General features: G+C 46.6%; 3 protein-coding genes across 4 annotated transcripts; 2 read left to right on the top strand and 1 right to left on the bottom strand.

Annotated features, from left to right (window-relative positions):
- Positions 1 to 11,769: 11,769 nt before the first annotated feature.
- C5AR1 (complement C5a receptor 1) lies at positions 11,770 to 26,431 on the top strand. The gene is made up of 2 exons (XM_078873743.1): positions 11,770 to 11,883; positions 18,517 to 26,431. The coding sequence occupies exon 2, from the start codon at positions 18,526 to 18,528 to the stop codon at positions 19,651 to 19,653; it is 1,128 nt and encodes a 375-aa protein (XP_078729869.1). The 5' UTR covers positions 11,770 to 11,883; positions 18,517 to 18,525; the 3' UTR covers positions 19,654 to 26,431.
- Positions 26,432 to 31,129: 4,698 nt separating this feature from the next.
- VMP1 (vacuole membrane protein 1) lies at positions 31,130 to 47,692 on the top strand. Of its 2 annotated transcripts, XM_078873742.1 has the most exons (13): positions 31,130 to 31,296; positions 33,057 to 33,114; positions 35,063 to 35,201; positions 36,226 to 36,367; positions 36,973 to 37,063; positions 37,952 to 38,062; positions 38,488 to 38,655; positions 39,246 to 39,380; positions 42,061 to 42,141; positions 42,311 to 42,427; positions 42,827 to 42,888; positions 43,298 to 43,400; positions 44,410 to 47,692. In XM_078873742.1, exons 3-13 carry the CDS (start codon positions 35,117 to 35,119, stop codon positions 44,551 to 44,553), a joined length of 1,239 nt encoding a protein of 412 aa, XP_078729868.1. In that variant the 5' UTR covers positions 31,130 to 31,296; positions 33,057 to 33,114; positions 35,063 to 35,116; the 3' UTR covers positions 44,554 to 47,692. The 2 variants fall into 2 exon arrangements, with proteins under 2 accessions (XP_078729868.1, XP_078729867.1); XM_078873741.1 differs by lacking the exon at positions 33,057 to 33,114.
- Positions 47,693 to 55,460: 7,768 nt separating this feature from the next.
- On the bottom strand, positions 55,461 to 70,683 carry LOC144945312 (14-3-3 protein epsilon-like). The gene is made up of 6 exons (XM_078873740.1): positions 70,469 to 70,683; positions 61,977 to 62,176; positions 61,388 to 61,494; positions 60,673 to 60,879; positions 58,804 to 58,940; positions 55,461 to 57,644 (listed from the first exon to the last, which is right to left on the bottom strand). Exons 1-6 carry the CDS (start codon positions 70,530 to 70,532, stop codon positions 57,583 to 57,585), a joined length of 777 nt encoding a protein of 258 aa, XP_078729866.1. The 5' UTR covers positions 70,533 to 70,683; the 3' UTR covers positions 55,461 to 57,582.
- Positions 70,684 to 71,361: the final 678 nt, after the last annotated feature.

The raw sequence follows: 71,361 nt of genomic DNA, 5'->3' as shown, positions 1-71,361 counted from the left end.
TTACATCATTCTTCCAGTCGTTCGCGAGGAAAGCCTTCGCCGCTCATTGCTTTGTCTGATTCATTCATTTAGCACTCGCCCGGGCTCGCCAAATTGGCCGTAGAGTACTCGCTCTGTCCGAATTAATTAATTCATAATAATAATAAAAAAAATTAGAAAAAATATTAATAATTATTATTCATTATATATTTATTATTCATTCAGAATAATAATAATAATTATTATTATTATGAACGAATAGTATTATAAACAAATATTAATAATTACTCATTATATAATTATTATTCATTCAGAATAACCATTAAAAATTATTATTAATAATTATTATGAATGAATAATATTATAATAATTATTTTAATAATAATTATTATTATTAATTAATTATTATTCATTCGTAACCACAAGCTAATGGAGCAGCAATCCGTGCGGCCTTTGTGTGCCTCGCTAACGCACTGCGCTGTGCAGCTGCTCCAGCCTCATTATTGTTGTGATGGAGGGATGGGGAGAGTTGGGGGGTGGCTATTTTATTGTAAAATTATTCATTCAGCACCAGCATGCGGTAGTGCGGGGAAGGGGGGGTGCAAGGAGGTGTTGGTGCATCTTGTGGTAGTGCAGACATGGAAGTGCATTTTTGTGATAGTGTTGAAATAGTAGTGCATGTTGTGGTAGTGCAGGAATTGTAGTGCATAGTGGGGTAGTGTAGAACTGGTAGTGCATAGTGGGGTAGTGTAGAACTGGTAGTGCATAGAGGGGTAGTGTAGAACTGGTAGTGCATGTTGTGGTAGTATAGGAATGATAGTGGTGCATGTTGTGGTAGTACAGGAATGGCAGTGCATCATGGGGTAATGCAGGAATGGTAGTGCGTGTTGTGTTAGTGCAGGAATGGTAGTGCATCTGTGGTAGTGCATCTTGTGGTAGTTCAAAGGTAAGTGCGGGAAGGACATTGCAGCGTGCGTAATAAATAGTGAATTTTGGGTAGTGCAGTGTTGGTAGTAATACACAGAGGCTGGTGCATGGTAGTTCAGGGCGGGTAGCGCACCGAGGGTAGGGCAGTGTTGGTACTGCAGAGAGGGTAGGGCAGTGTTGATAGTGCAAGGAGGATAGTCCCACGTGGGTAATGGATGGTCAGGTAGTGTACAGTCGTGGGTAGTGCCCAGTGGGGAGTGAGAGTGCAGGGATGGTAGTGCAAGCACGTACCGCAACTGTTCAAGGCACACCAAGCTACACAGTAGTAGTACATCCCAGATTTCAAACACGCACACACATAGGAGCTAGCAGCAGCCACCCCTCCCAACAGCCCTAACCCAACTTTTGTACCAACATGTTGAAGCAATATCCTGCTCTGGGCTTTTCCGTTGCGACTAATGGGCGTGCACGGATAGACGTGGCGCTTTTCAATGTGGCGTTCATGCCTCTGAAGAATTTTAATTGGTGATAGCCAACGGTACCTTGGGTTCGATGTCATTGGTAGGACCAGTGCCGGATTATCCGAGTAGCAAAAGTAGCTGCACATGCTACTGGCCCCACGCTAAATGCTTTCAAGCTATAAATTCCGGTTCAGTGATTCTGCACTTGCTCTATTACCATAGTACTATACTGCCTTGAACTTTTATGAACGACTGGGTGTTTAAGGTTATCGATTTGTCGTATTATCTGGCTGTATACAAATGAAAAAATACGATTACGGTACTTTACTATGCAAGTAAAACAAATGTGTGTTTTAATATTTACGTGTTGTGTTTTTTTTAATATAGAGAGCCCCTTTATAATATATGCTACAGGCTCCGCACTATCTTAGTCTGGCCCTGGGTAGGACTCGTGATGTGTGGGCGTAACAAGAGGGTTTCTGTGTACAGATGGATTTAGGCAGGCCTGAATGATTGCGGGAAATTATCAATGTGGTCGCTTTTCTCGAGACAAAGTCCTTACGAGTAAAGCAACTTGACTGTGAAAACACTATGTAACACAATTTTGGTTCCTGGATAGTAAGTGTTCTTTCGTAATTGCTTATGCCTAGAAAGTAAATCTCGAAAAACTACTCACTTCTAAATCTTTTGTAGTCATTCTGTATTACTTTAGTATATAAATACATGTGAACGAAAAAGACACAAATTCGATCGTTTTCTCATTGAAAATAGGTAAATTTCAAAATATCACGATCCTGGTCACAAAAGCAAAGTTTGTGGGGAATAATATCAATTTTCTGTACTTTTGAGGCATAAGCAATTAGGAAATAACACTACCCAGTAACAAAAAAATAAATAAAAAAAATTGTTACACAGTCAAATAAATGTATCGACCGAGCGGCCTTTCTCTGTGGCTGTACTGGTGGCCATCTGTAATTCTCTCCCACTGCAGCTACGCACCAGCAGCAGCATCCAAGCACCATCATATCTCCATTAAAGCAGCAGCTCAACGGTCACGTGTCCAAGCTCTCACCTGTCTAGGCTCTCACTTGTTCAGAATGTCACCTGTCCAAGCTCTCACCTGTTCAGACTCACACACTGCGTCTTAAAGTATTTTCTCAGGCGGATTGATGCTATAACAGGTGGAGGAACAATTGGGTGAACGCCATAATCACGAATAAGCAGCTCACCGAGGATCTCAAAGACAAAGACACCCCCCGTATCGCCTTTAATAGACTGTTGAGGCAAGTACTACCAATGATCCCACCTGCACCACTACCACCACTACCCAGCCAGCACGACGTTCACTGCCCGCCCCCAATCAGTGGGCTATCTGACATTTAATCCGACCTGGCCACGCCAGGTGCAGTCGCCACGAGTGGGAGGAGGAAAGAAAATCACCAAAATGCAACCGCAACGTTCCATAACTGCCAGTGGAACACATCGTGAGGTCATGACCACTACGAGTCTATGGAGCTTTGCGAGTATGTGGGCCTATGTGAGCCTATGAGTCTACGTGTGATTGTGTGGGTCTTCGTGCGAGTCTATAGGTCTCTGTGTGAGCCTATGGGTCGCTGTGTGACCCAATGGGTCTCTATGTGAGTTTATGGGTCTCTCTGTTAGTCTATAGGTCTGTGTGAGAGCCTAAGAGTTTCTGTGTGAGTCTAAGGGTCTGTGTGAGCCTATGGATGTCTGCGTGAGTTTTGGGATTCTGTGTGTGAGCCTAGGTGTCTCTGTGTGTGAGTCTACGGGTCTCTGTGTGAACCTATGGGTCTCTGCGTGAGTCTACGGGTCTCTGTGTGAAGCTATGGGTCTCTGTGTGATCCTATGGGTCTCTCTGTGAGTCTATATAACTGTATGAGGTCTTAGGAGTCTCTGTGTGAGTCTAAGGGTCTCTCTGTGAGTCTATGGGTCTGTGTGAGAGCCTAATAGTCTCTGTGTGAGTCTAAAGTTTTGTGTGAGCCTATGGGTATCTGCGTAAGTTTTGGGATTCTGTGTGTGAACCTATGGGTCTCTGCGTGAGTATAGGAGTCTGTGAGTCTACGGGTCTCTGTTTGAACCAATGAGTCTCTGTTATAGCTGGTACTCAATTAATATCGGTACGAAAGAAGACAAAGAAAAAAACGCGTTGTACTCGAGCGACTGCCATGGATGAAGAAAGGAAAGGAGTGTCAGAAATGAGTCTCATCAACAACGGCGATGCGACGACCAACGGAGTAGCAGGAGGAGACGCGGAATTGTTTGTGCGGTGCCACGATCGGCCCAAACAAGGCGCGCGGGTAAACGCAGCCCGGGCGTAAATACAGCCCCCGACGCTGCGAGACCTTTAGACTGCGGATGACATGTGTTTGACAACAATCACACAATTTACAATCGTTACCGTCGGAATAACGACGACGCGTGACGCGATGACGCGCGCCGGCGAGCAAGCGCGTTGGAGGTAGGGGTTGGCGGATCACGCGGAGACAGCAGTGTAGCTCATATGGAGTGTGCAGGCGGTGCAACTGCACGGGCAAAAAAAGTGTGTCTGTTTGTTTGTGTTTCTCCCTTGTGATGGGACGTTGTAGGATGAACGTTGAGATTCATAAGGGGCACGGGGTGACCAATAAGGTCTGAATTGGTCTGCAATAAGGTAGGGCACTGATAAGGGGTTTACAGGTATGGAACTCGTATGTGCGGACCTTTTGAACATGATCTCGTATCTGCGGTGAGTTTTCTTCAGCCATTCCAGTTTCCTCCCACAAGAAAATCACTTCTTGGTAAAAAATAAATACTTACCAACGCGGGGACCCCTCCCGACAATCATCATGAGGCTGCAAAGTTATGCTTGCTATCCGACGATTCAAGTAGTTGATCTGCTTCACCAATGATCGGTTCGATTACTTCGACTCATTGGATGATTACACGCAATCATGGGTGGGGCAGGAGTAAAGTCTCACGTCTGTTCCCCACGTGTGCCGCTGAACGGGAGGTAATGGGCGGGCTTTGATGACTCAATTGGTATATAGGGCGTGGTTCTGTAGGAGGGAGCGGGGGGGGGGGTCGCGGGGGGGGGTCGCGGGGGGGGGGTCGCGGGGGGGGGGTCGCGGGGGGGGGGTCGCGGGGGGGGGCATGCAAAGTACAGGGACTCTTCTACTTGCGAACGAGTTCGCTCCCAGAGGTCTGCTCATAAGTCGATTTGTTCGTAAGTCCAACTTTACTCCTGCCGATTCCAAACACGTTATATATGTTATAATTATCGCCTTGGTGGAACTACAGGGCAACGAATAAAGGGGCGTCTTGAGGCACAGGGCAAGTGTATAATAGTAGGTTTTTACCCTTTTAACTGGTACAAAACTGACACCTTTATTCAAGGCATCATGTTTGCAATGACCACAACACAAGTAGTCAAAAAAGCAAACAAAAAGAAGCAACTCTGATAAGGATGATAATATGCACTGTCCTTGAAGTTGATTGGCCCACACCCGAGACGGCTTTCTTTAGAGCCTAGTCCCCATTGGTGTAGGGCCAGATGACACCAGAAGGCGTACAACTCAAACACAGTGCAATATCAGAGTATTGAGAGCTCGGGGTAAGCATTTACACTATGAGATCTCTTTTACCAGTGGCAAAATATAATAGTAGGTTTTTACCCTTTTAACTGGTACAAAACTGACACCTTTATTCAAGGCATCATGTTTGCAATGACCACAACACAAGTAGTCAAAAAAGCAAACAAAAAGAAGCAACTCTGATAAGGATGATAATATGCACTGTCCTTGAAGTTGATTGGCCCACACCCGAGACGGCTTTCTTTAGAGCCTAGTCCCCATTGGTGTAGGGCCAGATGACACCAGAAGGCGTACAACTCAAACACAGTGCAATATCAGAGTATTGAGAGCTCGGGGTAAGCATTTACACTATGAGATCTCTTTTACCAGTGGCAAAATATAATAGTAGGTTTTTACCCTTTTAACTGGTACAAAACTGACACCTTTATTCAAGGCATCATGTTTGCAATGACCACAACACAAGTAGTCAAAAAAGCAAACAAAAAGAAGCAACTCTGATAAGGATGATAATATGCACTGTCCTTGAAGTTGATTGGCCCACACCCGAGACGGCTTTCTTTAGAGCCTAGTCCCCATTGGTGTAGGGCCAGATGACACCAGAAGGCGTACAACTCAAACATAGTGCAATATCAGAGTATTGAGAGCTCGGGGTAAGCATTTACACTATGAGATCTCTTTTACCAGTGGCAAAATATAATAGTAGGTTTTTACCCTTTTAACTGGTACAAAACTGACACCTTTATTCAAGGCATCATGTTTGCAATGACCACAACACAAGTAGTCAAAAAAGCAAACAAAAAGAAGCAACTCTGATAAGGATGATAATATGCACTGTCCTTGAAGTTGATTGGCCCACACCCGAGACGGCTTTCTTTAGAGCCTAGTCCCCATTGGTGTAGGGCCAGATGACACCAGAAGGCGTACAACTCAAACACAGTGCAATATCAGAGTATTGAGAGCTCGGGGTAAGCATTTACACTATGAGATCTCTTTTACCAGTGGCCCTACTATTATATTTTGCCACTGGTAAAAGAGATCTCATAGTGTAAATGCTTACCCCGAGCTCTCAATACTCTGATATTGCACTGTGTTTGAGTTGTACGCCTTCTGGTGTCATCTGGCCCTACACCAATGGGGACTAGGCTCTAAAGAAAGCCGTCTCGGGTGTGGGCCAATCAACTTCAAGGACAGTGCATATTATCATCCTTATCAGAGTTGCTTCTTTTTGTTTGCTTTTTTGACTACTTGTGTTGTGGTCATTGCAAACATGATGCCTTGAATAAAGGTGTCAGTTTTGTACCAGTTAAAAGGGTAAAAACCTACTATTATATTTTGCCACTGGTAAAAGAGATCTCATAGTGTAAATGCTTACCCCGAGCTCTCAATACTCTGATATTGCACTGTGTTTGAGTTGTACGCCTTCTGGTGTCATCTGGCCCTACACCAATGGGGACTAGGCTCTAAAGAAAGCCGTCTCGGGTGTGGGCCAATCAACTTCAAGGACAGTGCATATTATCATCCTTATCAGAGTTGCTTCTTTTTGTTTGCTTCTTTGACTACTTGTGTTGTGGTCATTGCAAACATGATGCCTTGAATAAAGGTGTCAGTTTTGTACCAGTTAAAAGGGTAAAAACCTACTATTATATTTTGCCACTGGTAAAAGAGATCTCATAGTGTAAATGCTTACCCCGAGCTCTCAATACTCTGATATTGCACTGTGTTTGAGTTGTACGCCTTCTGGTGTCATCTGGCCCTACACCAATGGGGACTAGGCTCTAAAGAAAGCCGTCTCGGGTGTGGGCCAATCAACTTCAAGGACAGTGCATATTATCATCCTTATCAGAGTTGCTTCTTTTTGTTTGCTTCTTTGACTACTTGTGTTGTGGTCATTGCAAACATGATGCCTTGAATAAATGTGTCAGTTTTGTACCAGTTAAAAGGGTAAAAACCTACTATTATATTTTGCCACTGGTAAAAGAGATCTCATAGGGCAAGTGTATTTAATCTCCTGCGCCTCTTTGTCAACACAGCAGTCCGGGCAGTAGATTGACAAGCACGCGCGTGTGTTGGGGTAGATCGTGGGGCACCCTTCAATCCTTGCAAGACCGTCTGCCCAGCGTGGAAGTGTACTGGAGGCCGAAGTGCCACCTGGCAGTGAGAGATGAGCTCTCGTTTAAGATCTCCTCCCAGGTGAAGCCCTTCCGCCAGCAGGTGCGTAAGCGAACAGTTGCGGGTCTACGCTTTTACCTTTAAAAACATTTCAGGAAGGCGAAGGGAGGCAGGGAGAGAGGAGAAGTCGATACAAACGGATCAAGGCCGCTCGAGCAGTGTTCTTCACTACATTTTAAGAGGGGTGGGGGGGGTAAAACATCACCACTGTTACATTGCTTATGGCTTCATTTTTGGTGATTTCGAAAAGTTTTTGGGTTTGTTTGTTGTAGTACGGAGTTAGAATGATGGCTTTAATCTAAGTTGTCTTGTGGTTGTTGTTGTTGTTTGACTTGCATCCCACTGGGATGTTCGCACGCAGCGTTGGTGGACGGTGCTTTTTCAGGAAGACTTTGCAGTTTTTTCCTGGATTTTTCTGTTTGCGCAACGTCCCTTTAAAATGTTTTCTTGTTCATGTTTTTGTTTTTTGTGTGTTGCGGTTGCACCCGATTCAAGAGCCGAATGGCTCACAGGGCTATACCAAATCAATGAAACTGAAAACTGAAATCAATGTCAGAGCCGCCACGCCACCTGCACGACAAAGCAATGCAATCCTCGATGCAAGGGTGTTGTGGTTGGACCGGCTTTGCAAGCTGTGCAAGCATTCATTTTTTTTGGAAAGTGCAAACCTACTCATTTGAAACCATTGGGGGGTTTGACAGTAGCACGATGATGATGGGGGAGGGGGGGGGTCACGTGTTGTGTATCGTCGGGGGCCGCACTAAAGGCCACCATCGGCTCTCGAGGCACGTGCTGGAATAAAAGGGACACATCTTCTTGGTTCTTTCGGTAAAGTCACGTAGAAGGGAAGTAATAAAATAATAAAAATAAAACATAATACAATAGTGAGAATTATTTTATTATGTTTTATTTTTATGTAAAGTCACGTAGAAGGGAAGTAATAAAATAATAAAAATAAAACATAATAAAATAATTCTCACTATTTTATTATGTTTTATTTTTATTATTTTATTACTTCCCTTCTACGTGACTTTACCGAAAGAACCAAGAAGATGAATCCCTGCAGTCACGAAAGCTTTAAATCGAGGGACACATGTCAAGATACCCGTGCAAAGGAAATGCTTCAGTAATTCGTTTTTTTTTTAAACGCGACGTATATTTATTCGATGTATTTGATTATTTTGGAGCAAGAGGTGTGCGTGGGAGAATACAGTGCACGGAGTTCCTATCACCGCCCCCCCCCCCCCCCCCGTGTACGCGTGGTGTGTGCACCCTGTATCAGCTTGTCACTCCACTGCTGGATGAGGGCCTCCCTCCGCCTCGTCGCGCGGCTCGTGATGCCGTGCTCAGCATACTTCACCACGCTGGTCAGCGTGGTGTCTTGGGTTGGTGAAGGCTCGAAAAGGGGGGGGGGGGGGTGTTGAGCAGATTCTGCGAGAAGCGTACAAGTGCGGCACAACAAACGCACGTGTCCAGCCAGGCTCCAGTCTGCTGAGGATCATGTCAGAGATCTAACGGGACCGGCGCCGACACGAGGGGAATAGTGCATTGGCATCACGTCTTATGAGAATGGGAGAAGAGATTTAAAATGAATTCTAGATTTGAAGCTTTCGTGACTGCAAGGATTCATATTCTTAGGTTTTTTCGGTAAAGTCACGTAGGTAAAAAATTAAAATTAATAAAAGTAAAATAAAAATCACGACGTTTCGGAGGCAACACAAGGTTCCACCTGAAGACGGAAGCTTGTGTTGCCTCCGAAACGTCGTGATTTTTATTTTATTTTACTTTTATTAATTTTAATTTTTTACCTACGTGACTTTACCGAAAAAACCTAAGAATATTTAAAACGAATTACCCAGTGAATTCTAGATTTGAAGCTTTGACTACGCATATTTGTCCCATCTTATTTGACAGGTACTAGTCTATTTTACCGAGTGTTGACATCCCCAGCGTTTAACAGCGCTGCTATTTTGGATTTGGCAGCCAACTTCGGCCGTAACCCCGGTTGAGGTTCTCCAATTGTACTCTCCCTTCTAGCCCCGCCCACCTTCCCTTCTAGCCCCGCCCACCTTCCCTTCTAGCCCCGCCCACCCTCCCTTCTAGCCCCGCCCCCCACCGTTCCAGTCCCTGACTACCACATTTAGATAAGCCCCTCCACCCCTCTCCTTAACTTGTAATTAAGATCTTGTCTCTTGGATTTCTACTCACTTGATACAGTAAATTTAGCTGTGACGGTCCCACCTAAAGACGGAGACTTGTGTTGCCTCCGAAACGTCGTGATTTAATTGATTTATTTTCATTTATCATTATTTGATTTTATTATTTTTCACCTACGTGACTTTACTAAAAAAAACTAAGAGTATTACCCAGTGAATATGGAGCGTTGGACCAACGTTGCAATATTTATTGGATATCAGCCGTGGTCAATCCCCTGCTGGATAGAGGTATTGACCAAGCCACTGCCTCCTCTCACGATCCTGCGGTTTGGCAAACAATCGATCTAGTGGCACCAGCATGTGAACTGAATTAATCGTTCCATCTCCTCGGCTCGCGTGCTCCCCAGACGCATCCGATTGCTTGGCTGCCACTCCGTTTTCTTGGTTCTTTCGGTAAAGTCACGTAGAATGGAAATAATAAAATAATAAAAGTAAAACATAATAAAATAATTCTCACGACGTTTCGGCCATAACGCAAGCAGCCGTCCTCAGGTGGATAGCAGGTCTGTCGAGAAGACAGAGTTTGAATGACACACCCAGCTTAAATAGTCGCTCCAAGCCTGGAGTGTGTCATTCAGACTCTGTCTTCCCAACAGACCTGCTCTCCACCTGAGAACGGCTGCTTGCGTTGTGGCCGAAACGTCGTGAGAATTATTTTATTATGTTTTATTTTTATTATTTTATTATTTCCATTCTACGTGACTTTACCGAAAGAACCAAGAAGATGAATCCCTGCAGTCACGAAAGCTTTAAATCGAAATGCCACTCCGTTGTTATTATTATTATTATCGGCCATTCATCCCATCCAACGACTTCTCCTGCCAAAACCAACTTGATTTTCTCGACAGATCGAATGGTGCCATAAAACCTGCGCGTGGTTCTCCGATTTAAAAAAATATAGATATTTCACACCTGTCAACCCCTTATCAGTGCCCTACCTTGTTACAGAGCAATTCAGACCTTACTGGTCACCCCGTGCCCTTATAAATCTCAACGTTCGTCCTACAGAGTCCCATCACAAGGGGGGAGCACAAATAAATATACAAAAATAAATGTTTTGCCCGTATTGAAACGGCTGTACGCCGTATGGGCCTGAAAACAAGATGTCCCTGCACAAGAATGCGGGGTAAACCGTGTGGGTTGACAGCGGTGCCATTTGGTGATGCTGCTGCGTTGGCAGCGAACGGTAACACAAGCACAATGAACAAAAACATTAACTAAATACATTCCTCAATAAGCACTGTGGGTTTTGGAATAAAACATATATATTATAGGCGACGTTTCGGGCAATGGTCCATCATTATAGCACGTAAAATAATTTTATTTAAAATGTTCTATATTTGCTAAGAAGCCATTGCCTGAAACGGCGCCTATTATAAAATATGTATTTATTTTAAGACCCCAGTGTTTCGGAAGAATGTGTTTCGATATACCGGGTGTTTTAAAAATATGGACCCGATTTGAAATCGCTATATCTCTGCAACCACGAACCGCCCATGAATGAATCTCTTACCACTTGAAAGGGCGGGGCATAGAGAGGGCGGGGCATAGGGAGGGCGGGGCATAGGGAGGGCGGGGCATAGAGAGGGCGGGGCATAGAGTTTCAAATCATTACCGCTCGATGCCTCTCCCAGCGCACCAACAGTCCCTAGCCTCGTTTTATAAAAGACGCGCTGCCTCAACGTTGGATGGGTCGCACGGGACCCCAAGACTTGGCGCTACACTCTTGGCCCCCAAGATCACCCCCAGACATCATCACACCCTGCGACTTTTGCTTGTGGGGATACGCGTCAAAGACCGTCGTGTTTTTGTGCCACCATTAGCGACTAATCTGGATGACCTCAAAAACAGAATCACGGCGGCGGTGACTTCAGTGAAATAAGACATTTTGAGAGGCGTTTGGGACGAATTCAACTATCGTCTCGGTGTTGTCTGTACAGCAGTTGGAGGGCACATAGAGCATTTAGAAAATGGTTAGTAAAACTTGCTAACTCATTAAGCCGTTTGTATCTTTTTGTGTAATTGTGACATGTTGCCATCGTGAAATACACTGCTTTGAAATTGGGTCCATCTGTTTGAAACACCCTGTATGATGAACGTATTCCTCGTTCGCTTGATGTGTAAACCCCCCCCCCCACATCACCATGGCAGAAGCCATTGGCGTCAAGTCTAACGTTGGTCCCTCCCTTCTCTCCCTTGCGTCACACAACCCCACCACCAACCACTTACTACTGACCGACCGCTTTATAAAAAAAAACCGCGACTCGCCAACGCAAGGCAAGACTCCCCTGAAGGTCCCATCGCGGCTGTGAAAGCCACCGCTCCTGACTTGCATTCACGTTGCGGAATATTCACAAGAGTTCTTGTGGGTTTTTTTGGGGGGGAGGGAAGGAGAGTGGTGGTGGTGGTGGTGGGGCGGGGGAGGCTTTTTCTTGAGCGCGTGCGTTTAACTCGTGAATTCTTGCACGAGTTCGCGCGAGGACGACGTGGACTAATTCACTCGTGACGAGCACAGCGAAGCGAAGCAAAGCACCCGAGCAGGTAAATGGATGCGTTTGCGTGCAATTCATCATCAGCATCATCAGAATCGACAGCAGTCAGGGTCAATCCACTGCTGGATGAAGGCTTCCCCCCAGCCTATACGCAAACTCTCACGATCATGCGTGTTCATAATTCGCACAACACCCTATCCGGCTACCACCTACTACGCACGAGATGATTGCTTTAATCGCTCCATCTCTTACGATGAACGTTGCTTTGCCTCGGACGCGTGCCTCTACCTTGGCAACACAGTCCGTCAGTATTATTATTATTATTGCCCATCTATCATCATTCCTTCCAAGTGTCGTGTCTTCATACAGTATTATTGCGATGTGTTATTAGTAACACGTACGACAAATCATAATAAGAATCATGCACAGCTCATTTATGAATCCAGTGCTGGGTGTCGTGTTCTCACACGCCTTGTCGGTCAAGATGGGGTTGTTTGACCATACTTCACTGCGCTGGTCATAGCCACGGAAATTTGGTTCAAGCTGGAGGACCCGATGAGCCATGGAACTCTCTTTCGCAGGTGTGTCCAGCCTTAAACCTGGGATAAGACATCGTGGAAATTTACAGAGGGAAGTTACATATGTGGACAGATTAAACGCTCGTACGCAAACTCTCGCAGTATGCGTTGGTACGAGGGGAGGGAAGACCAAGGGCCGGTTGATATCAGCACCCCGCCACTGATGTTAGCCGTGGTCGGGAATTCAATTAGGGACACCAGTTTCATAGCGCAGTGTGCTAACCACTGCGCCACCGCTCCCAACGTATTTGATTGCTCTCGAAGAGAGAGAGAGAGGACGACTCAGAGGGTCGAAGAGGAACCACATACGAGTGGAGAAACTAAAAACTAAACCGTTTTATTTTATTTTACGAGGTAAGGCCCACTGAGCTATATAGCTGTTTTTTTAGAACGGACCTGGCCACAAATGATAACTCAACGAAGTGGCTTATCGTGTGGAAATGTATCGCAGTGAAATACATGAAACGCGCGTTGATTATAAATGTGGAGGGAAAAATCCGGAGGGCCCGGAGATTAAAAAAAATCCACGCGACCACGGGGAAAGAGAGAGACACGCAAACTCCAAATATACAGCAGCTGGCGTCAGGGTCGGGATCGAACCCACGGCGTCCTGTATACCAGGCGAGGTAGTTAACATCTCGTGGTGGCGAGATGTTAACTCGGCAGTAGTCAGGCGGCAGAGCCGGCGCCACCCACAATTGCCCAAGGGTTGCCAGGCCTCTAAATATCAACGTCTTTCAGCCACTTAATGAGCGTTGACATGAGTAAGAGGTTGACTAAGCTTAATCGACGTTTCAACTGGGTGGCCTATTTCATGAACTTATGTTTACAGCGAGAGGGCCTTCTATTTATTACATCGGGATGGTGAATGCGAGTGGCACACACTAATAATGACATTTGTATTTCATATGGCGTCTAAATGCTCCCCATATCCATACGCTGCACCGAACCAGTGGACTTGTACAGGATGCTTCAAAAAATGTTAACACTTATATGGGACTGTCGTTTTTAATCAAAATAGAACGGATAATAATTTAAAATGATGACAAATGTAATGTTAATAGCTTCAAAAAGTCAAAGAGTCTCCACTTATTCGCCATCATTGTCAACACGTGCCTGGAATCTTCTCCACGTGGTCTCCAGAGCTCGGTCGGCACTTTTCTTGTGGTATTGTTGCAAATTCTCAGTAGTGTGAACATTTTTTTTGAAGCACCCTCTATTTTATAGAAAGCGGCAGTCAGCCACGGGCAAAAGAATTCGCGATTGAGCCTGGAACTGGACCTGGATAGGGAGTCGACAGCACGGATGGCGGAGCGGGGGGTGGTGCCAGGACTATTAGGGGAGCAGAGGAGAATACGCGACCTACCGAGCACTGAGCCAATGTTGACTGGGGGCTCTGACGGAGCGCCTTGGTTACTGGAACGCAGAGTGCGCGGAGGGGAGCTGAGTGAGATGAGAGGGAGAGCGTGGAGGGGAGTAGAGTGAGATGAGAGGGAAGGGCGCGGAGGGGAGATGAGTGAGATGAGAGGGGTGAGCGTGGAGGGGAGTAGAGTGAGATGAGAGGGGTGAGCGTGGAATGGAGTAGAGTGAGATGAGAGGAGAGGACGCGGAGGGGAGATGAGTGAGATGAGAGGGGTGAGCGTGGAGGGGAGTAGAGTGAGATGAGAGGGGTGAGCGTGGAGGGGAGTAGAGTGAGATGAGAGGGGTGAGCGTGGAATGGAGTAGAGTGAGATGAGAGGAGAGGACGCGGAGGGGAGATGAGTGAGATGAGAGGGGTGAGCGTGGAGGGGAGTAGAGTGAGATGAGAGGGGTGAGCGTGGAGGGGAGTAGAGTGAGATGAGAGGGGTGAGCGTGGAGTGGAGTAGAGTGAGATGAGAGGAGAGGACGCGGAGGGGAGATGAGTGAGATGAGGGGAGAGCGTGGAGGGGAGTAGAGTGAGATGAGAGGGGTGAGCGTGGAATGGAGTAGAGTGAGATGAGAGGAGAGGACGCGGAGGGGAGATGAGTGAGATGAGGGGAGAGCGTGGAGGGGAGTGGAGTGAGATGAGAGGGGTGAGCGTGGAGGGGAGTAGAGTGAGATGAGAGGAGAGGACGCGGAGGGGAGATGAGTGAGATGAGAGGGGTGAGCGTGGAGGGGAGTGGAGTGAGATGAGAGGGGTGAGCGTGGAGGGGAGTAGAGTGAGATGAGAGGGAAGGGCGCGGAGGGGAGACGAGTGAGATGAGGGGAGAGCGTGGAGGGGAGTAGAGTGAGATGAGAGGGGAGATGTAGTGGAGAGCGTGGAGGGGAGTGAGATGAGAGGGGAGAGCGTGGTGGGGAGTGCAGTGAGATTAGAGGCGAGTGTGTGGAGTAGAGTGAGATGAGAGGGGAGGGCGTGGAGGGGAGCTTAGTGAGATGAGAGGGGAGATGTAGTGTAGAGCGTGGAAGGGAGTAGAGTGAGATGAGAGGGGAGGGTGTGGAGGGGAGTGGAGTGAGATGAGAGGGGAGATGTAGTGGAGAGCGTGGAGGGGAGTGAGATGAAAGTGGAGTGAGATGAGAGGGGAGAGCGTGGAGGGGAGCTTAGTGAGATGAAGGCGGTGAGTTGTGTAATATTAAAATCGGCCCGGGATTGCATTGGCAGCGGGCGAAGGATACCATCTGATTTCAAAATGCGCTCCCAAGTTTATTACAAAGCGGGTGTGTGAGTCACCGCTGGCTTCAGATCGCACGTGGAAGTGCGTGACTCGTTCTGCATTGCGCCTTTGCACCCCCCCCCCCAGCAGTGCTGTGGCAGGGATGGGCAACCCAGAAAAAACACCGCATAAGTAAATTTTATTTTTGTTCGAATTCGGTATAAAAAAAACACGCTTAAAAGATTCTAGATTTGAAGCTATCGTGACTGCAAGGATTCATACTCTTAGGTTTTTTCGATAAAGTCACGTAGGTAAAAAATAATAATAAATAAAATAATAATAAATGAACATTTTGCTGTGACGGTCCCACCTGAAGACGGAGACTTGTGTTGCCTCCGAAACGTCGTGATTTAATTGATTTATTTTCATTTATGATTTTATTATTATTATCATTTTTTTACCTATATAAACCCCATGTTTCAGTTTCCAGTTCAGTTTCATGTATTAGGTGTAGCCCTGTGAGCCATGCGGCTCTTGACCCGGGTGCAACCGCAACAAAACAAAAACATGAACAAGAAAACATCTTAAAGTGACTACACGCAACAGAAAAATCCAGGAAAAAATCAGCAAAGTCTTCCAGAAAAAAAACACCGCATTTCAAAGCTGTGTGCAAAGATCCCAGTGGGATGCAAGTCAAACAATAACAAGCATAAGACAATTTTGATTTAAAGCTTTCGTGACTGCAGGGATTCATATTATTGGTTCTTTCGGTAAAGTCACGTAGAAGGGAAACAATAAAATAATACAAATATAAATTGTCTCATATAACCATGAGACAATTTAGATTAAAGTTATCAGGCTAACTCTGTACTACAACAAACACACATGGCTAAACCAAAACGTTTTCAAAATCACCAAAATAAAGCTATGAAAACAAAAGCTATAAAAACAATGTTCTGGGGGCTTACTCATCAACAGCCCTGTGAAAAGCGCATGCGGCCTGGGGTTGGTGGGTCACCAGCTGATGATTGTGCTGCAGACAATCATGTGTTTGTGCACTCCATTACTTTGACGTGTACAATATATCTCATGTACTCGATGTGTTCAAGTACTCTGTGTGTTCAAGTACTCTGTGTGTTCAAGTACTCTGTGTGTTCAAGTACTTAGTGTGTTCATGTACTCGGTGTGTGCAAGTACTCGGTGTGTGCAAGTACTCGGTGTGTTCATGTGCTCAGAATGTTCAAGTACTCTGTGTGTTCAAGTACTTAGTGTGTTCAAGTACTGGGTGTGTTCAAGTACTCTGTGTGTTCAAGTACTTAGTGTGTTCAAGTACTTAATGTGTTCAAGTACTCGGTGTGTTCAAGTACTCGGTGTGTTCAAGTGCAAAGTGTGTTCATGTACTCGGTGTGTTCAAGTACTCTGTGTGTTCAAGTACATAATGTGTTCAAGTACTCGGTGTGTGCAAGTACTCGGTGTGTCCATGTGCTCAGTATGTTCAAGTACTCTGTGTGTTCAAGTACTCGGTGTGTTCAAGTACTCTGTGTGTTCAAGTACTCTGTGTGTTCAAGTACTCGGTGTGTTCAAGTACTTAGCGTGTTCATGTACTCGGTGTGTTCAAGTACTCTGTGTGTTCAAGTACTCGGTGTGTTCAAGTACTCGGTGTGTTCAAGTACTCTGTGTGTTCAAGTACTTAGTGTGTTCAAGCACTCTGTGTGTTCAAGTACTTAGTGTGTTCAAGTACTCTGTGTGTTCAAGCACTCTGTGTGTTCAAGTACTCGGTGTGTTCAAGTACTCTGTGTGTTCAAGTACTCGGTGTGTTCAAGCACTCTGTGTGTTCAAGTACTTAGTGTGTTCAAGTACTCTGAGTGTTCAAGTACTCTGTGTGTTCAAGTACTCGGTGTGTTCAAGCACTCTGTGTGTTCAAGTACTCGGTGTGTTCAAGTACTCTGTGTGTTCAAGTACTCGGTGTGTTCAAGTACTCGGTGTGTTCAAGTACTCTGTGTGTTCAAGTACTCGGTGTGTTCAAGCACTCTGTGTGTTCAAGTACTTAGTGTGTTCAAGTACTCTGTGTGTTCAAGTACTCGGTGTGTTCAAGTACTCTGTGTGTTCAAGTACTTAGTGTGTTCAAGCACTCTGTGTGTTCAAGTACTTAGTGTGTTCAAGTACTCTGTGTGTTCAAGTACTCTGTGTGTTCAAGTACTCGGTGTGTTCAAGTACTTAGCGTGTTCATGTACTCGGTGTGTTCAAGTTCTCTGTGTGTTCAAGTACTCGGTGTGTTCAAGTACTCTGTGTGTTCAAGTACTCTGTGTGTTCAAGTACTCGGTGTGTTCAAGCACTCTGTGTGTTCAAGTACTTAGTGTGTTCAAGTACTTAGTGTGTTCAAGCACTCTGTGTGTTCAAGTACTCGGTGTGTTCAAGTACTCGGTGTGTTCAAGTACTCTGTGTGTTCAAGTACTCGGTGTGTTCAAGCACTCTGTGTGTTCAAGTACTTAGTGTGTTCAAGTACTTAGTGTGTTCAAGTACTCGGTGTGTTCAAGTACTCGGTGTGTTCAAGTACTCTGTGTGTTCAAGTACTCGGTGTGTTCAAGCACTCTGTGTGTTCAAGTACTTAGTGTGTTCAAGTACTCTGTGTGTTCAAGTACTCGGTGTGTCCATGTGCTCAGTATGTTCAAGTACTCTGTGTGTTCAAGTACTCTGTGTGTTCAAGTACTCGGTGTGTTCAAGTACTTAGCGTGTTCATGTACTCGGTGTGTTCAAGTACTCTGTGTGTTCAAGTACTCGGTGTGTTCAAGTACTCTGTGTGTTCAAGTACTCGGTGTGTTCAAGTACTCGGTGTGTTCAAGCACTCTGTGTGTTCAAGTACTTAGTGTGTTCAAGTACTTAGTGTGTTCAAGCACTCTGTGTGTTCAAGTACTCGGTGTGTTCAAGTACTCGGTGTGTTCAAGTACTCTGTGTGTTCAAGTACTCGGTGTGTTCAAGCACTCTGTGTGTTCAAGTACTCGGTGTGTTCAAGTACTCTGTGTGTTCAAGTACTCGGTGTGTTCAAGTACTCGGTGTGTCCATGTACTCGGTGTGTTCAAGTGCTCTGTGTGTTCAAGTACTCGGTGTGTTCAAGTACTTAGCGTGTTCAAGTTCTTAGTGTGTCCATGTACTCTGTGTGTTCAAGTACTTAGTGTGTCCATTGTACTCAGTGTGTTCAAGTACTCGGTGTGTGCAAGTACTCGATGTGTCCATGTGCTCAGTGTGTTCAAGTACTCTGTATGTTCAAGTACTCGGTGTGTTCAAGTACTTAGTGTGTTCAAGTTCTTAGTGTGTCCATGTACGGTGTTCAAGTACTCTGTGTGTCCATTGTGCTCGGTGTGTTCTATCATTTGTGGCCAGGTCGCCTCTCAAAAAGAGCTAAATAGCTCAGTGGGCCTTACCTGATTTAAACAAATAAATATTTGTATCGTTTATAATAATAAGTTTACTTTTTGCCATCCGTTCCCATTCCAGCGTCAGGCAATGGAACCAACCCCAACGACGCTTGCGGGCCCATTCGGCATCCAGGCTGACAACTGCACGGACCCGAGCTTCAACAACTGCACCGTGCTGCGTAATCACACGGACCACGAGGATGACGACCGCATAGGTACGGCCGGCAACAAGGCCATGACGGTGATCAACATCTTGCTGTACAGCGCCGTGTTCGTCTGCGGCACCCTGGGGAACGGGGCCGTCGTGTGGGTCGCGGGGTTCCGCATGAAGCGCTCCCCGGTCACCGTCTACTTTCTGTCGCTCGCCGCCGTGGACTTCACATTCGTGGCCACTCTGCCCCTCTTGATAACGCTGCTCGTCCACCACCACTGGCCCTTTGACCACACCGCCTGCAAGGTCCTGCCCTCCTTCATCATCTTCAACATGTACGCCAGCGTGTACCTGCTCTCTGCCATCAGCCTCGACCGCTATTTCGCGGTGGTGCAGCCAATTTTGGCGCTCCGGATTCGCTCGACCGGCGTGGCGTGGGTGGTGTGCGCCGTCTCGCTCTGCGCCGCCGCGCTCAGCACTCTGCCCAGCTTCCTGTACCGCGAGGTCATCGAAGACGATATCGGCCTGTCGTGGTGCATGGTGAATTACGGCGAAGAAGAAGACGTGATCATGGTAGCCGTGGGGGTCTTCACCCTTCTGGCTGGATTCCTGCTGCCGCTGGTCGCCATCTGCTTCTGCTACATGTGCGTCGTGCACAAGATGCGCTCCATGTCGCGCGTGCACACATCACGGAGAGCCCGCTCCGTGCGCCTCATCGCCGCCGTGGTGGCGGCCTTCTTCGTCTGCTGGTTTCCCTACCACATATTGGTCGTCGTGAAACTTGTGCCGATCGAAAGCGAAGAGGCGTTCCACCACTTAATGGATACCATGAACTTTTTGCAGCCTCTCGCGGTGGGAATAGCCATCACCAACAGCTGCGTCAACCCGTTCCTCTACGTGTTTGTGGGACGCGAATTCCGCAAGACCTTGCTCAGGTCCTCGCCAATCCTGCGACAGCTCGAAGCGGCCCTCGGCGAAGAGGCGTCCGGCGGCTCTGCCTTGTCTCAGCAGGGCACCAAGAGCAGCTCGGATTCAGGGCAGATGTCCCAGGTGCATCAGTTGTGAGGTTCCCCCCCCCCCCCACCTGCTCTGCCACTCCACGCTAGCCACCATCCCTCCCAATCCTCTCATAACCATGGGGTCTCCCGCACGCTGCCGTGAATTTCTTGGGCCAGATTCACGTGCTGCCCAATATTGTTTTGAGTAAAAAAAAAAGTTGGTAATTGGATGAATTCGCGGCACACCATCGCAGCGTAATACACCGGTCCTCATAAAACAGTCTGATGATGTCGCCGTTGCCCTTGGGTGACCTGCAGATTCTCCATCAAAAGTTCCCTTAGATTCAGAAGCTGCTTTCCCATTAGAACGTGTGACACGAGTCATAATCTTTTGATGCTACCGTCTGCCAAATAAATAATTTCAGAACTGAATCGAGGAATCGTCCGACCAAATCTAGGGCGCGAGTCAAATCTGGCTTTGGAACACGTCATTAGGCTGGGTGCTATACACATCCATCTTCCAACTGCTTTGACATCATGGGAACTGATTTTGGCGCATCCCGCGAGATTTTCTGCTTATTTTATACCGCGCACCACCGGTTTATCGCCAGTACATTAAACCACAATACCTTGCTGATTTAGTCAAGCAGCATAAACCATCACGCAAACTTCGGTCATCCTCGCAAGCAGCTTTTGGCTAACCATCAAACAAAGACGGCCACTGCATCGCGTGCTTTCAGGCGCGCTTCTGCGGCCGTCTGGAACGCTGTTCCCTTCCGATATTTAGATAGCCACTGCCAGCTATGCACTTTTAAATCTAGATTGAAAACTAATTTCTTTAGAACTGCTTTTTGTGTTTAGCTTGTTGTCCCCCCCCCCCCACCTCCGATTAACCACGGCTGGCTCGAACGGGGAGAAAGAAGTTCAACATAGATACATACGGATGTGCCAATGTAAATGAGTCATTCGTTTTCTTCTCCTGCTCTTAATGCCTCAATGCGATGCTGTCTCCAAGTCTGTATGTTCTGCGCGCCTTCTCCAATCTGTTTCTACTCCTTCTTTGGCACTCTCTGTTACGTTGCTTTACCAGCCGATGCGTGGTCTGCCACATCAGTCTTGAGCATTCGACTCATCTTTCCAGAACCTTCGCCGAAGCCTGTTGCCACAGATTATTTTTACATGTGCATAGTGCATCTTTTGTTTATTTTTTTTACTTCAGATTTCTTGTTTATAAAACTTTACTCCATTTATTCACTGCCAATGTTATGACCAAAAAAAAGAATTAAATCGTTCGTTTTCATATACATTGTACGATGAAGTTTACATTCACATTTTGTTTCAATTAATAATCTATGTCGATTTAGCATCGGTAAAAATTGAGTGGTGAATGAGGAATGCCTTTGGTACTGTACTCATGTGCAATATGTTTTTCCCTTCCTATTTTGCCACAAGGTGGCAGAGGTGTCACGTGGTAAAAGATGGCTGCACTCTTACATAACTTGCACATTAGAAGAGCAGCGAGCCGTCATTTACCGTCCTCCAAGGGTATAGAGACAATTTCAAACATATTTAAGAGTGTGGCTGCAATATGACGACAACTATTTGAATCATGGTATCCTTTACAATCAGGAGATGAGCACGTTAATCAATGATGATCTTAATCAACGACAATTGCAGAAGTGGCATGCCACTTCTAATGCTTCAACTCCAGCCAAAGTTGATCTGATTTAAATGGATCTTTAATTACAGGCGTATTGGAATTAGCACATATCAGTAGTCATGAATTATTGAATTAACTCTTGCCACAATTAACTTTACGACTGATGTGTGCTTACATTGGTACTTATTACTGAGTCGGTGAACAAAATAACTTTTTATTTTTCTCCAATTGGATCTTGATTATGCTATCAGCATCGCATCATACATCTATGCATTTATCCGGATCTTCCGCATCGCAGTTTACCCCTTTGTGTTAGAGAATGGCCCACGGAAGTGAATGTCACAGAGCTACCTTTAAGATATAAAGTGAACTCTAGTCCACACAATGCAGTACAGAGCAGCACTTTCCCACCTGCTTTGTATAAGCCAGAAATGTTCACTGCACGGTAGTCAACCCGACAAGTTAATTATCAGAGCTGGGATTTTGACGAAACGTTTGCAGTACCAAATGTATTGTGCAGTAATTGGTGGCCGAGATGAGACCATGATCTCACAACACATCAGAATCCGGTTTAATCACAGACGGCTGTCTGGATGCGAACCTCGGCTGCCTGTGGTGCCGTCTCAGCTCTCTGACCCCTGAGCCACTTGGCCGTGTCTATCATCACATACAACGAGAGTAACAGCTCCAGTCTTAGTGATTGTGAAGCCTTAGGCAAAATGTATGAAAGAGCTTGTAACAAATTTCACGATTAAAAAACATTTCCTTTAAATGTATTTGTTACCCTCTTATTTCCTACCCAAGGCTTTTCACCCAAATTCACCTCTCCGCTCATTAATGAGGCCGTGTGTACTAACCTTATATGTGTATGTATGTTGAACCTCTTTCGTACAATACGTAGCCAACCGTGTTAATCGTACCTTTATGCTCGTTACACTTTTAAGACATTACATTTTCGTGGGTTTCCACAAACAAGGATGGCTAGATTCGCACGATGGCGAACGTGTATAGAGTATACATCCAATTCGATGGGAACTGAGCCCTGAGGATGGATGTGTAAAAAGATATACGAACGTCAAAATATATTTAGCATGACGCCACCGTGTACAAATGCTGCACTGGGTGTTGGGGGAAGTTTATTGGGCAGTGCTGCATATGTGAAAATCAGAACTGGGAAATTGTACTGCACACACGATTTTTGGCCCCATAGTTTGAAAGTTACGATGGTCAATAATTATTGCCGTGCGAAGTGCACATTGCTCGCTCCGTGTAATGTTTGCGGCATGCGGTTCTTAATGATTTCCCAAGAAAGGGCATGTGATAAGTTTAGTGAAACTAGCTCCTTGGAGGAATTAGTCCTCCAAAGAGTGTTTCTCAACTCCAGGAGTCGTAAACCCACACAGTTTGCCTTCTTTGCTTGCCAGCCTCATTGACTGATGTAAAAATGAGGCCACTGCAAACACTGCACGCATTTGATGGTTTGGTAACCACAGAAATCTCTGATGTGGCGGGGGGGTTGCGAGAATTGGCTTTGGGGGAGAAACACCGGTGTAGAGGATTATTATAATACTGTAACGATAACGAGGGTTATACAATTCCCGCAATCTCAATCCGCCAACGGGCGAAGCCGTCTCCATGCCATGTCGGACATGGTTGTTTTTCTTTCACCATTTTTCACCACGCTTCTCAGTGCAGGTTGGTGAAAGTGGTGGGGCATGGGGGGAGGTTAACATCGGTTCTGATTTCACTGGCCACTAATGTTGGCCGTAGCTGGGTATCAAAGCTTGCGTCCGCGGGTTGCAAATCGCGCGGCGCACTTGAGGTGGAAGAAATTAATGGTCAAATGGGTGTGGCGTTAAAAAGCCAACGTTGAGAAATACCACCGCATAATGGCCCAATTCGCATGCTGTTGACTAACGTTCCCTTCCAACAGTTTTGTTTACTTTCCAAAAAACGGACCGATGTGTTTACCACCAACAATCAGAAAAATCAACGAGGCGATGGAATACATTTCAGTTTTATTTTTTCAAGATGCGACTCTGCACGGCTGATAATGTAAAAAAATGGTAAAGGCACAGCCATGCAATTAGTTTCTCACGCCACTGTTGACAGAAGCTAAGAATGTATGTTATTATATATGTGTGTATACAGTACATATAACTTACAGTCAGACGTTGCAATCGTTTTGTCAATCCACTGATGGATGAATGCCTACCCACGATGGTCGTGGACGTTATTTAACCATACTTTGCAAGGCCGTAGCCATGGAGTCAACATTGGGGGGGGGGGGGGGGGCAAATCTTCCAGGGGGTCTGGGCCCCCCAGAAAGAAGTCTAAATTTGAAAACTAATTTCCTGCCTAAAATATTACTAAATTCACTAACACATAGGATGGACTTTGTATTTATGTTTTACAATAATGTCTAATAGTGTATCGTATTACATTGCTCTGTTTTTTTTATTTTACCTTTTCTTGTTTCATTGTATGTAATGGCAGAGATGAGGGATTAATAAAGTACAACCATAACCACAATCATATAAACAGAAATCTATTTTATAGCGATATATTGGGGGGGGGACATTGTGAGCATATTTAAATATTGGGGAGGGATGTGCCCCCCCCCCCCAATATATATTATAATTACGGCCATGGTGGGATGGAGGCAAGACCAGTTCAAGCTCAATTAGCCATGGCCAGGAATCAAAATTCAAGCCACCAGGTTCACAGCGCAGTGCACTGCTGCTCCACGACTCCAACCCCAAAGTCTATACTATCAACTCTTTCACGGTTTTTAAATAAACCGCATGTGTTTGTACACGTGGATATTTTTTTAGCGATCATAACAACAAACACAAAGATCCCCCGTGTAGCCTTAACAGACTGTTGGGGCAAGTGCTCTTAGTGAGCACCTATGAAGGCCGGCAAAGCACACGAGGAGGTGGGTGGCCAGAACCACGCCCGGCCGCCTTTGTCTCCCCAGTGGCGATGTTTACACATCACACCAGGTACTCAGTTGAGGCTGAGTTGACCTAGGGGAGGCGCAGGACTGGTTCAGATAATCGTCACTGGTGTTGGCCATGAGCGGGAATCGGGAGTGTTTCTGAACTCACCACCGCTACACACACACGCATACACATTCTACAATATATTTCACCATGTGAAAGACAATGTGTTTGAATTTCACAAGTCTGATACAACAGATTCGTTTTCCACCACATCCAGTCATGAGTAAATGCTTGCCCCGAGCTCTCAATACTCTGATAGTGCGCTGTTTCTTAGTTGTACGCCTTTTGGCGTCATCTGGTCCAACACCAATGGAGACTAGGCTCTAAGAAAAGCTGTCTCGGGTGTGGACCAATCAACTTCAAGGACAGTGCATATCATTATCATCAGAGTTGTTTCTTTTTGTTTGCATTTTGACTGCTTGTGTTGTGGTTATTGCAAACATGATGCCTTGTATAAAGGTGTCAGTTTTTGTACCAGTTGAAAGGGTAAAACCATATTACAACATAGGCACTGTCCTCTGGGTTGTGCATATGGCTTAAATTCCGGAAATTTCAAGGTTCCCACGAAAGAGAACTTTCAATGTTTTTTTTATCAAGAGGAAGCTACATCGCATGAAATGTCTTGCTGGAACAATAATCCGTTTGTCTTCTTCTGCTCCCCCGCGTTGAAACCCAACTACAGCTTGATATGATGCTGCTGTGTAGGAGACAACCAGACATCGATGATGATGATGAGGCTTGCATGGCTCCCAGTGACCCTCAAAGCAATTTGAGATGTAAAACTGAAAAACTTTCACTGGCGAGATGTTAACTCCCTCACCTGGTATACAGGACGTCGTGGGTTCAATCCCAACTCTGACGCCTATTGTATATTTGGAGTGTACATGTTCTTCCCGTGATCGCATGGATTTTTCTCCGGGTCCTCCGGTTTTTCCCTCCACATTTAGAATCAACAACACGCGTTTAGAGTATTGGGCCACTATACATTTCCACGTGATAAACCACTTCGTCGAGATATAATTTGTGGCCAGGTCACGTCTGAAAGAGCTATATAGCTCAGTAGGCATCGCCTGATAAACTAAAAAAAATTGTACAAAAATATAGTTAATTTCTTTAAATTAACAATAGTAATTATTTACAGCACTTTGTCAATCCACTGCTGGATGAAGTTATCTTCAGGGAATGTGGGTGGGGTATGTATGTTGAGCTTTTTTCGCACCATACGTAGCCAACCGTGCTAATCAGAGGTGCGGGCGGTGGGGGAAAACAAGAAACTAAACACAAAAAGCAGTTCTAAAGAAATGTGTTTTACATTTAAGCGGGTGCCGTTAGCTTTAGCCAGGAATCGAACCTTTGTCGTAGGTTCATAATGCGGTGGTCTTGGCAATCCGCTACCACTCCACACCTTCCTAAATCCCCGACTTTTGTTGAACTTACCACCTCGGGGTATTTTTGGTGGCACAGTTTCAGGGCACTGATTATAATTACCAGACTTGGCTGTGAATCCGGCCCCAAGTTTGATTCCTGGCCACGGCTAACATCATCAGAGGCAAGTGGTATCTCAACAGGTCACGGACACGTGCCCCCTTCAAGAATCCGCACTGACCAGCGTGGTGAAGTATGGTAACATTACCCCTCACTATACACGCAGTGACTTGGTGGAGCGAGGTCCTGATTCAGCAGTGGGTTTACAAAGGGTTGCAAACACATTTTAGAAATCACAATTTTTATATATACTAAACGCTTTACACAACACAAAATAAACAATATAGGGAAACGCCTCACGTGTCTATTTAATATGAAGGTTCGATCCTAAGCGATGACACTGAAGCCACCACACCTCGCCATCATCGCTTCCTTCCTTGAATCTGCCAGATCCAACGCGTGTCCACACTCACATCGTACCCAATGTGTCACATAATCAGCCATGATCTATCCACTGCTGAATGAAGGCCTCCCGACGTCGTGGGCCAAGTCCTACTGGATCTATTGCTCTTTGCACATGAGCTGATCTCCTAGCTTCATTCTCCATGTTGGTTGTCACACTCTTTAAGCTATTTCAAGATCGATCATATATGTATACTTTCGGTAAATTTAGACTACAGTACCTGATAATGTACGTGGTTTATTGTTGTTGTAAATTGATATGTTTGCGTTTTGTATGTTTTGTACGCAAATAAATTGTTGATACGACAAACTCCGAAGTGTTTGCTGTGCGTGTTTAATCCACATTTAAATGTTGTGCAATGTTTTTCCTGATTGGAGAACTGATTTGAACCGAAGAGAACATGGGACATCACCAATGGGACAATACACATGGAACAACAGGAGACAGCACAAACAAGACAACACAATTGGAGACCTGACAATACAAATGGGAATACAGCACAGGTAGTAATGTATTCTCATGAGACAGAACGAGACATTACGTGGAACATTAGGAAGGGACCACTCTTTTAATTATTTCCTTGTGCAGCAAGGGAGTAAAGTGTGGTTCTGTGAAAGTCCTGATGTGCAGTGCATCAATGCATGTGTGTACACCAGCATGTGATGACTGAGTTTGGCCTGTAGGTGGCTGGCAGGGTTATTGAATAACCGCACGTGTACACCAGCCACACGGTTAATGGCGACTCGGTTCAAGAATTACTGTGTGTGACACACGTGCTGTTGCATTCTACAGATTAACCACAATAAATGTGTTTGCCCTCGATTTGGAGCCCCTGCCCAACGTCCTTCATTTCGAGTGTGCAACAATTACAATATACAGTAATACAAGCGAGACCGGTCAGCCTGTGTCTCTCTAGCGTATGCCAAGTATGTGCAAATCACACGTCCAATCTTGATTTGAAGCTTTCGTGACTGCAGGAATCCATACTCTTTGGTTCTTTCGGTAAAGTCACGTAGGTAGAAAATAAAATAAAGCACAACGCGGTTCAGCCGTTCCACTGCTGAATTCATTTTTTTTTCCGCCTAAGGACGACCGCTTGTGTTGCGATCGAAACGTCGTGATTTATTTTTATTTCATACACACGTCCAAGTTTAAGTCTGTGAGCCACGCGATAGCTTCAGAAGTAGCGCCACTGATACTGATCAGTCCCGCCGGAGAGCGGGCGTAGAAATGCGGTTGTTGGCGACGTGGCTTGCATCGTCTGCTTCGGGTTGCCCCAGTCACACTTTGGGTTGTCTTTAATCCCCCACTTGTGGAGTAGGCTGTTCTGAAGCGGGTCAGTACAACAGTCCAATGTTGCTTCAGTTGACTCTCCATTACACGTGGGAATATTGCCCGAGTTTCAGATTAACTGTGCTAGCGAATTTTTGTTTTGTTTACACGCGCTGGTCAACCACACACATGTCGGTGGTGTGCACGTCTTCTTCGAACGCTGGGGAGCCGGAAAAGCCCCTCTCTGTACCAGCGTGGACGGCACCCTCGTGGTGTTCACCTTCTGAAGTGCTCGCTCGTCACCGTGGCGTGCGCGATGACCACCACCACAATCACCACCACCACGTGGCTTTTCTTTCGTGTAGTGTGCGGTGCTTTTAGCGCCACAGCGCGTGGATTTGTAGCGTTTATTTTCATTTGTTCGCTGGTGACTGTGTATTTCATATCGAAATCGCCTCCAGTGCTTTTGCTGCTGGCGGCAATAAAAGTTTTTGAAAGTCAAAAAAAAGTCTCCTTGCCCATCGAGGGCCAGTGACTCGGTGTCCACTTAACTGCACATCACGTCGGAAAGTAACACGATTGCTGTAAAGAAGCAATCACAATAAGACCTACACCTCTATCTTAGAAGCATTGGTTCAACGCAATATATATATTATAATTATAATATATATTGGGGGTGACACATCCCCCCCAATATTAAAATATGCACCAAATGCCCCCCCCCCAATATATTGCTATAAAATCGATTTCTGTTCATATGATTGTGTTTATGGTTGTACTTTATTAATCCCTAATCTCTGCCATTACATACAATGAAACAAGAAAAGGTAAAAAAAGAAAAAAACAGCGCAATGTAATACAATACACTATTAGACATTATTGTAAAAAATACGGTAAATAAAAAGTCCATCCCATGTGTTAGGGAATTTTTTAAATATTTTAGGCAGGAAATGAGTTTTGAAATTTAGATTTTTTTTTTTTTCTTGGGAGGGACCCCCAGACCCCCTCTGGAAGATTTGGTCCCCCCCAATGTTGACTCCATGGAACACACAACACAACATAATAAGCGTGTGGTGGAGAATGTTGTAACACAGAGCCGCTGTCGTACAGCGCCCTCTAGTGAGTGAGGTCATGTTTAACCGGCAGTCGTAGGGGGCTCTCGTGGGCCACACAATGCAAGGGAGATGCTCACACGTATTCTTGCCACGACGATAACCTAATTACTGCAGCTACATACTATTAACATTCCTTCCCTTTATTAATGCTACCCCTATCCCCTCCCTTTCATGCTGCTAATCCTGCATAATGCACGGGCATAATTACTTTAAACCCCCCGCCAAACCTCCTACGCATTTCACAAGTAGTACTAATCGCATATCTGCATTTCCCATAAATATGCAAAATTCCTCTTGATATGCACATTCTTTTGTCAAGGCGCCCTTCCCCCCTCCATCCCAGCTTAAATAGTCGCTCCAAGCCTGGAGTGTTTCATTCAGACTCTGTCTTCTCGACAGACCTGTTCTTCACCTGAGGACGGCTGCTTGCATTGTGGCCGAAACATCGTGAGAATTATTTTATTATGTTTTATTTTTATTATTGTATTATTTCCATTCTACGTGACTTTACCGAAAGAGCCAAGAAGATGAATCCCTGCATTCACGAATGCTTTAAATCGAAATTTAACCTTATCCTTTATCAAGCAAAACCTCAACAGGTGACGTTTCGGGCAATGGCCCTTCATTGGGCCCCTCCTCCACCGCACACACATTATAGACTGCCAGTACACTTACCCAGCTTAATAACCAGGCTACAGTCTACATTATAGACTGCCAGTACACTCAGCAAACTTAACAACCAGGCTACAGTCTACATTATAGACTGCCAGTACACTTACCCAGCTTAATAACCAGGCTACAGTCTACATTATAGACTGCCAGTACACTCAGCAAACTTAACAACCAGGCTACAGTCTACATTATAGACTGCCAGTACACTCACTCAGCTTAATAACCAGGCTACAGTCGACATTATAGACTGTCAGTACACTCACCCAACTTAATAACCATTACTACAGTCTACATTATAGACTGCCAGTACACTCACTCAGCTTAATAACCAGGCTACAGTCGACATTATAGACTGTCAGTACACTCACCCAACTTAATAACCATTACTACAGTCTACATTATAGACTGTCAGTACACTCAGCAAACTTAACAACCAGGCTACAGTCTACATTATAGACTGTCAGTACACTCACCCAGCTTAATAACCATTACTACAGTCTACATTATAGACTGTCAGTACACTCACTCAGCTTAATAACCAGGCTACAGTCTACATTATAGACTGTCAGTACACTCAGCAAACTTAACAACCAGGCTACAGTCTACATTATAGACTGTCAGTACACTCACCCAGCTTAATAACCATTACTACAGTCTACATTATAGACTGTCAGTACACTCACTCAGCTTAATAACCAGGCTACAGTCTACATTATAGACTGTCAGTACACTCACCCAGCTTAATAACCAGGCTACAGTCTACATTAGTGTTTTTATTGTTTTTTATTATCTTCATTTAATTTTTATTATTTTCATTTACTTTTTTAAAATTATTATTATGTTTCTATCTACGTGACTTTACCGAAAGAATCAAAGAATATGAATTCCTGGGGTCACGAAAGTTTAAAGTAAAAATTTCTGATAATTGGTTACGTCACGTCCGCTCACACCACCCGCACTCCCCACCAACCCCGCCCCCTCGTCTGCCTCCAGACATTTCCCGCCAGGTCACGTCAGCTCCCCCCACAACCCCTCCCCCCACAACCCCCACTCCTCACAACCCCTCCCCCCACTCCCCCTCCCCCCACTCCCCACAAACCCTCCCCCCACTCCCCACAACCCCTTCCCACTCTCCACAAACCCTCCCACCCCACCGCACCCCTCCCCCCACTCCCCACAACCCCTCCCCCAATCCCCACAAACCCTCCAACCCCACAATCCCACTCCCCACAACCCCTCCCCCCACTCCCCACTCCCCACAAACCCTCCCCCCACTCCCCACAACCCCTTCCCACTCTCCACAAACCCTCCCACTCCACCGCACCCCTCCCCCCACTCCCCACAACCCCTCCCTCCCCACAACCCCTCCCCCAATCCCCACAAACCCTCCCACCCCACAATCCCACTCCCCACAACCCCTCCCCCCACTCCCCACTCCCCCACTCCCCACAAACCCTCCCCCACTCCCCACAACCCCTTCCCACTCTCCACAAACCCTCCCACTCCACCGCACCCCTCCCCCCACTCCCCACAACCCCTCCCTCCCCACAACCCCTCCCCCAATCCCCACAAACCCTCCCACCCCACAATCCCACTCCCCACAACCCCTCCCCCGACTCCCCCTCCCTCCCCCCACTCCCCCTCCCTCCCCCCACTCCCCACAACCCCTCCCTCCCCGCACCCCTCGTCTGCCTCCAGACATTTCCCGCCAGATTCGACGGCTCTCATCGTTACGTCACGTCCGCTAACCCCACAACCCCTCCCCCCACAACCCCCCCACCCCACACACCCCTTCGTCTACACCCCCTCCCCCAAACATTTCCCGCCACGTCCGGCGGCTCACCTCGTCGTCCCTCCCCACGTCACGTCCGGTTAGGTTCCACGCTCGCGCCAGCTTCGTTTCCGGTCACGCCACTTCCGGCAAACCGGCTGGGGGGGGTGGACGCGGAGCCGGGGATACTCCGAGCGGAGTGGTGGCCGTGGAAACCTCCTCACTTCTTCCTCTAAACCTCCCTCCCTCACCTCCTCACCTATCTTGTCTCCTTTGACATCTTCCTCGTACAGCAGACAAGAGCGAGGAGAGAGAGAGAGCAACCGAGTGAGTATGAGACGAGTCTGTCTCTCAATAACCCCGTCGATGTGGCCGCTGCGGTGGGCACGCGGTGACTTGATGTGATGATGTTACCGTCTCTCTCCGGATTGTACGATGCGCTTGTTCTCACCGTGTTTTAAAGTTGTCACGGGGTAAGTCTTATTATTCGGTGGGTGTATGAGCGCGTGTGACTACTCGTGCATTTTGCTCGCCGGAGCGTTTTGTCATTCCAGGGATACGGTCCACGACTGCTCTGTAAATGAATGTATGAGACGGGGAAGACTTATCTCGTGAATTATAAAAAATATATATATCTGTATAAAAAGGTTAAGTTTATTCATTCAAACGTATGAGGAAAGTCGGCTTGAACGGCACAGGCTATGCCTAGGCTATGCCTAATAGCCGGTCGTCAGGAATTGTGGCACCGCGACAGCCAAAGGGGACTGCGCGCGTCCAATTGGACGGTGGATTTGGAGCGGTGACATCCGCGATGATTTTGGGATGTCGATGGCTTGGGAACGACCCATTCAGCAGTGGATTGATCATGACTATTGATGAAATGTTATCTTTTTTTGTCTCAAACGAAGTGTCAATCCTCTTGTCAGACACCCCCTACTGGACGTTTGTGAAAAGGAGCTTTAAAACTCATCCCGATGACTCCGTTACAAATTAATATTCTGAATTTGCTTAATTGGAATCCCAAGGAATACACCTGTGGGATTTACCTGGTGGGGGATTCTGGGAGCTCATCAAAGCTGTTGTTCTGACAGTTCATTTGGTTTATTCACAAGGGCAAGTGATTGCTCCGAGATAGTGGTTCCCCGAAATCTTTTCAGTAAAATTATCAGGAGAGCCCCAATTGAGTTTGAATACTTGTTTTCAGGAGGGTCTTCCACTCGGATGTTTAACCGGTTCAACTTAATGAGTGTGAAAAAGAAACACATACGAGGAGATAACGCTCTAGGATCTGCACAAATAGATTCAACAATCCATTGATCTACTGCCAGCTTCTGGTCACTTGACAGCCCAAATCTACACCTGGTCTTCCCAGTTAGTCTCCCATCCTAAGCAATAGCCAGGCTCAACCCTCTTTATTTTCTGACAGTTAACAAGGTCAGACATATTCAGGCGATTTACCTGCAGCTTGTAGGGCCCTAGGCTCTTGAGTTAATCTACAATCAAGAGTTCAACCATCTTAGTTGGTCCCTCTGGGCTAGTGGAGCCCCAGATAGACTGATGCTGACATTCACTGGTGGTGACTCCAAGCTTTTTCTTCACGCTTGTGTCAGACTTGGGTTAATTTTCGTAATTGCAAACGCAACAGCTTTGTGAGATGAAATACAAATTAGACCGTGATTGCAATTCATTATGAATAACACCTTCTTGGTTCTATCGGTAAAGTCACGTAGAAGGGAAGTAATAAAATAATAAAAACAAAACATAATAAAATAATATAATTCTCACGACGTTTCGGCTACAACGCAAGCAGCCGTCCTCAGGTGGTGTTTCATTCTTCACCTGAGGACGGCTGCTTGCGTTGTAGCCGAAACGTCGTGAGAATTATATTATTTTATTATGTTTTGTTTTTATTATTTTATTACTTCCCTTCTACGTGACTTTACCGAAAGAACCAAGAAGATGAATCCCTGCAGTCACGAAAGCTTTAAATCGAAATATGAATAACACAATTACCATTGTAATTGACCCCAGGTCTGGCCGAAGGACCCTGGGAGCTGCTGTTTTCTGTTTTCAATTCCATCCCACAGTTGACTCCAATCAAGGAGGAGACCAGTTTCCTGGGGTGAACCAGACTTGGTTGCTGCGGTGAGATGAGACGGGAAGGCTTGAATCGGCGAAGTTATAATGCGGATGTGGTTGTGGTAGAGCTCTTGTCTCGAGTGCCAAGGAGGCTGAGTAATACGGCTGGAGGGGTCACATCTGCGCTTTTTAAGTGTTGATGCCGCTTCGATGACATCTCCTTGTCATCATTGCTGTGCCGACTATTGATCTGGGAAAATTGAAACATGTTCGCTAGAATCATTACTTTTCGAACAAGTAGGACCTCTGTAACCGTGGTTATATAGTTACAATTATTACGGGGTTTTTTTTATTTGTGATATTTGGGCTGTGGTATAGAAAAGGGATGTTGCAGGATCTTCTAACATCGTCTTCACAACAGAACGCGCACTTTTGTAACTTGCTGTAGGTGGTTATTGGCTGGCACAACGATTTGAACCCATGTCAACTCACTCAAGAAACAAGCACTGTTCCGTTGACAGGAAGACAAAGTGATTGAAAGTAAACCCATTCTAATACTTTCTGTAAATGGTGACAAACTCCTCAAACAAAAAAGTGCATCATGGTCAGGCGTTTTGGGAGAAACAATCAATTGATTGTCTTTTGCTGTCTATAAATCACCTTCCGCGTATTATTATACTCAAAATTATTTTAAAAGGTCATGCAAATTTTGGGCAGATTAGATCTCCCAAACATAGGGAACTGTGCTATAGCACCACTGTACAAAGAACGTTTCAATACGGGCATTGTACCGTAATTATACGAGTGGGAGCGTTAGGGAGCCCCCACTTTGGGATGTTGTGAAACTTTTGGGTGTTTCTGGTCAGCTCATCGGCAAGTGAGAGTTAATCTGGGAACGGAACTGTCATGTGAGGTGGGGAGCTCCTGTTACTCTGGACTCTAATTCGCTAGAAGAGTGAACACTGTGCCAACTTTAGGGGTAGAGCTTTTTCTGGTATGGTGGCCTCCTTATAGCCCGAGGGAGTTATGTGCGACCGCCACACTTCCGTCCACTCGGCATGTCTTGGCAAGTGGCGGAACTGTCCAGTTTCACTTTGTGTGTCGAAGGGCCGATCCTGGTATGCGTAGGCCGGTTATATAACAAGTTGAGTGAAAAGGCTTTGTGCCGTTGAGCTTGATGGATGTTTTCTTTTAAACGAGTTCTACCTCTTTTCAAAAAGTCGCAAACCTATCGACACACTGTGCTCACATACAGTCTTAAACTATCCTTTTCCCCATTTCACACGGTCATAAGCCACTCATTTACCCAATACACTGTTGGGCAGTTGCTCGGTGAATGTTAATGTATTTATGTGCAGATCCATTCACGTATAGTCTGGACCAAATCAGCTACAATGTGCCTGCTTCCATCAGATATTGGGAGCTAAGCAGATTTGAGCCTGGATAGTGCTTTGATGGGGACCATCGTGCACAGCACGTAATGGGCTGCTATCACTTTATGTGATGGGCAGTTTAACACACTCATATATTCTACTCTATGCTCCCTGTTTTCACCAACCCACACTGACCAGTGTAATAATGTATCGTGAAAATAACCTCCATAACTTGCACGGTTTGGGGAGACCCTCATGCATCAGAGCATCAACCCTTGCTGTACATGTAAGCATGCTTGTATAAACTGCACATGGTTTTTGTAAGAGCTCATGCAGCCGTGATTGTGAAACAATAATTAACACACGGAGGACTGTTATATTTTAATAGTGTGGATAACAACTGTGCTTGCAAAGTGAAATCCTCCACACGCACACCACACACGCTGCGTGACCGGTGACAGCACTGCACTTTGGTTTGTGGGTTAGCACCATGAACCTCACCACGCCATTGCGGACTTTGTGCCTACACACGCAGCCCTACCAGAATCTGTGGTTTGGCGCAAAGCAAATTGCGCGGCCAAATTACAAGTGGGCATTTTGTTTTAAATAGCTACGTCCTTCGTGTGCCGTGTTTGTCGCAGGGAAGAGGCTCTTGAGCGCGGGTTGTCCCAGCTCACCTTCGAGAGATTGCGGAGATGGCGTCGGGTGGAGGTGCCGGTGAGACCCAGAGGAGAAGGACGCTCTCTGGAACGTCGCAATCGCGTAACGGCTTTTCCGCAGGTGCTCCTCGCTCCATCACTCGCTCACATGGGTCACGTCCTCCGTGGTCTTAACTTTCATCTTTACACTCTGTGAGCATCACTCCTCTGCCCTCTGCTGTCATTGGAAGGTGACTGCCTCCGATTGCCCAGTAGCAGAGGTCGCAATCGGGTACCCGATACCTGTACCCTACCCGATACCCGGCTACCCGTACCCGACCGGGTACGGGTACCCGTTTGCGACCCTGGTGCGGCTGGGTACGGGTAATGGTAGGCCGTGAGTCACTGGTGAGTAACCGTTTGTCACTCATTTCCCAACGTCTTGTCTCTTCTCACAATTTAAGTTCCTAGAATCAACCCACCCGCGCCTGCAACATGGCTTCATCCCAGAGATCGCAATCGGGTACCCGTTTGCGACCCTGGTGCGGCCGGGTACGGGTAAGGAATCAAAACCCGTTTGCGACCTCTGCCCAGTAGCATCTTTTGCAAACCTCCTCCACAGAGGCCAATCTACACAACGCTGGTGCCAGTCACCGGTCCTCCGGTTTTTCCCTCCACATTTAGAAACATGCGTCTAGATTATTTTTATGCTGTGGATTTTCACGTGATAAGTCACTTCGTTGAGCTCTCTTTTTGTGGCCAGGTCGCTTCTGAAATAGAAGCTAACGGTTCAGTGGACCTTGCCTAATTAGAAAACAAATAGTTTCGTTTTATTTGTACATATCTTAAAGTTACTTGCCTGTAATTTGCACTCCTATCGTGTTTTGTATAATTTGTTGTAACTTTCTGACCTGCCCCTATTGGACATCTGTGAAAAGGAGCTTGATTGCTCATCGGATTCCTCCAGTATAAATGAATATTCTGATTCTGATGTCCAAAATGCCATCATCTCACACTCATCAGAAACCCAGCAGGGAGCCCACAATTAGTTGTTGGCAACCCAGCAGAGATTTGTTTTGGGATCAATCAACCCACCACCCCCCCCTCCATCGGGTTAAAACACTGAAGCTGACTTGGAGCATCTTGGGCGGTGTCTGCTTACGCAGTGGCCGAGCAACGTGCGGTGCAGGCGCAGCGCGCGCGCGATCGCAAGGAGCGGGACGGGCTGGTGCTGTGGAGGCGGCCGTTCACAACCATGAAATACTTCCTACTCGAGTGCGGTCTGGAGACGTGCAAGTGGGCCAGTCGGTGAGCAGCACCACCACTCCCACTGACGTGTGATCTTTTTTTTCCCCTGCGATCTTGCCTCTTGTTTGCTGGCGGCGGTGGCGATGAGTGGTTGCAGCTCAGGATGTAACGATCCGTGGACTAAACATCAGCCCAATGCTTACAATGATTTGCCCTTAAAATAAATTTCGATTCGCTACATCGTTCAAATTAATTATTATTTAAATAACAAAAAACTCGCACGTTATTTATATCCCTTTGTCAATCCACTGCCGGATGTAGGTCTCCCCATGCAATTTTGGTAGTTGGGGATGTTTCGGGCGGGGGTGCCCAGGACCAGTTTAAATATCACTTTCCATTGACGTTCACCGCACTTTCAAATCCCGCTCACGCCCAATAGCAGCGGCAAATATTTGTGCTGATCCTGGGCCTCGCCTAGGTCGACTCAGCCTTAAATGCGTACCTAGTGCATTGTAGATGCGTGCTCCTGGCCACCAATCCTCTCTTGTGCCGTGCTGGCCTTCATAGGTGCTCGCTAACGGAACTTTCCCAAATAGTCTGTTACAAGCTATGCGGGTGTGTGGGGGGGGGGGCGTCTTTGTCTTTGTGTGTGCGTGGTGTGGCAGGCTGTGGGCACGGAGAGGTGTTGTAACGCTCTTCCTGCTGATGCTCGCTGCTCTTACTGCTGCTTACTATGCCGAGGGGGAGCACCAGGAGGTGAGGTTGCCCCGCATCCACCGGAGCATGTCAAAGGGCATTGATGTTCTCTCTGGCAATTGTATGACAATCGTCTCCAGAAATCTTCACCCATCAGCAGTTGCTCTACTGTCAATAGGCGCTGTTGATTTTACCAAATCTGGGGTAAATCTCATCGCGCATCCCCCTAGTGGGCAACAGAGGTGGTTGCCTTCCAATGAGATGACAAACCGATGTCACAACACTACCAGACGGAGGCTCTGTGCTCTGTAGACCAATCATTGTTCATCCAAAAAACTGCTTTCATTGGCTATACTGGGCGTCGGCAACCTGCAGCTCCAGAACCGCATGTGGCTCATAAAAGGACTGCTTAGAGACGTTATTTATTGAGAACCGCCTCGCATTCACATACATTGCGGCTCTTGAAATATTTAGTTAAATGGTTATTTGTGTTATTTTGGTTGCCGAACCCTGGGCTAAAAAACTTTATACCAAGTTGGCGTAGTGGCTCATTTCAAATGCATTGACGGCAATAATTGCCCTAAAACATGTTTAGTGGCATCTCAGCCTTAACAAATGACATGCCATCATAATAAGTTGCGGAACGGTCCATGCGTGAGGATCACCTTGTGCCAGGTTTGTGGACGGATTTCGAAAACCCTCGTGTATTTTCTAACTGTGCAATGCAGTTTCTTAGTAATTGTTGTCGGCCAACAGTCTCTCACTGTTTTCTAGCTGCCGTTACTTTTACAAACGTATGCATATTGTGTGTCGTGTTACTTTTGTGCGTACTATGTTGTGTTAAGCGTTTGCATACTATGCCGTGTTAAGCGCCAAGCGGAAGCGTGCGCCGTGTGGTATGAAGAGTGCTCACACTCATGTGCCGTGTTATGTGGGACTTGCTCGCAGTTCGTACGGAGCACAGAGAAGAAGATCTTGTGGTGTGCCTACTGGGTCGGCCTGGGCATCTTATCGTCGGTCGGGCTGGGTACGGGGCTGCACACCTTCCTGCTTTACCTGGTGAGGCGTCCCTAGCGATGTCCCATGACCATCTCCACATCCACTTGCCTAAATCGTGTCGTCCGCACAGTTCTTAAAGACGCCTGAGAATTACGGCCAACTCTCTCTCATCTCTCTCTCTCTGCTTTATCTCACTTTGATCTCAATGATCCGTATCCCTTGTTTATGGCTCCGCTTTTCTCTGCTGCTTATTTCCTTCTCTCTTTCATCTCCCCATAATCTGGATCTCTCTGTCTCGGCTGGCCGTATCTCTCTCGCAAGGCAACTGCCAAGAGCATTATTCGCCAGGCCAAACATGGCTTGCTTGGCCGCCAGTTGCAAGATGCCGCTGAACGCTTCTCGCTGGCGTCTAACCTGGTTGTTGAGTTTTTATTCAAGCGATCCACTCCCCGCCCCCGCCTTCGCACCCCCCCTCCTCCTGCCAGGGCCCCCACATCGCGTCAGTGACGCTGTCGGCGTACGAGTGCGACTCGGTGGACTTCCCCGCGCCTCCGTACCCCGACGAGATCATTTGCCCAGAGAGCGACGGACTCAACGTGCCCATCTCCATCTGGACCATCATGTCCAAAGTCAGGCTGGAGGCCTGCATGTGGGTATGGCTCGCACCAACAGCCCGAAAGCCATCATCGAAACAACTTAACATCACGTCTCATCTCAACCATTTCATGCGCCCTGCTGCAGTTGCACCAAATGGGACTCCGAGTGGCAGCTGTCTCTGTGCGGCGCAAGGTGTACACCACACCTGCCTTGAAAATGCGTATTAGGGGGCCGTATCGCTTTGTAGTTTTTCCCAATTAAGTAATTTTGCAAGCATCGAATTTGGATAATTGAATCCACCAGCACACATGGTCTGCCCTATGACGAATGACGTCATTAATAAACCCGAAGTATTAACCAGGACGGCCTCCGGGCTCGAACTGCAAACCTCATTGATTACATTGATTTTATTTTGTGTATAAATCATGGCTGCTGCTGATGATGAAATGTGTTAAAATAATGGGATACCATTGCCCGTGACCATAGCACGTGTTGAGCAGTCTGCCGAGCAAAACTGACTGCACCGCCGTTGTTGCACATAAGAAGTTTTATTTTTTCTTGTTGCGGCCGCACCTCGCACGCTATAGCTCCTCACGGCGTGCACACGCGCTAACCCACGCGCGCGTGCGGCCGTACATGGCTACAGGGCGCTGGCACGGCTATCGGCGAGTTGCCGCCGTACTTCATGGCGCGGGCGGCGCGGTTGTCTGGGTCCGAGCCGGACGACGAGGAGTACCAGGAGTTTGAGGAGATCCTAGAGCACGCGCAGGACTCGCAGCAGGTCCGCACATACACACACACGCGTGCACACGTACACGCAACGATAACAAGAACAACAACAACAACAATTGCCGTTTGTCACTAACTGGCGGTGATGTCATCACGCCGCTTGTGCCAGACTAGACGCACCTTGAGGCCACGTGAAGTTTCGAAGGCTCACTAGTAGGTCACAGGACAGACGCAGGTTCCTTAGGTTAACTGACTTGGTAATAGCCACTTGACGCTCCGCTTGTTCTTGTGAGCGTTGCTCCTCTGCCCTCCGTAGTTATTGGAGGGCGACTGCCTCGAACTGCACAGTAGCGTCCTTCACGAACATCCTCCACAGAGGCCGATCTAGACAATGCATGTACCAGTTATCGGTACGTCCAATCAGCTCCGCATCATCCTTCTGTACCACATCAGTCCATCTCTTCTCTAGCGTGTACCACGCATATGCCCATACACGCACGTTTACTTGCATGCACAAGGGGCAAAGATCTCCCTCGATAGCCTGAAGACACTCTTGGGACAAATGCTGTGAGCGAGTACCTAATGAAGGCTGGCAACAGTGCACGATGGGTAGGTGTGTCTAGCAGCTTATCTGGCCGTGTTTGTCTCCCCAAGTGGTGATATTTACACACTGCCCACCACGTACTCATTTAAGGCTGAATTAACCTAGGGGAGATTCTGGACAGGTTCAGATATCTGTCGCTGATATTGGCTGTGAGCGGGAGTCGAACTCAGGTGACCGGATTCGTAGCGCAGGGCGCTGACCATGACACTATCGCTTCCAACACATGCACGTCAACACACACATGAGACGGTTGAGATATGTGTCGTCGTTGGTTTGAGCCATCGCAGGCAATCAAACTTGGGTGGCAAAAAAATAACTGAGCAGTACACTCACTGTTATGATACTGCCTCAGGGAATAATTATTATTATGACTACGACAACACGAATGTATGCACCCACACATACATACCGGGTCACCTTTGAACAACGGCTTCTTAGCTCAATGGGCCTATCCCAAACTAAACCGACTGATGGGCACAGATGATCCTTGGCAAGTGGATACTTAACACCCACGTTGGTGCTCGCTAACGGCACTTGCTCGCTGGGATTAGACAACGTAGAGCCGGTTTAGAATACGTCATTCTAATTATTCTTTGGTTCTTTCGGTTAAGTCACGTCTAAAGATAAAATAATAAATTAAAATAATAGCGACGTTTCGATTGCAACACAAGCAATCATCATCAGGCATAAGAGAAATAGCAACAAAAATCTAACTAAAAAACTATAGACAGACATACAAGCAGACAGACATCACAAGGACACACAGAGAGAGGACACATATCGGCACAGAGAGAGGGGTCGTTTCTGTGACGGTCCTTTAAATATAGGGAGGGGGGACCGTCACAGAAACGACCCCTCTCTCTGTGCCGATATGTGTCCTCTCTCTGTGTGTCCTTGTGATGTCTGTCTGCTTGTATGTCTGTCTATAGTTTTCTAGTTAGATTTTTGTTGCTATTTCTCTTATGCCTGATGATGATTGCTTGTGTTGCAATCGAAACGTCGCTATTATTTTAATTTATTATTTTATCTTTAGACGTGACTTAACCGAAAGAACCAAAGAATAATTCCTGCAGTCACGAAAGCTCCAAAATTAAGGTCATTCTAATTGTTGATGAAAGTAAGTGAGGCTTGGGCAGGACATGTCGCGGGAAGGAAAGATGGCCGGTGGTGAAGACCAAGACCGGAGCGGCGGCCTATTGGTAGCCAAGGGACGCGGTGGCGAGATGTTAATTACAGTAAAACCTTGGGATTGCGAGTTACTTGGTCTGCGAGTGTTTTGCAAGATGAGCAAAAATTTTAAGTAAATCTTTTTTTTGATAAACGAGCGAGGTTTTGCAATACGAGTAGTACGTGTATACGCTTTGTCTGCCGAGCGTCACGTGATCACAACTGATATACGAGTGCTTTGGATTACAAACACGTTTCCGGAACGAATTATGCTCACAATCCAAGGTTTTACTGTACCTCACATCCCGACCTTGGCGCCTGTAATATTTGGACTTTGCATGTTCTCCCCGTGGTGGCGTGGATTTTTACCAGGGTCCTCTGGTTTTTCCCTCTACATTTAAAAACATGCGTTTCGACTATTTGACCGCAATAAATTTACACATGATCAGCCACTTCGTTGAGCTATCATTTAAGGCCGGGTCGCTTCTGAAAAAGAGTGAGATCGGTCAGTAGGCCTTACCTGGTAAAAAAAAATTGCTTGCTAGACAACGCCTACCGCAACGAAATGCAGGAGCTAAGTTTATTGTTGTATTGCAGGACCATGAGAGATGACAATGACTTGGGGGAGACCTTCATCCAACAGTGAATCGATCATATCTGATGATGATCATCATGATGATGATGATCTAGATTTGAAGTTTTCGTGACTGCAGGAATCCACACTCTTTGGTTTTTTCGGTAAAGTCACGTAGGTATAAAATAAAATAAATCACGACGTTTCGATTTCAACACAAGCAATCATCATCAGGTGGGAAAACCACAGCATGATGATGATTGCTTGTGTTGCAATCGAAACGTCGTGATTTATCTGATTTTATACCTACGTGACTTTACCGAAAGAACCAAAGAGGATGATGATGATGATTTTTGTCTTATATGCATGTCCATGTGCTGTGTGCAGGACTTGGGCACGAGAGCCAAACTGGCCATGCAGCATCTGGTGCAGCGTGTCGGATTCTTTGGCATCCTGGCATGCGCCTCGGTACGGTCCCGCCCAGCTCCTTCGATCCGTGCCCTCATCACAGTCTCACAATGTACCCAGCACCTCACTCACGAGAGAGACGGTTACATCGGTAATTTGTGCACAAGTCACACGACTCCAGTGATTTGTAATTAGAATGTTTGTTTTTCCCTGTCCCTGCCCGGTGCAGATTCCCAACCCGCTGTTCGACCTGGCGGGCATCACGTGCGGCCACTTCCTGGTCCCCTTCTGGACGTTCTTTGGAGCAACGCTCATCGGCAAGGCCATCGTCAAGATGCACATACAGGTGAGGTGGTCGTGTGGGGTTCGGGGTCCGGACACTGAGCCTGCACAGCTGAGATCCTGGGATCGAAACCAGGCAGCCCACCCGTGATTTACAAAACTGGGTTCTCAATTGTAGTGGGTTGATGGTTTCAGCCCGCTCACCAATGACTGTCTGACAATCTTGTGTCATGATATTGGTCGCGAAAGCCTACGTGTTAAACCGAATTTAAAGTGACGGTGTTTTGTGTACAGTCATCGGTTGACAATGGTGAGGTCATAAACTCCCTACACTTGAGAACTCGGTTCATTCGCAGGCGGTTGGCTGGATTCGAACCCAGGTGGACAGTGGCTTTGGGATCTGCCGGTTTCCTCGTGGATGTTTAACCGACGCTCCTTGCCTTTTCTTTCGTGTGTTTTACAGAAACTCTTTGTGATCATCTGCTTCAGCAAGCACATAGTGGAGCAGATCGTGGGTCTGATCGGGTAGGTCCTCCTGGGGTTGTTTTTATACACCTCTTTTCCACTGTACAACCGAGCCACAGCGGTGCCACGCTGTGCCAGACTGGCATGGCTCCAGAGGTGCCGGGTTGTTGTTTTTTTTTTCCACTCAAGAAGCCGCTTAGCCATGCCCACTGACGTCCCGAACCCCAGTAGAAAATCGGCCAAATCGACCACACTTCGTCCAGTATACCTTTCACAATGGCTGTGGCTACCAGTCACATGCCACCACCATCTCCAGTTGACATGTGACCCATATAATATTCGGTGGAAAAATCAAGCCATGGTATGAAGCGTCCACCCGAATCTTGGAAGAACAGTTCCAGTGTTGTCTTTTTTTCTGAGCGCGCTCTCCCCTGCCCTTGTTCTCTCCCCCCCCCCCCTTCCGTCGCAGCTCCGTCCCGTCGGTGGGGCCGATGCTGCAGAAGCCGTTCCGCGATTACCTCGAGGCCCAGCGACTCAAGCTGCACCACAAGCCCGGCGCCGCCTCCTCCCCGGTAACGCAACGCTAAAGATCCCCCTGTTTTAGCCGTACAAAACTTGCAGGGGCAATTGCTGTTAGCGAGTACCTGTTCAGGCTGGCGTGGCAGACTGGGTGGTGGTGTGGCTGGCTGGCCAGCACCATCCTCGGCTGGCTTTGCCACTCAATTTTTTTTACTTATCTCGGGAAGTTTCCAGAACTGACTCGGATACTACTTGCCAGAGGTGGGACAAAGTCATTGTTATGCAAGTCCAAGTCGAGTCGCAAGTCATCAAATTCATGACTCGAGTCTGACTCGAGTCCAAGTCACATGACTCGAGTCCACATCTCATAGGTGGGACAAAGTCATTGTTATGCAAGTCCAAGTCGAGTCGCAAGTCATCAAATTCATGACTCGAGTCTGACTCGAGTCCAAGTCACATGACTCGAGTCCACACCTCTGCTACTTGCCACCGATATTATCCATGGCTGGGAATTAGACCCAGGTCGCCGGTATGATAGTGCACTGCCCTAACAACTGCAAAGTAAAAAATATAAATATCGTCCGTGGATAGTTTTATAGACTTGGGGCAAGTGCTTTTAGCGAGCACCTATTAAGGCTAAAACTGCGCAAAAACAGTGTCCTACCGAGGAGCTAATTATATAATGGGCAACGTTTCGGACTGGGGTCCTGCTCTGAAGAAGGGCCATTGCCTGACATGTGGTCTGCTGTATATTTTCTGCTCTTTCGGGCAGTGTTCTTGAGGGACGTGTTATGTTTTTATTGTTTGTGACCACTGCCAAAGCAGTAGCGCAACAAAATGTTGTTCACTTGTGTTTGCGTAGAGGTCGTTGCATCGCGAACCGGAGTGCTATACCTAGTGCGCCGGCTTCCGCGGTTGTGCTGCCATGCACGCTGACCGAAACGTCGGACATCGTTGCCGAACGACACAACGCGGCACAGCCAGAAAACCGCATCGGAGAGCTGTGCGCTTACCCCCCCTACCCCCCCCGCCCCCTTGCTCTTGTTGGGTGTCACGTCACAGGGTGATAGCTGGCTGTCGTGGGTCTTCGAGAAGGTGATCATCGTGATGGTGTGCTACTTCGTGCTGTCCATCGTGAACTCGATGGCGCAGAGCTACGCCAAGCGTGTGCAGCAGCGTCACACCCTGGAGCAAAAGGAAAAATGATCGCCCATCCCTCGCCCGACGCTCTCTCCTGCCAAAACCCGCCATCGCGCCAAACACCGCTGTCCCGCCGGCCCGCTACTCCTGCCGACTCGCAATCGAGAGCGTCTCCCCGACAGACTCGTCCCGCTCGTCGCCCACGCCCCAGCCACACGCAGCTCCCTGTAACAAACATCGTGATGGAACGGTTTAGTGGTAAGTGAGGCAGGGGGGAAGGCTGGTCCCCCCGGTGGCCACGGTGGGAGAGTAAAGGAATTGAGTAAAAAGTAAAGAAACCTGAACACTGCCATTAATGATGACGTGGAACATTTCTGTAAAGAAGCAGCTTTTGTAGAAAGCTGTTTTTCCAAGGCTCCGAAACAATTCCCGTGTAAATTTCAAATGTCTTTTAAATGCGACGTGTATGCCGAGTGGCTTGCCAGAAAACGCAAGGTCCTTCTAAAACTGGAAAAGGTAGATGTCGAAAAAGAAAAAACCTTGGTGATGGGGAAGTCCGACTGAAAGGGCTTACTTGCCAGGCTTCTAGGCTTCAGGAGTGCATTCATATCTCTGACACTAGAGGCATCAACAAGCACCATGGGTCTGCACCGGATGATATAATTATTTATGGGATCACAGCCGCGGTAATTCATGCGCAAAATCAATGATGACGACAGTTACCCCGACATTCAACATTTTTGTCCCCCCCGCGTTAAACCGTCGTGTCTGCTTTCTCCACGGTGATTGTAAACCGCTGCTCCACCGTGGTTTGTAGCCGTTCTTTATTTCGGCGAATTGAACGTAGAGTGGAATATTCTTTCTTCGGCAGTTGGAACGTAGTAGGACACGCGTAGTAACTCCAGTGCAGGCATTTGAACGTAGCCTGACCAACCGTTCGTCTGTAGACTTGTTACATCATGTGGCCCTGAAACAGCTGTTTGAGCAGCTCTTGAAATGCCCCAGCGCTGGACATGACATTTGTGACATTAATGCCTGTGTCCTGGTTTAGATCTACGGTTTCCACCTCCGAGGTACAAAAAGAATCCAGGACACATCATGAGAAGAATATCTCACGATACCAGAAGAGGGAAGGAATACTTAATACATTGTCTTGAGTGGTTTATTATTAACCGACTGACAAAAATCCTCCTTTTAACGTCCCCCTAAAAGACTCGGGAGATTCCAGGACAGCAGCTACCTCTACAAGAGGACGATCCTGGGAAAACCAGGGCAGGTGGCAATGCTGGTTGTAGAATGTTTGAAAATCCTTTAATGGATCAGTGTGTAGGCCTTCTCCGGCCTTGGAACTCAACACATTAGAACGAAGAGTCTTGTTCGCTAAATACAGTAATAATAGTCCTAATTAAATATCCATTAGCATGAGTGTTTTCATCACCCGCTAAAGAGTGCTGAGATTTATCAATGGTTAATAAAGACCTCTATTTTATAGTAAACAATAGTGATTTATCAGCCTCTTTGATTTCCGCTTGTTGATTTTTGTATAGAAGGTATTTTCGTTGGACAAATACTTAATGTTAATCCGAGGCAATTTATGCTTTGCATAACATTGGGTGGCATTCGTCTTGTTAAAGGTAGACATCGGTTAGGGAGTTGCAATGCTTGCTGGGCAGAAGACTGTAAACTGTGAACGGTATCGTGACGTGGTTGAGACCGAACTCATAAAAAAGTAGAGCCTAATATTGTCATCATTAAAACGCTGAGCTGTGCAGGTTACGCTTGCAGAATATAGTAACACTAATTTTGGAGACTCGTATTGGGCTACTTTTAAAACTATAAAGTATAGTTTATAAGAACAAAAAAAATGCATGTGAAGAGCTGTAAATACTTTACACTGCGAAGGCGAAATAGCTTCCATCTGCTTTGTAAAAAAAGAAAAAGTTTTTTCCCCCCACAACTAATTGGCGTACAATAACTCGGATAGTTCCCAACTGCAGAAGCCAAGCTGTGCCGGTGACGTCACACGCAGTGAACGTCAACCCCTTATCAGTCCCGACCGTATTACAGATCAATGCAGGCTTTATTGGTCATCCTGTGTCCTTATAATTCTCAACGTTCATCCTACAAAGTCCCATCACAAGGGAGAAACAAAAACAAACAGCCAAAAAATGTTTTACTCAATTTCCCTAAACAAGAAGACGGGTTGACAGGTTACGGTATCGAGACTCATGCAGATGATGTGGTGATGCAACACGATGATGCAATGAACCCGTCGTTATCCGCGCCCTCCGGCCCTGCCTGGCCCCGAACCAGATTCACACACGTCTTTTGGGACCCAGCGAATCGCGGTGTGGTTTTTGTCTCGGCACGGCAAATATTCAGTGGAAAAGTGCCCACACCGCGAGGACCTCCCCACCCCCCTCCCACCCCCCTCCCACCCCCCTCCCACCACGCTGGCTCGGCTCCCAAGTGCCAGTGGAAAAAGGGTATCGGTGGGCACGTTTCCTTTGCTAGGGGAGTTCAGGTTAGCCCTGACAGTGGAGAAAATTAGTTCTTCATACTTGATTTGAAGCTTTCGTGACTGCAGGAATCCATACTCTTTGGTTCCTTCGGTAAAGTCACATAGGTAGAAAAATAATAGATCACGACGTTTCGATTGCAACACAAGCAATCGTCGTCAGGTGGGACAACCACAGCAAGATAAAAGCTGCTTCATACCTACCTGTGTGGGGGATCCCCCTCCTGGTTATTTTTCGTGCTGAAAATTCAACAGATGTGTTGGCTGTGTGTGAATAACTACGCCGTCCTGGGTACTCAGATCGGTGCCAAGTGGCTTGACGAGTTTGTTTGCCCTGCCAGAATTACCCGTCTTCTCTATGTTAGGATTGCAAAACGTGCGGCGGAACAACTTGGATTGTGTTACCTGAGGACGGCAATGCGATCTTTCTCACGACTGAGGAAATGGTGGCTCTGATGTTATTTTATTGTTTAGGCTGTATCTCTTTTAGAAGCTTCCAATGCACGTGGAGTGAAACCTCCACAGGCAGCGTGCCAAACAGCACCTGGTTCAACCTGAAAACACATCGGGGAGCCACAGTTCAGCTGCGAAAAAAGTAAGAATAAATACTCGTGACGGTCTGTAACGGTTTTATGCCGAAGACACTTGCTTCAAATGTACGATCCCCAAATTAAACCATTTCAACAATGTTCTGGTCCGACGAAACTTTGAACACTCTTTATTTCACAAAATGAGAAATCCAATTAATGAAAAGCCCGAAGACAAGGCTGTGAAATGCGTGCGACATCAAGAGGTGACAAGCGGACGCAAAGTTCCGCACATTAAGAGGCTGGTGTTAAGTGCGAGGCTTGGAACTGCGCGCTCTATCCATTGTGCATTTATCGGCGAAATAAATTCACCAATTGTTTCTGTGCGGCGTGTTGAGATGCGCGTTGCGGTTAAATCGCTCTGCGAATTCAAATGATTGATTTTGCACAGCTGTCTCGCGCGTCTGCCCCTCGCACGTTTAAAGCGCGGCTCGCGTGACAATTTTATCGCCACACGGAGTCTTACGTTCTTCAAACCCAGGCGCTGGTGCCGCACGCAAGTGCGGATTGGCACTCGCTTATTACGCAAGAACACATTGTTTTCACGAGTCGTAATCTCGCGTTCGCCGAGTGTTTACCTGGCTGCCGGCGTCCCTCGCGTTACGATACTAGGCTTACAATACCTTTAACTTGCCAGCGATTCTATCCCATTGCTCAACGTTCACCCTTTCTTCCCGACTGCATCTTCAATGCGTTTGGCTCCGGACGACTGCGCCCCGTCGTGCGCCAAGCGCGTTCGTTGCCTTGCGAAATCGTCATTTTTCACAAAGCAAACGTGTTGTATTTATTTCTGGTGGAATGCAACGTTAAAACTTGAAAATTAAAATCGGTCCTTGATCACTGTTGCCGTTGCCGTGGTGGTGTTTTGCTCCGTCCGCCTTCGTCGAGAGTGGAATTTTGCGGCTCTTTTTGTCCGAACCGACTGCTGGATGATGCAGGGCTTCCTGGTGGGTCGTGGGGGTTGGCTGACCATACTTCAATATTCCGACCAGTGCGGGTTGACTGAAGGCATGGAGCATGGATGTGGGAACTTAGTGCAGTACAAGAGTGTGTGTCTGCTCCATTTCCCTCTACGCTCTACATCATAGCCCCTGGTCAGTCAGAGCACTAAAAACATTCACATTAGCATCATTGCCCATTCACTCTTCCGTTTGCTCAATCCCTGTGGTGAGTGCTGGTCCGATTTCAACAGAGTACGGTGAGCATCCCATACCATTTGTGTCTCCACGTGTAACCGGTTAATAATTTACAGCCCCATTTTGTCAGCCCACTGCTGGATGAATGCAGTTTCAACATGCGGATTCATAACCACTTCGCCATACCGCTCCCCCCTTTTTTCCCCATGTATATAACCAATTGCCAAAGACAAAACCATTAATGATGTGAACGTTTCGATTTAAAGCTTTCGTGACTGCAGGGATTCATCTTGGTTCTTTCGGTAAAGTCACGTAGAAGGGAAGTAATAAAATAATAAAAATAAAACATAATAAAATAATTCTCACGACGTTTCGGCTACAACGCAAGCAGCCGTCTTCAGGTGAAGAATGAGACACTACCAAGCTAGGAGCTTATATATAAGCTGGGTTGGAGGTGGAAGAGCGCCTTAACAAAAATAATGTGCATATGAAGAGGAATTTTGCATATTCATGGGAAATGCGTAGGAGGTGGGCGGGGGGGTTTCAAAGTCATATTATGCCCATGCATTATGCAGGATCAGCAGCACCAAGGGGGGGTGCAGGGAGTAGCATTAACAAGTTTAGTAACTGCAGCTACATATCATTAACACTCCTTTCCTTTGTTAATGCTACTCCCTGCACCCCCCCTTGGTGCTGCTGATCCTGCATAATGCATGGGCATAATATGACTTTGAAACCCCCCCGCCCACCTCCTACGCATTTCCCATGAATATGCTAAATTCCTCTTCATATGCACATTCTTTTTGTTAAGGCGCTCTTCCACCTCCAACCCAGCTTATATATAAGCTCCTAGCTTGGTAGTGTCTCATTCTTCACCTGAAGACGGCTGCTTGCGTTGTAGCCGAAACGTCGTGAGAATTATTTTATTTTATTATGTTTTATTTTTATTATTTTATTACTTCCCTTCTACGTGACTTTACCGAAAGAACCAAGAAGATGTGAACGTTAGTCAAGTTTGCGGGTGTCGGGCCAGATTGTAAGTCTACTTAAGTGCTTAAAATAATCGAACGGCCATGGTTTATCCTCTGCTGGATGAAAGCCCCCCTCCCCCCGTGGCATCTCCAACTCCCATCGTCCTGTAATGCCACAATGCGGATAGCGCACGTTAACTCATCTAATTACTCCTTCAAGGCATCAGCAGTGGTTCTCAGACTTTTTTGGGGCTACTTTACCCCTTGTTGGATTTTGTTTTTGTTGGATTTTGTTTCAACCGAGTATAATACCGCCCCCCCATCCCCCCCGATTGCCTGACCCAACACGGTTCTGAGAAATAAATGTGTGAATTAATGACCGTCAATATTTTAACCGATTGTCCATTTTTGTGAGGTATCCCAACTGGCTCGTGACTGCAAGCGAATAAAACAAAATCCAACGGGAGGACCTTCTTGTCTGCATGCTGTCACGACGCAAGTTGTTCGCGCTCGCTGGTTACTCTTGGAAACCAACATTGTTGATGATGAACGTTTTTAGAGGGGTATTTTACATCGTCCAAGGATACCGTTACGGATTCAAAGTTGATCGTAGTTATTTTATATTGGCGTATTCGCACACGATTATTCACCAGTGACTCGTCGTGTATAACGTAATTTCACACATTTGTAAATCCCCTTTCGTAGGCCTCGGTAAGGTCAGGTAATTTACCCTTTTTACCGGGTAAAAGGGTAAAGGTAAAGGTGTCGACATGCCGAGAGGTAAGGTAAAGGGTAGGGTAAAGGTAGCGCGAAGTATTACCCGGTAAATACCCCGTTTACTGCTCGCTAAAAGCTCCGTGGTGCAGTCCGTGGCCTCAATTTAAAATTGGAACCATCGAGAGTATTCTATATGAACAAAGCGCTCTACCTGTTATAAACCTTTTTCATGTGTCGTAGTACCCCAGTAATTACCCTGTACTCGAGTAATTTGTATAGGGTAAGGGTAAAAGGTAAGGTAAAGGTAGGCTCGTTGCTTTTGACCTTTTACCTTACCTGGCCGAGGCCGACCCTTACGTACCCCCCTTCCCTGGGACATTGCCACGTGTACCCCCAGAGGGTCCGCGTACCCACCCCGGTCGAGAACCCACTTGCCCCGATGGCAAGTTATCCTGTGGTTGCCGTTGTGATCGTCGGCTTTGTGTGTCAGTCATCATCCCTTCGGCGCGCGATATCTTTATATGTGCCGGGTCTCCTGATCCGCGTCTTGCAGTTGTTTCTGGGTTGCGATGCCCGTCGTGCCCGTCTCTCCACGCGTTTTCTTCGTTCAGCTCTCTCGTTCCGGGAATTATTTGTCGGTGTCCCTGCTCACGACATCAACAACGTTTGGTTTCTTGAGCGTTCCGCTTGAACGCGACGCAGCGGTGAGATTGCGTCGACTTTGTGTGCTCGACGGCGTGGATCGGTGTGTGGAAATGAACAAGTCACACAGCGGGTAAGTGGGGTGTCTTCGCTCTTGATTGAAACCCTTGGGCCACATTTTTGGTCCGTTGCAGAAGTTTAGTTTTTCAAAGCACTCCGTCGTTTTACAAGCCTTTCTCCGCGCAGCAATCATTATTATTATTATACCGCCTTGCTCCGGGCTAACATTTGCAATTACCAATCTTGTTTCCCCCACTGCTGTCATGCTCTTATTGTTGATGCCACCTTGGGTCACATTGTTCGCAATGTTCTCAGATTTATCATATTTTCCCCATGGTTTCACAGCTATGCGTGTGTATATAAAAAAAATGTTGGTTCTTTCGGTAAAGTCATGTAGAAGGGAAATAATACAATAATAAAAATAAAACATAATTAAATACAATTCTCACGACGTTTCGGCCACAACGCAAGCAGCCGTCCTCGGGTGAAGAACAGGGCTGTCGGAAAGACAGCGTCCTAATGACAGCCCTGTTCTTCACCTGAGGACGGCTGCTTGCGTTGTGGCCCGAAACGTCGTCAGAATTTTATCTTATGTTTTATTTTTTATTATTTCCCTTTACGTGACTTTACCGAAAGAACCAAGAATATGAATCCATGTTGTCACGAAAGCTTAAAATCTAAATTTAAATGTAAATTTTTGCTCGGCATTTACATCTTATGTTATCACTCCTCGGTGCTCATTAACCATTTTGCGCTTTCAGTTAATATGGAACGTTGGACCATGTTTACTCAGATGGGATAGCAACTCCACTCGTCAAATGACTCCTATGCTCAGTGTCCACATCAGTCCGTTGGTACCATCACGTGTCACTGTCCCACGCTTGTCGACACAAACTGTGCATTAAATCTAGGAACCTGGAATAGACGGGAGACGGGTGTTCAGCAACAACCACCATGGGATGTTCGGAAATGAGGTTTATTCTAGTTGACAGCATCATATTAGCACAGCATGCACAAGTGTTGTTGATTTTTCGCCATTGCAATGTGGAATGACAGTATGAAATCTGCCGGTACATTTAACAAAAACGGGTTACATGCAAAACCCATTATACTTATAAAATACTTGAAAATTGCTTAAAACAAGCAATTTATATAATCCACGGTTATTAATGCACTCATTTAATTACAATGGGTATCATCTGTCACGAGACACCAATTCTCAAAAGTAAAAACCTCAATTAGTAACTGAAACTTAACGACTTTGTGTCCGATTACTCAAACACCAAAAGTTTTCCCAGCGAAACATCCTGCCCAACTACTGTGGTAACCCCCCCCCCTCTATCCAGAAGCAACACCACCCAGTGACAGACGACGATGCAGTCACAAACTACCGTGCATGTATATTGAACTTCTTTCACACCATACACAGCCAACCGTGCTATTCGGAGTTGCGAGAGAACGACATCAAACAAAACTCAAAAAGCAGTTCTGAAGAAATGGGTTTTGAATGTGTAATTTAAAAGTGCCTCGATCCCATACCTTGCTAAAATCGGAAGAGCGTTCCAGACGGCCGCAGAAGCGCGTCAAGAGACTCGACGTGTCTCGAGGCGAAGGTTTCGATCAGAGTTCAAGTCTCAGCCACAAGACCCAATGATGCCACTACCACAGAATGTATTTATACTGGAAGACTAGCATAAGTACCCGGCGTTGCCCGGGTGAAAAATATATTTCTTAATAACCTTACATATATACACAGATGGGCTGCTACCCCTGCCCCCCCCCAGCCACGATCTCCTCGGCCGCTGTGCAGTAATATGTACGGCCTATAGTGTGGTGGGGTGTCGAGGCCTAGTACCGTGCAGAGCCTCCGGCCTCGCCTAAATTGCCCACCTGGCTGAGGCTGGGTACAGGGGCCGTTACCCCCCCCCCCCCGCGCTACAATAATAGTGTGTAATCGCTATAATTTTGTAATCTACCGACCCTATAATAGTAATTGCACACATTGTGGTGGGGGGGGGGGGGGAGTGAAGAGGACGTGAAACTTTGATGAATTTACCTCAGTCGCGTGTTAATGCGTGCGCATATTTTGAACGGGAATTAAAAATGGCGTCCACCCCGCAGCGAATGCGTCGCTACCCGTTGCCAGGGGCAACCGCCGTCCAATGAAACTGCGTATGGTCCGGCGACACACAGACACACACACAGACAGACAGACACACACACAGACAGACAGATTTGCGATTTTATATATATATAGATTCCGATAAGCTATACAGCTCTTTTTCACACGTCCAGGAAGGGGCAGGTCAGAACCTTACAACGATTCAAAACCCACAAGAGGAGCCCCAAGTATAGGAAAGGTAAACAAATCACATGTACAGCACCTCCTCGCGTCCCATGTTTTCCAACAAGAGCACGTCGGTCTTGCGAGTGTGGCCTGCTGCGTGTGCCGAGGTCAGGTCGCTGTACGATGACGATGGGTGACCAGGCATGTTCATGTGGCATCCCTCCCCCCCCCCAGGCTGGAATTCACCTCCACTGGAGGTTCGCTCTGGTGACCATCCCCCCACCTCCACCCCGCCTGTCCGGCGGCAAAAGCAAGAGCGATGACATTTTTAAATCCTTTATATTAAGTTCGCTTGCTTGCTTAGGACCGTGCAAATCTTTCGGTCGTTTTTTTAACCCACTTCCCGTGATCCAATCGAGCTGACATTTTCCACACAGACTCGTTGTGCGTGACAATTAATGTTCGTGAAATTTTTTTTCCAAAATTGTACACTTTTTAGGACAAAAATATTATATTTAATTACCAATTGCTTAATGGTGCAATGCAATAATCTGACCCATAGGTGGCAGCCATCTCAAGCCAGAGGACGAGAGGACTCTAGCCGCCACGCATATAAAGGATTTATAGTGAAAAACTTCGTTTTTACGGGTTATACTTATTTTAAAACTCCAATCTCGTTTCGCGTTATTCGTCCAGTAATTCAATTGATAATCGATTACATTAATTGGGTAACCACGGTGGCGAGATGTTAACGGCCTCGCCCCGTATACAGGTCGTCGTGGGTTCGTTACCGACCCCGACGCCTGTATCATTGGAGTGTGCGCGTTCTCTCTGTGTTCGCGTGGATTTTCCCCTCCACATTTACAATCAGCATGCGTTGAGAGTATTTGGATGCTATACATGTCCACACAATAAGCCAATTCGTGTAGCTATCATTTATGCAAGCCAGGTCGATTCTTTAAAAAAAGAGCTATATAGCCTCAGGGGAAGCCTAACCTGGTAAAATAAATAAAAACCTTTAAATAGTTTTATTTACATTGAGGAAAAGGGACCGCCTGGCTCTCCTCGACAGAGGTCGCAATCGGGTACCCGATACCCGGTACCCGTTTGCGACCCTGGTGCGGCCGGGTACGGGTAGGCCGTGAGTCACTGGTGAGTAGCCGTTTGACTAACTTCGGGTAGGGTACGGGTAGGGAACGGGTACCCGTACCCGGCCGGTTACGGGTCGCCATTTGCGACCCTGGTGCTGCCGGGTACGGAATCAAAACCCGTTTGCGACCTCTGCTCCTCGAGCATCGCCAGTCGCGTCGGAGCCCGGATGTGCTCGCGAGCGGCACCTGCTGGCCACCCAACGCAACCACGTCACGGAATCCCCCATCGGGCAAGCGTGTCAAGCACCACGATGTGCAAACACGTTTGTACGGTGGCGCAATAATCCAACACACACCATGTTGCACATGGACAGCCCCGTTCGTCGATCCACTGGCGGATAAGGGGGGACCCCCCCCGCCGCCACCACGTGCAGCGCGGTTTGTTTGACCATACTTCACCACGCTGGTCGGTGCACGTTGAAGGTGGCTAGGTACAGAATGGCTTCTGCTGCGTCATCTGCTGCTGCCGGCTTTTTGGGTCCCCCATACAATTTCCAGGCTCAACCCGGGCTTGGCTTTTAAGGTACGAGGATCAGATGCAGTCTAGATTTGGTCACAATAAAATCAAATGCGGGTCTAAAATTATGTTAACAGGTAAGATAAAAGATGACATTGGCAGAAAGATAATTTTAAGTTTACTTAAATATGCCAGTGGTTCATCTAAATGCTGATCAGTCTCCTGTGAAAATATACCCAGGGCCATGCCTGCAGTAATTCATATTTCAAATTAAAAACAAATCCCTCTGCCCAGCGCTGCGGATCACCCTGTACTCGATCATCCTGGGTGCAAATTACGTAATGGAGAATGACACGGACGTCTCTGAACGTTGAGATGACCGGGTAAACCAAACTCAGCCGGCGCGAGTGGACAAGTGACAAAAAAAACCACACCCGGACGACGAGATACTCCACGTAAGTTGGGTTTATTTAGTTTTTTGTTTTTTTAAATTCCATCACCAGTAAACAGACATCGGATCGGCTTGTGATGGCTAACCATGATGCTGTGCAGTGGCTACGCACGGGGTGTACTGCGATCGGACCCGCTCCTCCTCCTCCGGACGCCAACGCACTCAATCACAAACACGGGGGGGCGGGGGTCACCATTTGTAGCCAATAACAAAAAAAACACCCTAAACTTGTTAATTAAAAAAGTTTTACAAAGCCGCAATTAGTACACTCAAACAATTAAGCACATGGGGGGGGGGAGGGAGGGGTGTGTGCAGCCTTTAATTTTTTTTCTTAATGAAGTCAAGTATTTCTTTAACAAAAACAAAATTAGATTGAAATACAAGAACACCTAAGATCACACTTTTTTCATAACGATCTACAGAAGTTACTCGTCCGCCGTAGCAGCACAGTTAAGCATGATCTCGACGACATTGTATCCAACTCCCTCTGCCCATCAAACCAAGACAGCAGCCAGTACAGTTTCGTTTTCGCAAATACATCCAGGAATCAAACGGTGAAGAAAGCGTTCTGAATAGCAAGAGCCAACAGTAGCAGTTGAGCTGTACGTCAAACATTTGCACATGTAAACACCCTCTTTGAATTATAATTTATATCGTTTGATGCAGCCGAAGTGAGCTACGCGTTAAGACAATTTAACTTCCCCAAATTCGAGTGAGCGAGCGAGTGGTTGTCTTCCCTAGTAGGATTTCCTGGGACGTCAATACTGGATTTTGGGTCAACTCGTATTGCCCCAATTCAGGATAATGAAGGTCCAACAGAAAAAAATGTGGATGAACCAAACCGTTCCTGCAAAGTCTCCTGGTCATGTTTTTTTTTAAACCAAAACAGCTGGTACCTCAATGCAGTCAGATTCAGCTTCCTCCCCCACTCTGCTTTTAGGCTTTTTTTTCGGTGGAGAAAATAAACAGGGTTGTTAAAATAACGTCGGCGCATCCACACATTTCTTACTGGGCACCCACAATCATCAAAATAACAAGACCTAATTCCAGTGGCATGTAAAAATCAAGACGTTAAAACTTCATTAATTTGTTCACTTTCACATTTTTAGCCAATAACACCCTGTGCACAACACACATCAACGTGACAAACTGGTCAGGGCCCATGGTGTTGGTTTTGATCTGAAGAAGCAAGAACTATGGTCAGTCAGCAAGAGGCCGATAGCGCCCAATAAAGTATGCAGTGCGATGCGCTGATCAAATGCTAAATGCTCGGAGCACAGTGCGCCGGTACCCGATGGATTGTTAGGATTTCCTTTTCAAACAGCACCCAACCACTGCAGTCCATTTCTGCCGAATCCGGTTTCTGCCCACGAGGGGCAGGATGCGGTGTGCTTTGCACACACACACACGTTTCCCCGCGGCCGATGGGACTTGCTTTAATAAACTGCAAAGGCTAGCGGCAAAAGAGCAATCTATAAACTGCAGTAGTTTTCCACTTTTCCAAATTACTGTAATTCCATTCTAAGCTTTAAATGCTCATTATCAAAGCAGCGTGGACAATGGAAATGCATTTGACGAATAAGGAAACCCAAAATCCCAAAGCTATTTTTAGTGCAATGGTGAACGGGAGGGAGGGGGGGACACGGGGGAAGCATGTGAACGTCAACGGGCTGATATTTTTTTAAAAATAAACCGAAAAAATATTTTTACTGGTGTTACTGTAAGCGGGCACTGCCAAACTTGTTATTTCCACCTCACATCACCTAAAGCATGCAGACGCAACACGAAATAGCCACCTAAAGAAAGCCACCCACAGCTTAAACGCAGGACAAAAAAAGCAAAGTTTTTTTTTTGAAAAGGTCTCATCATTTATTTCATGTAGTATGTAATCTAATCTGGGGTTGACTGAAACTGCTCCCCCTTTTTCTGGTGAATGAAATTTTCTGACCGGCTGCCTGGCTGGGGTGTGGGGGGCAGGGCACAGGGGGCTTGGGGGGGGTAGGGGTCGGGGTGCAAGGAGAGCGGCCGAAGGGGAGGCTGGGGGATTGGGGTGGGAGGGTGGCCCGGCAGTGGGGGTTTGGGATGGCGGGCGGGAGTTTTGTTTGGGTGGTGCAAGGCCTAGTTCTTCTCGTCTTCGGCATCTTGCACTGGTTCCTTGCTCTCTACGGTCTCGGCCTCAGCTGAAAGAACACATGCAACAAAAAAAATTAAGGGCAACCTTTACGACAGCCACATCAATTCAGCCCTCCCGGGGAAGGGGGGGGAGTGGGGGGGGGCCTTTGTTACACGCCCCCAACGAGCCACATTGCATGATGCATTAGCAGTCTTCTCCCACCATGGCCTTGCGAGCGGTCCACACAAACAGCAGCAGCGGCACAGCAAATTCTCCAAACGTAACGCCACGAAATAGGCTCCTTTGGGGTCAAAAGTGTTAGCGTGCATTTCAACCATCGATACCGCATGCGTTTTTTTTTCCTTTAATCGTTCATTGAGTGTATTTGCTCTGGCAAAAACTACACTGTGCTCACGGTTTCTTGTGCTTGTTATTAAATGTCAACGGCTCAACATCTTAGTTTTGCGATGGGGGTTGCGAAAACAGAATCCCTTCAAAGAGATGCAGCTTCAAAGTGAGGGCAAGACGGCTTCAAACGGGCATCCAGGTTACACGAGCACGGCAGCACAACAGGGTGAGAGGACACACGGTTGACGGTAAGAGGCAGCAAGGAGAGACTAGGAGCTCTTACAACAGAAGCCAGATGGGCAAGATGGTTCCTTCAGAATTCTGACAACAAGACAGCACACACTGATGAGACACACTCGGAAGACAGGAGACGTGAAGGAACGTTTCAGTTGCCAAATAAGCACCCAATGGCGGAGAACGCAACGAATGGTGCCACAAAATACAGCGTCTGGTAAGAAATGTGACAACGGCTCTCGGATGTTGTCTGGTTCTAACCACGTGCTGTTCAGCATGGTATTTCGACACTTCGGTCCACGTGCTGGGGGGGGGGGGGCTTTGTCACCAACAGCTCCCAGCATGTGGAGCGGATACGTCAGGCATCATTCTGAACAGCATGCAAGAACCCGAAAACGCATCATAACTAAACAGCACGACCGCAAAAACCTGCACGGCGGCACGAACGACGATCATTGAGTGCATCCAACAGAAATCTGCTGTGCACGAGTAAATATTACAAACACTTCAACAATAAAGTACGTAAACACGCAAGGGATGTGTGTTTCTACACAGACGGCTTGTAGTACCGCAGGGCATTGCGTTGGCAGCTGGAAGCGGGTGTGGCCGGAAGTGACCAAGAAGCACGCAAACCGACAACTCACCGTCGCCTTGCATGTCAGACGTCCACAGCGTCAGGTTGTCCCTCAGCAACTGCATGATGAGCGTCGAGTCCTTGTACGAGTCTTCGCTCAGCGTGTCCAGCTCTGCGATGGCGTCGTCAAACGCAGTCTTGGCCAACCTGCAGCATCATGGTGGTGCGGCGACACCAGCGGCAACAACAACAAAAATCAACGGCAAGCAAGCGCCGACATAACCCCCCCCCACACCACGGCATTATTACCAGAGCGGGAAACGCGTCGCCTCACCCACCCCTCGCTCGGCGAGTGCGCAATGTTTCGGTTGACTCCAGCGAGGCTCTGGTGTTTGTTTTCAAACGGCAATAAGGAGCTTATTTTAAAGTCATCACTCATCAAGTGTGCACAGCCGTACTACTACAATCCCTTTTCTAATCTTATTGCGTTGCAGCCACGCGGCCCTCGCAGTTACTAATGTGGTTTCCTCTCCAGCTCCTAACACACGAGGGCAAGAACAGGCATGTTTCTAGCTTCGCCCTCACAGACCAAAGCAATTTTCGTCAAAGTGAAATTCCATTTTTTATTGCAGACCGAATATTCTAAGGTGTAGAGAAGTGTGAAAATCAGATTTTTTTTATTTCTCTTTCTGGATAAATGCAATCAACGACTGGTCATTTTCGAAAAAGAATGCTTTAAATAAAAATTTCAGCTGCTCCCAGCACAAAAAAGCGTGCAAGATAGAATTTAAAAAAAATCGCTCTGATAAGGTAGACAGGTACCTATACACAAGTCTATGGCTTTGTTAGCAACAATGAAGTCTTTCATAGCGATGGCCACGCATTTCATGATAACACCCGAGTGATGGCAGTATAGTCACTCATTTTTTTTATGTCATTGCAGTGACATCACCAGAGCACAAGAAGAGGATTTTGATACATTTGTCTGATTTTAAAGCTTTAAATTAATGTCAGACAGCTGAGGAGACATCCTGGGTACACATCTACAAGCAGAGATTTGTATGCTGGGTTACACGTTCATTCAACACAAGATTTATCAGCTATTCTCAGGAGACGACAGTCCTTAAAATTGTAGTGCTGTCACGTGTGCATGTACACACACACACATACAGTGCACCATGGGGATCCCAGTTTGGTATCTTCATTTGCGTCACCCCACACAACGTCCAAGGTTAATTCAAGCCAATTCTGGACAAAAATGACACTAACTAGAGCCTCGTATTGTTTTTTACTTCTGCGCATCTCATGAAGAGTGATGCGGACGGTGCAAGTCTGTGTTCACCAAACAAGAAAAAACCCCAAAGTTCCAAGGTATTTGATTGGTAGACATTGGACACAGGTGCACTTGTCACCATGCCAATAACAAACAATAAAAATCACAAAATCCAAAGCCCTAAACGTGTTACTGCAGCGGCCAATGAAAGATCTGTTGTTCCCCATTTGGTACAATAAGCATAGAAGCAACCAATGTACAAGAATTATTCCACAAGGGTTATTCAACCAGTGGTCCCATAGGCCAACAAGCCTCTTAAGTAGTTCTCTTGAGTAATATGGCTCCGAGGGGCAGAGATAATGATTTGTGACGTGAAAGAAATATAAACAAGACTTAAGACACTCGGAGGCACAGATTAACGGGCACATGCCCGACGCTGCGACGTCCTGTGACTTGTGTAACATGTCTACGCCCGACACTGATGGCCGAGATACGGCGTGACGTGGTGCGCCAGCAACAAACGAGTTTTATTGCGTGGCCCAACGGTAAAATACAGTTGCAGCACCCTGCCACACAAAGGGAACTTCACAGGTACGTTGACCGCGTGCGTGTATGTGGCAGACAGGAGGGTGCGCACGTCAGGTCCGCCCCCGCCCATACACTCACTTGCAAGCGCGGTCAGGCGAGTTGAGGATCTCGTAGTAGAAGACGGAGAAGTTGAGCGCGAGGCCGAGGCGGATGGGGTGCGTGGGTGGCAGCTCGGTGGTTGCGATGTCGCTCGCTGCCTTGTACGCCACCAGGCTGTTCTCCGCTGCCTCCTTCCGGTCATTGCCGGTGGCGAACTCTGCCAGGTACCGGTGGTAGTCGCCCTTCCTGCAGTGGCATCGCGTCACCCGTGACACTTGTGTTTAGCACGTGATTTATTTTGTGGCGTCGTAGCAACGGCGGATTGCGGTTTGTGAAATAATAAAGGCAATGTTCTGTCTCTGGACCAATGTTTTCCATCAAATTTTGTTTCAATTATTGATGGATAAAAACGGTGCTTTCTTATATTTTTACGGTTATACGGTCCCTTAATTTTTCCCAGTCGACAAAAGTTCACCAGACCTTTCACCTTTCAAGTGGGTGAAAGTTGCCGTATACCGTCCCAAATTGTTTGTTTGGTGGCAGCTGCGTTTACACGCCCATTTGAAAAAAACAACAAAACCGACTGAAAATATCAGCAATCTCACCATATTTCTGTTTAAATGAAAATGTCTGCTAATGAAACACCCTTTTCACCGATGCATTAATCAGAGCTGTGGGTCATTTATTGCACAAACGCAATCTAGGTTAATTGTATGGCTATAAAGGCACGGTGTGTAACAAGTGATGCCCTTACATTTTGTAGTAGAAGACCTTCGATTCACCCGTCATGGCGGCAGGAATCAGGTGCTTGTCGAGCACCTCCAGAATGTCCATGCAGATATCTTTCAGCTCCTTCTCCACCTGGGATAGAGGCACCACGAACTCAGAGAAAGCCCTTCAGCTACGCACAGAAAAAAACTAATTGGCCACCATTTTTGTGCAACATCATACGCTGTACTAAAATACACTTTACTATTAAAAATGAAAGATCTAGAATGAGCTTTGCATGTCAAGTCCTTGAGGTAGGAACGCCCCAGAGTCAAACATACAATTTCTACCTATGACATGTTTTTTAATAGGTGTAATACAAAAAAAATAATCAGCCGAAGGATCCAAAGCAGTTCCTGGGAACGAGGACACCACAATAGCACCTCACTAACCTATGCCATACAGGCCACACCACGTGCCAGATCAATCCAAAGCTTTTGAAAGCACCAAAAGCTCATTTGAGAGCAATGTGGGTCACCTTCTAAAACGGCTGACACGTGATCGGCAGCCTCGTCCTGTGCGCATGAATAAAAACTACAGACAGACGTGTGTGCGTGTGCGAGCGTGCCACTCACAGTCTGCCTGTACTCGCGGATGATCTTGAGTTTTCCCTCGCTGCCCTTGCTCTCCTCCTTCTGCTCGATGGAGGAGATGATGCGCCAGGATGCGCGCCGTGCCCCGATCACGTTCTTGTAGGCAACCGACAGCAGGTTTCGCTCCTCCACCGACAGCTCCAGGTTGAGCCCGGCCACCTTCTTCATCACCTCCACCATTTCTGAACCGAGCAAAAAGAGATAAGAGCACAACACGGTTTTTCAGTGCCGTTTGTCAATTAAAAGCCAACTCACCGGATGACAATGACGAGTCCTTCAATCGTCACCAATTATATAATTATCTAAAAAAGGAAGCTACAATCTTGATTTGAAGCTTTCGTGACTGCAGGAATCCATACTCTTTGGTTCTTTCGGTAAAATAAAATTAAATACACTTTTAAAATTATATTTCTACCTACGTGACTTTACCGAACGAACCAAAGAGTAAGGAAGCTACAAGATGACAGTTTTCTGCCGTTTATTTTCCGAAAATGCACTTGCTGCCGATAGTTCAAAGCACAACAATACGAATCTGGATCTTTATTTAGACTGGAGGAATCTGGTGAGCTATGAAGCTCTTGTTCAGATGCCACCGGTTGCCTCCAAAAAGGGATAAGAGGTCTCCCTCCATTTCTTTAAAGGCAAACGATAAAAAATATCACCGTCGGCAAACCACGGAGCTGTATCAATGTCCTAAAGGTGAGGTATACATATCTAAGTCATCACTGGGAAGCTTTGTTACACTGCAGAGGTGAGCACGAGTCACGTGTTCCCATTATTCGTAGAGAGAAATGAAAGAGCCAAACAAAGGGAGCTCTGCTCCATATACGGCTCATGCGCAATTGGCTGAAAGCACTGCATGAGACATTTAAAAATGCGCAGTCCTCTCCTGGTAAAAGACTGCAAGTGGAGAATGACCACAGTAAATAACAGATAAGATCAACAATTACAATGCATCAAGTCCAAATCGTAAATCCACGTTAAGATAGTGCATTAATAACTTCACAATTAAACTATTTTTTAATAGTTTTAATTACCCCTTGCCATCATGTTCTACATGAACGCTTAAAACAGACCTATACATTGAGAAAAAGCAATAAAATCCACAGACGCAGTTCTCTTCTCGTGAAGCACCAATAAAAATCACACACTCGCCCTGTGCCCGTGCACAATTCTACCCCTCCCCCAACACGTATGAATTGAATTCCTTAAGGTTGACATCACTCTCAAGCCAAGCTTGCTCGACGAACAAGCCCTGGCGACTTGAGTTGGCACAAATGGTACATGGCATGGAGTTCTGGTCACAAGCAGCATTTGCAAAATGAGCACCACCTGCCTTTAAAAGCCAGTTTTGCATGTCTTGTCTCATTCATTCTTAAACACAACAGCGTTGGTAAACCAACCAGCTTAACGTGACTTCTTGCTCAATGAGCATTGAAGCAGTGCTCATATCTCTTGCTGAATGGCGCTTGGGATGGAAATTCTACATTCGAGGCAGGAGGTGAGTCTCCCCAGAGGACAATCATTTCTGACTTTCCCACAAAGTGGTACTTGACCAACAGGCTACAGTTATGTCATAAGGACTTAAAAAAAGCTACACATTTTTAGGCCAAGCACTGAAATGCCACAAGGTCATTTCTGCCGCATGCGCACTGCATTGACAATCTGCGCGGCTGACATTAACCATTGCTGCAGCCAATGCCTTGCACTTTCATTTTCTTCCAGAAACACATAGTAGCCGGAAAAAGTGTTTTAAAAACACTACAAATTGTGGGTTGTCGTGAACACTAAAATCACGATCAACATTTTAGCCATTAAATTAGGAAAATGGACTACGGTAAAATAATACTACAGTAACATAGTTATCTCAAAGCGCAGCTGCCCACACGCGAGAATTAATCTGTGTTGCCTTGTCACGCGCAGAACGGCTAAAGCTTGGAAAAGGAGTGACCATTATACACACGTCAGACTGTGGTAAGGGCGTAGGAGGGGGTCGCTAAGCGATGCATTTACATACGGATGAGCCTGATCTGTATGCACGTCAAGTAAACTAGACTTCTGACGGTTTTGCCAAATTATAAAAAAAAATCCCGCAGTTAAAGGGGGAGGGGGGGGCAAAAACCAGTGCGCAAACTATCGGCAACCTTCAACGGCGCCGTGCAGAATCGAAAAAGAAAATGGCTCCTTCGAAAGAAACTGCAGGTGGCTTTTGCAAGGAAGCCGTTAGGACCCCACTGCAATATTAAACTGTTGGCAAGAGCCGACAGCTTGGCAGCTCGCCAGATCGAGAAGACCTGGATGGGAGGAGGGGGCTGTGCACAGATTCAGGATGCCTCCATTAGAGCAGGGAAAGACAACAACACCTCTCGCTCGCTACCGAGTGAGCGTCATGCAACCTCGCGCAATCAAACACTGTCCAGCGGCAGGCCGAGTTGCCTTGCTGAATAATTGATTTGTGCGGCTTGCATAATTTTGACTGTTGTGGCCCACTGATCGAATGAGTTCCACGGAATGCAATAGGCGAGTGTGGCTGCAGCCTTTGTTTGAGATGGCTTTGTATCTGGGGGTAGAATCGATAGCTTTATTAGGCAATCGTTTCCCCTGTTTCAAAGGACGTAAACAGGCCCCCACTGCAGCTGAAGGGCACGAATCAGTAATTAGGATGCATAACCTGCACATCGCAAATGTTGCTAGGTAAGCAAATTTATGCTTTCAAAAATGAGAAAAATGTTCAATGCATGTGTCCAGTCACATGGGTCCGATTCCACAAAGCTGCTATTACAGAGCAGACTTTGCCAATTATAATTTTAATCAGATACTTCAATAGTGGCTTACGTTTAAAGCCCCCTTTCCAGACGTGTAAAACAATAATCCCATGGAAGGCAGTCATTGATTCTCGAATTTTTACAATCGACCTACCATCAAATGTGATCATTAGACCTGACGAGATAATAAGAAAAAGGCTACGCTAAGCTTTGGAGCGAGACAGCCTGGAGCATGATTCCTGCAGAATTCTAATCTATCGCCCAGTGCCCGGGGCGTGGTGTGGGCCACGGCTGCTGAGGTTGACTTGGACTGGCTTGACGGAAGCCTGGCACCCATTACGTGCCGATCAGTGTTCCACAGGAAACAAGATGGGCCACATCCTATGACACTGAACTGCTTCACGTAAATTACCTTACTAAAATGTTTCAATACATTTTCACAAGAAATTGCCCTACCCCGAGTAAATTTGCCTTATAAATTACTTGACCTGGCAATGGAAGCACGTGAACATTGATCAAGCAACACGACTATCTTTTGGCTGGGGAAAAAAATGGATATCCACCTATCAGAAGCAAATAACTCATTACAATTAGCCAAGAATGTCTGTGTAACGCGCGTGACGTCACTCCACATGCCCCCCCCCCCCTCGTGATTAATATTCATGAGCGGGTGGATTTTTATTCACGCAGGTCGAGCGGAAATATTTTTTTCTCACAAATTTGCTTCAAGTTTGACGTTTCTTTATTGAAAGTGAATCTAATAAATAATTCTACGCAGCAACAAAGTGGATTTGGTGTCTTTTATTTCTTCAGCACTTGAGACAAAAGGTAAGTTTAATTTATGCTTCTCCATTATGGTAGAATAGACATTTCTCGGTGCTTTTCCAGATATTGTATCGATTTCCAATTTATTTCAACCCCAGCGACCGAAAGCAGAAGAGGATAAAGTATCAGAGCAGTGAATTTGAACAAATTGAAGGTCAGTTATATACAGTGCTACAGTGACATCAGTGAGGTGTTTTATGAAAGTTTTGTGCAAGATTCACTGCCATTAATGCAGTGCTACAGTGAAATGCAGTGAAGTGTTTGATGACATACTTTCGTGCAAGATTAACTGCCATTAATTTTACACAAGATACAAGTATACTCTGCTCAATGTTTTCGTAAATATTACAGCTTCCGTCCTAGGACGGGCAAAGAAGAGAGTTCCACAGAAATATCCTCTGCCCAGTAAGCAGCCTTAACACAGGCATTTAAATCATCATGAACATGCAAAGTTCTTCTTGCCAGTATGCTCATTAACTCTTTGAAAGCAGTCGTTTATAATATGATTATATACTTAGGTCACATTAATGAATGGTGCGGCGATTATGCTCTTTGTTAACAGAATTATCCAACATTATATTACGTTAAGCGAATGCATTAATTCACTGCAAAGGCCACAATTACAGCCCTCTACAAAACACTTATGGATTGGACATACCATTGTTGGGGACCGGATGAAAATCAATGGGATATAACCATCAGATGTTTCTACGGCATAAATTATGCATCCCTGCAACGCCGTGTTTGCAGCCGCGCAGAGACAAAATTTTTTTTTATCGGTTCAAGCATTATTCGCCCAAATGGTCCACAATGCTGCATATTTTTTTGACGAAAACAGGGCCACACAAATCACACCAGTCTTTTACATTTACTGCCTCAAATTATGAGCATTATAAGCAAATCGATCGTGGGGTAAAGCCTGTTCAGCCCAATTACGCAGCAAGCAAGCGATGCCAATTTATTAAACGGAACAATTCACGCACCATCGCATGCATGACCCCAGGGTCATGCAGAAACGTATTGGCAAATGTCTTACAAACACCACCGACAGCTGAGCTAGCCCCCAGCACCTTAACCAAGATGACCAAATCCGCAGGTAGTCGTTAAAGTCTAACATTGCATTACAATAACAAAATAAGGCTACCTGCATTATGCCAAACAATATTTGCAATTGAGAACAAATGGGGAAAAAAAGCTATTTTTTACATGCCTCTGCATGAGTGTAACGCTACACGACTAATCAGCTACGCCAGCACACTGCAAACAGCCACTCCCTGGATTACAAGTATGGCCCAGGAATGAAAGCCATCCTTACACAGCCAGAAAACCCCTCCCTAGACATGACATCAGCTCCCATTCAGCTCTGAGAAAGTGCTAGCCTCTTTAAGGAAACGCTGGCCACAATTTGAATACAGTATATGCTCCATTGAGCCCTGTGACCTATAAACATTACTTTTAATTTAACTCAAGTTTGTTGAGATGAAAATACCCTCAGAGTAAGATACGTAAAATGAGCTCCGGAGAATGCCATAAACTTGATTTATGATAAGATTACACGACTTTCATTCAAATGGCCTGTATGAAGAAAAACTGTACCGGTCTTTAAAAAACTGGTTCGGCACTGGAGTTAAGCTATAACTCTCGTAGTGTTAGTGAAAAAAATAACCCACAGGGTTCAATGGTACATCAATTACAACACTGCAGTTAGTTTTCTAAAGACGATAATTGGTGAATGGGGTCGTTAACAAATTGTCATGAGTCATCTTTGAAGAATACCACGTTAACAATCGAGAACAAACACGAGCTTGGGGACATTTGCTTTGTGCGAGAAGACTGCAAATTATGCAGCAAGTGGAGACGTGTGGGGGCCCTATGCAGCACTGTTAACACTTGCAGCCACAAATAATAAGAGTACATGATTAATTTCTGCACGAAAAATTCAACACGGAATTGTGCGACTTTCAAATTTTAACCTCCAACCTAACAAATTATTATCATGTAAATAAAATATAAACATGTGGATACAAGAATGTTATTTATATTCTCCAAGACACTCGGATTTTCAGTTGCCTATTATATAATTTTGCGTCTAACTAGGGCCCATACCTTAAGCAGAGAGTCCTTGCCAAAAACTGGCAAATTCACCAGCATCGATTCGGCTTCGGAGACGCTGTCAAAACCAGTCCAGCGTTTGCTTGTACTGAGTCAATACTTTTTACTTTATAGACGTTGAGGCCGTGTGACTGACCAGTTGTGCAAGAGAGATCTTGTTTTTTGTGGAGAAATATATATTAAGGATACACTGTCGTCTACTTATCTATTTTTCATAACAATGTAAGAATTGCTTTAAAACTAATGTCATGTTTATTCAGAAGATTTAGAAGGGATTACCCACCAACTTAATTTAGATGCAGTGAACTCCTTTTTTACAAAGCACTCTGGTGGCTGCATAAATCAGCCGTCGATTCAATTCAATTGTGTAATCGAGGTGGCGAGGGGGGGCACGGTACGGGACATCCGTGGTGCAATTTGGGCCGATGTTCCCCATGGATAACGTGACACGCTTAACTGCATGTTCACCTAACCTTTTCGTGTGCAGCCCCCCCCTGCCCACTTTGTCAATCAACTAGTTGATGAGGGCATGCTCATAGTGTGCTTGGTCACGTCTATCAAGACCCGTGGGGCTATTTGACCACTAGTCACAACGCCGGTCGGCGTGTTGGGTAAACGGCGGAAAGCATGGACGTGACAGGCACAGTACAATGGATTTGCTACACTGCCCTCTGCTGCCTACCAAGTAACCCTGACCTTTTCATATGGCCCTAAAAATTAACGAACGCGGCTGCCATTGCGGCCGCACCTTGAGGGCGTTATCGATGGAATCCTACTTCCGTCTCGATGGGGAGGGATTGCGAGCGATGCAGGCGTCGTCGTGAAGAACACTTCTTCCGCCAATCGCAAATGGGTTTCGCGTCTCGCGGGGCGCAGCAAAGGGCGCGGCAAACCCATGTACGGGCACTTTGGGGTTGTTGGGGGTTAGGGTTGAGGTCAGGTGGTAGTAGTAGGGGGGAGGTTTCGAAAAGATTTCCCGCTAAAGTATTTTTTTAACGCGGCAGTCATTCTCACCGCAGTGCATATGTCACCCAATGCTATTTTTTCATTTCACATGAGAAAAAAAGAGGGCTCAAGACAGCCGGCGAAGGAGCCCCCCTCCCCCCCTCAAAGAGGCGTCATGGTAGTCAACCATTCCCGGTGGACACCTCATCACGTCGGTGGCTTGTGGTGGGGGCCTTTCACACCCGTACCACTCGCCCTTCTCGGGTCACTCAGAGCAAATGAAAATGAACGACTCAACACCTCCCCCCCCACCTCTTGCAGAGATGACTCGTTCTGGGGCGGTGGCGCTCGCATGTCGCCAAGCTCAAGGCATTTCACAATAGGGCACGGAAGATTCCTACGTTGTGGGCTGCAGCCCACCAGGTAGGAATCGAGTTCGCTTTTTTTGCCAACTCGAACTCACCAGTGGTAAAGTATGGTTAAATAACTCCCAATACCCACACACGCATTGGGGTGGACCTCATCCAGCAGTGGACTGACAAAAGTGGGCATGGGGACATATCACAATTCAAAAAGCAATGACTGTCGTCTGGTTTTTACTTCCGTCGGCTATTGACGATGTTATACTGTCGTGCGTACTATCTGCACAAACAGCTCATCTCGTTTCGACTACCTATACAGTACGTACTGCATTACCGCCTTTGTCGCCTATACTGTCCCCGTCTCATGTGTACTGCTTGTACGGTGGGTTGTCTGTCCCTCGATCGTTTCATTAGCTTAACTTGAAAGCCATCTAGAGTAGATCCTTTCTTGCACGAAAAGCTGACCATAAGAAGCCATTGTTTCATTGATTAATCGGTTATATTCTTGATTTCACCGCAAGGGTCAACGCCTTCGTCATTCAGACCTGAAATTCGAACAGCGCGAATCTATAACAATCGATAAGACCGCTGATTTATTTAAAGATGTAATTGTAAGATGTGTAAGGTAGGTGAGCGATGTTAAATAAACGTAGAAACGACGGGGCCACCTTCGAGGGCTGTAATGCGATAAAGGCCCGGCAACGCCTTTGCCGCACCTTGCACCTCCACACATTTCCGTGACAATTAATGCATTTAACGGGACTCATTTACCACGTTGCAGTCAATTTAACGACAAATGACACATACAATGGGTTCCATCCCGAAAGGTTATCGAGAGCTACCATCAATTATATATAAAAATATACATTTACGCCTAGAACAATTTACGAGGCTGTAATCCGTTTAGCAATTATCACCGACGATGAAAACATTACATTAAATGTGTAGCAACAGTATCGTAACATTTACTTCGGCGTTCTAATTCAGCAGAGCCATAGACACATGTCTAGTATGAAAAAGGTCAGGCTGGTTGGAAATAAAAAATCAGTGAAAAGTACATTCGAGCGGAAAAAATACAACGCTTAAAACAAGTTAATAACTAGCATTACGAAAGCGAATTCATTTGGGAAGAGAAGCAATTCATTTAAAAAATAAAATCGCTAAAAATGTTGAAGAAAAAAAAACGCCCGAGGGCGCTCCCTGTAGGGCGGCCATTTTGAAGAGGCGAGTGGCCGAGTGAAAACGAAAATCTCTCACGCGATTCTCAATTAAAACACTTTTAAAAAACCCCTTCAAGCGAAAATACTTGTAAAAAACGTGCCAAACGAATCCACCGAGACGAGCACGACATTGTATCCCGCGTTTATAGCGTGTAAATCAAGTAAACGTCTGTCTTCCTCGCCCGCTAACGCAACATCGAAGCGTCTCCCCCCCCCTCCGTCCTCCGCCGCCGCCGCCTCCTCACCATCATAGCGCTCCGCTTGCTCGGCCAGCTTGGCTTGATAGACCTGGTCTTCCCTCTCCTCCATCGCGTTGGCTTTCGGATGCGAGTAGGACGAGAGAACGGAAAGAGATGGGAGAGCGAGGCAAGGGTGGTGGTGGCGGCGGCAACAGCAGCGAGACGCGAAGAGAGCTCGGCTCTCCCTCAAGATGGCGACGCCGGGACACCCTCCCCCTCGCCCCGCCCCTCGCGCCACTAGCCCCGCCTCCAAGCCCCCCTCTAGCCCCGCCCACAGGTCCCCCCACCCACGACTCCCCCCCCCCACTTTCCTCACCGCCCACGCACCCCCACCCCTCCTCTATCCCTCTCGCCCGTTCCGGCCTGCGAGAATTCCGATTGGCCAATAGGAGCGCCGTTTGTTTTGACGTACGAGGGCGCGTTGGCCAACCGCGCGTGAGATCGTTGGTTGCCACGGGCGACGACGGAAGGTTGGGTGTGGCGCATGCGTAGTAGGGGCTGGGCGTGGGGTGGTGTGTGGGTGGTGGGGGGGGGTTGAGGTTTCCCTGCACCCCGTGGGCCCGAGCTTGTAAAGCCCTCCACTGCATGGCAATGACTGACTGACAAATCACACCAAAAAGCCTAAATTTTAAACAATTTTCCTCGTTTCGTAAGCATTTACTTGATGTTTGACGCCTCGTATGTGCACACAATCACTGCTGGGAAGAGGCATTATATTAATTCCATTAAATTGTGGGATGGTGCATGGTTATGCTGCACCGATGATCTCCAATAAAGGTGAAACCTGCAATAGCTGCGGTCCTATTTCCTGTCTCGTCCATCAGCCATCATGCCTACCCAGTAAAAACAATGTCTAATGTGTGGGGCCAGAATACAGAATGTGTCACGAAATGAATGAG

The sequence above is a fragment of the Lampetra fluviatilis genome, chromosome 37 (assembly GCF_964198595.1).
Source record: "Lampetra fluviatilis chromosome 37, kcLamFluv1.1, whole genome shotgun sequence".
NCBI classification, from domain to species: domain Eukaryota; kingdom Metazoa; phylum Chordata; class Hyperoartia; order Petromyzontiformes; family Petromyzontidae; genus Lampetra; species Lampetra fluviatilis.
This window is presented reverse-complemented; position numbering and strand designations above follow the sequence as displayed.

Bases quoted from the DNA above. Each gene is read 5' to 3' on its own strand.
- LOC144945312 (XM_078873740.1), bottom strand. From the start codon at position 70,532: ATGGAGGAGAGGGAAGACCAGGTCTATCAAGCCAAGCTGGCCGAGCAA. The intron at 62,177-70,468 runs GTGAGGAGGCGG...TGCTCGGTTCAG, and splicing joins GCAAGCGGAGCGCTATGATG to AAATGGTGGAGGTGATGAAG. The intron at 60,880-61,387 runs GTAAGGGCATCA...ATGCCACTGCAG, and splicing joins AAGGTCTTCTACTACAAAAT to GAAGGGCGACTACCACCGGT.
- VMP1 (XM_078873741.1), top strand. From the start codon at position 35,117: ATGGCGTCGGGTGGAGGTGCCGGTGAGACCCAGAGGAGAAGGACGCTC. The intron at 36,368-36,972 runs GTGAGCAGCACC...GTGGTGTGGCAG, and splicing joins ACGTGCAAGTGGGCCAGTCG to GCTGTGGGCACGGAGAGGTG. The intron at 43,401-44,409 runs GTAACGCAACGC...GTCACGTCACAG, and splicing joins CCGGCGCCGCCTCCTCCCCG to GGTGATAGCTGGCTGTCGTG.
- C5AR1 (XM_078873743.1), top strand. From the start codon at position 18,526: ATGGAACCAACCCCAACGACGCTTGCGGGCCCATTCGGCATCCAGGCT.